The following is a 72,089-nucleotide window of genomic DNA, read 5'->3' as shown; positions in this document are numbered from 1 at the left end:
GGGTTGGTTTCTTCTGAAGATTCTCTTGGCTCAAAGATGGCTGTCTTTTCACTGTGTCCTCACGTGGTCTTCCCTCTGTCTATCTTACCTGTGTCTCAGTTTTATCTTTTTATAAGAACACCGGTCATTTTGGTTTAGGGCCCACCCATGTGACCTCATTTTAACACGATTACTTTTTAAAAGGCCCCATCTCTAAAGACAGGCGCATGGTATGGGACTGGTGGTTAGGACATCAACATGTGAATTTGGGGTGGGGGTGGGGAGAGATACAATTCAGTCCATAGCAGGGGTCACTGGGTTTATTTCTTTGCATTGTCTTTTGGTGGACTACTCTGTTTCAGCTGTGTCCATCACTTTCTGGTGAGAGATGGGTAAAAGTAGAGGTAAGTGTCCCTGCCATTACCAGGTAGTGTTTCCAAACCTGGCCCAATCAGGAGTACATGTAACATTCAACCCAAGACAAGATAAACTCATTCTGGGTCCATGGCTCGGTCAAAATTTCTAGAACCTTGGGGATTTAGAGGTTACCACGGAAAGTTATTTAAAGATATCCAATCTGTTATCTGTTCCTTTTTTAGCATTTTATAATCCCTTACACTCCTTTTAGGACAGAGGGTTAAATTCCTTGGCTTTTCTCTGTTTCACTCATTTCCTTTTCCTATGTCGTGGGTTTTATATTTAAAGTCACTGCTTAAAAATGCAGTAATGTAATTTTATTTTTTGGAACTGAACTCAACTTGCCCATGAGGCCCCAAATTCTGGTCAGGAATGGGGAAGAACTAGAAGTTGCCCATTCAAGTTTTCTTATCCCTTTCCATTTAAGTCTTTTTTTTTTTTTTTTTTTTTTTTTTATCCCAGGCTAAATCTGTGTTTCTGCTCCCTCTCCTGTTCCTGGGATGACAACCAGAGCCCTGGGAAAAGGTCACTGGTCCTTGTTCTGTCTTCCTGTCCTCCTCGGTCTTCCCGAGGTGTTCCCTATCCAGAGTGGAATTGACAGTTCATGAAGCCAAACTTCAGGGCTTCTCATTTGTAAGGCTTCTTCTGAGCCCTTGGAAGGGGCCACAGCGATGGATTCAGATGATCAGATTTCATAATACTTACAGAAGTAAAAGATTTTGACAGAGTTAAGACCACTGTTGCTTGCCACTTGATTTTCACTCCATCAAAACTGTCCCTTGTGTAGATTGGCTTTGGAGTGACTGTAATGATTGTGGAGCTCTAAGTGGAAGTTGACATGGGGATACATTCAATTTGTATTTAGTGTGAGGCTTACTTTCCAATCACTTTCGTGAATAGTTAAGCTATATGCTGGCCAGCCTTGGGTAGAAATGGCTTCTAGAAATATACCTGTCACCTGCTGCACCACCTCAGAAATGTACACGGCTGGGCGGTGTTAGGATACAGGGCCCACAATGCCTAGCACTAGGACATGTGGGAATGCAGGAGAAAATGGCCTGGGAAAAGTGTATGGAAGAGTCTTCAGTTACCACAAGGTAAAATTGTAAACAGAGGATTTAGTTCTCATTGACAACTTGGTACAGAGACTTTTCAGGTCAGGGATACACTCAATAACGCAGCATATTTCTGATAGAAATTATGCAAAATAGAATTTGGAATTCTTGTGTTTGTAGGGCCCAGGCTAAAAAGCAGGCACATCTGTGTGAGGCCACTTGACTTATGCTTTCCACCTATCAATTACAGAAAATAAATGTCAATCAACTCTCCTTGAGGAATTTATCGACCTTTTTATTTTCATTGTAGAATATATTACAAAATAATTGCCATATCAAGGGGTGATCAAAGAGTCTGCAGCACAAAATGTAAAAAAATATGTTATTGAGATATAAATAATTAAATTGTAAAACTTGTTATTATCTAGATTTAATGATACTTGTATTTAGCTTTTATATATATGTTGTTTTCTTTTCTCAGTTTAAAGAAACATTCACTTTCATTCTTAGCATTGCATTTATCGTGTTGTATTCTTTTTTCCCCCAGGGCTCCTAAAGGCATCAGGACCTATGAAACCCATTTTGCCCTCCTTATGCCCTGTGACTGGTGAACAGGGTATGCTGACATGATGGGGGCTTGGACTCCAGTCCCAAAGGAGCATCTTGTCATTCTGGTCCAGACCCCATCCACCCTCCTGGCCAGTGTTTCAGCACACCTCCCCACTTGTGAATTCCAGGAGCACCTGATGATATCCCAGTGACATAGGGTACCCTGCTGGCATGCAGGTCATGGAGGGTGTGAGAAGCAGAGAGAATGCTACTGCAAGTCCTCTTTCTGAACAACAGCTCCATGTCACTGTGTCTACAGCTCCCATGCCATCGTGGGGTGCAGGGGTGGGGGGATGGATGTGGGGACCCTCTGTGAGGCCATTTTTCCATTGCCTCCTCTGCTTTGGAATTTCTAAAAATGACTGGAGAATGTTGTTATCTACCCCCTCTAATTGTTTGGATTTTAAATTGTTCCTGCCAGTATTCTCCAAGCACCTCCTCTCAAGTCCAGGACCAACTTTTATGGCACTAAGATGCAACAGGAAAGAGCACAGCCTGGAGCCAGTTCACATAAGATGAGCTATGCAAATTTGGATAAGTTTCTTAACCTCTCTGAGCATCAGGTTCCTTATCTGTACAAAAGGTTGTTATAAAGATGAATAGGTTAGCATATCTAAAGTAGTTGGAATACAAAATGCATATGTTCCAGCGATTATAATCTCCTGGATGTCGGGGATGCACTTGTGTCATATCCTGCACAACCCTGCTGTATGGTTTATAGAGAAAACACTATGTTCTGACCTCCAACCTTTGTCCCTTCATGTGTAAAGAGAAAGTTTTGGGATTTACAACACCTTTTTTATTTAATCACAAATGCCCAGAAGTTATAATCAAAAGCCAAGAGTTGAGGAGTATTGCTTAAAAGGTCTGGTTTCAGGGAAGGGTCTGGTATCCTCATTCATGTGCAATAGTTAGGAGCACAGGCTGGACCCTATCCAATAACTCATTTAGGACCAAATTTTATCAGACCCCAGATTTTCCAATTCTACCTTCTTTCTCAATTTTCCATACACTGATTCCTACATATGCTTGTCTCCCTCAGTTTTCCATACGCTGATTCCTACATATGCTTGTCTCATCTTCCATCTTTCCTTTAGAATTGTTTCTCCTCTGATTTTCAATTTAATTATAAGTGAGCTAGGAATCGTTTAAACTATTGCCATTTTGCCACATGGGAGGGTTTAAAAATAGATATTTCTGCTGACAGTGACATTACTTAACAACGTTCTGTAAGTTCTGTTTAATGTATTAAGACTGAAATAGAAAGAAGTTTTACATGCATTTTGGAAGAGTGAAGGCAACTTTATTATTTGCTCTTGTGAAGCAATACCCAGAAAATGTATGTGAAATAAATAAATTTCGTTAAAATCTCATGTGAAAAACATTTAACAATAATGGTATATTATTCCATTTGAAAAATCTAATGAAATAAGAGCTCACCCACAGTACAGGTATCCCCTGCTTTCTGAAAGTTTGCCTGAGGCTATACTTCACTTTTCTAAAAAACCTACATTAGAATGGTGGAGACATTTTTATAAAAGTGAAAATGCTCTCTGAGTTTCATTTGTTTAGTGAAAATGATACTAATGCAGGTCTTTTCTTTCTTTTTTTTTTGTTTTACAAGTATAGTTTATTTTTATAAATAATAAATCATATATATACATATATACTTTTGTTGTTGTTAAATCTCAGCTGAGGGTATTTTCCCATTGATTTTTATTTTTAAAAAATTTATCTTTGATTAGAGTATTACAGATATCCCCTTTGTTTTGTTTTGTTTTTTCCCATTGACCCCTGAGGTCCTGCACCCATGCCTCCCAAGCCTTCACCACACAGTTGCTTGTGACCGTGGGCTATGCATATATGCATATAAATTCCCCCGTGAATCTCTCAGCCCCTCCCCCACCTTCTCTCTGAAATCTTCAGTCTGTTCCATGCTTCTATGTCTTTGAATCTATTTTTTAAAAAATATTTTTATTCATTTCAGAGAAGAAGGGAGAGGGAGAGAGAGAGATAGAAACATCAATGATGAGAAAATCATTGATTGGCTGCCTCATCCACACCTCCCACTGGGGATCGAGCCATAACCCGGGCATATACCCTGACAGGGAATCGAACCATCACCTCCTGGTTCATAGATTGAAGCTCAACCACTGTGCCACGCTGGCTGGACCTGTGTTGAACACTCTTAAAGATGGGCCACCCTCAGACCTGCACGCAGGTGGTTCAAGCCAGAATTTCTGTAATTCTGGTCAGTACCATGTTGCAACCAGTTTAGGTGCATGTTTTTAAAAAGAGAAACCAGTTTTTAAATGGCGAAATCCTAGTAAATATGCAGGTAATCCTATTAAAATTCCCACAAAAACTTTGTTAATATTAAAAAATTTAAGTCATTTTGTAGCTAATGGATAACTCAGCTCTATCTTATTTCTCCTCTGTATGCTTACTTAGGACAAAGAACTTAGATGGTCTGTGAACAAAAAAGGAAACTCTGGTATTTATACCTAGAAAGGTGGAGACATCCAGGTTGGAAAATTTGTGTAGAAATGGGTCTAAGACCCTGTTTCAGTACCACCATTGAATCAGTAGCCAGAGTTTATTTTTTCAAGAATAGGAATTTCAGACTGCCAGCACTGAGTAGTCCAGCTCCTATTCTCAGATGAAAGAATCAAGTTCAAGGCTGAAGAATCGAAGTGATGGGTGAAACAGTTCCTTCCTTCCGTGCAGGCAGGAAGTGTCCTGGCCTATGTCCAGGCCCCCAGGAGGTTCCTTGGGGTGATAGCTTCACTTGCCCCCTCCCACCCCACTTCTCAGGCCATGCTTTCCTGGGCCACAGATGGTCTCTGTTTGCATTGGCTCCATTTTAAACGTTATAGTGGGAGGCTTGGACCCTTGACCCTATAGGCTATTAAGAGATACTGTTGCTTGTCCCACAGGTGTAGACAATATGCCACAGTTTGGCCTGGCTCTCTGCCCGTGGCATCGAGATCTAGGAGTGACACAGGAAACTTGCCAACCACTCTTGAAGCCATATGTTTAAGGCAACATTTTTAGACCACATCTCATGACAGCGTGTGGAATTCTGCAGTGAACCCCATGCTCAGCTCTCTGTTTTCTGGGGTTTGACTTTCCTACCACAGTTGCAGAATGAAGTGAGTACAGTTTTAAAGTGGCCCTTGAGTGCATTTGCAAAGTGGCTTTTTTTTTTGCTGTGTCTCCCATCAGAATTATAAAAAGATCAGAAAAGTCAGCTTGTGTATCTCATGAGAAGGAAAAACTGGGGAAGAGTCCAAATGCTCATTATCTACAGTAGCTTTTGTGTGTATTGCTGAAAGAGAGATGCAAAAGCTGGAATCAAAGAACTGTAACCCTGAGTGATGAGATTCTTAGTGACTCAAGGAGGAGAAGCCAGAGCTTAGGGAGCAATGATGACTGTAATCACAGTTGTGGAGGGGACTGGGACAAGGATGGAAGCATGAAAGTCATGGGGCAGGTTAGCAAACCAAGTCACTGAATAAATGAGTTGCTTTAATTTGATGCACTGCTTAGAGCAATGGGTCAGCTGAACTTGACCACTATTTACTATTGGGAGTATTTATATACTGTGTCTCTGTCTTTTTCTTTAAAGGAAGATCTGAAAACTTCCACTCATCGAGAGTCCAGTTGTTTTCTGGACAGAGTACCTTGACCAAACCATGCTGTGTTCCTCTAATGGTGAATGGGGTTGGTCAACCTAAAAATCTTTTTGCCCTTTTCTCTTAAACTTGAAATGATCACCACATCAAAGTGAAGTGTAGGCCACTTAGATCTGAATCATCTGGAGAATTGTTCAAATTCCAAACTCCTGGTTCCACTCAAGGCCCCTGAATCAGTATCTCTTAGGAGTAGGTCCCAGAATCTGTATTTTAAACAAGTGCTTTTGGTAATCCTTAAGAATTCTAAATGTGTAAGGAACTCTTCTTACAAGTGGCCTTTCTTAGCTCTTCTCTTCTTCTGGGCATTGGCCTTTCTTCTTTATGTCTCCAGAGCTTAAGACACTTTTATAGGCAAAAGATAAAGCACCAACAGAAAAAACAAAATGAAACAACTAAAATAATCTTTGAAATGTCAGGCTGTCTTGCTTTCCTGCTTTGCAATGTTCAATGGCTTCCCACTGAACTGGGAAAACAGTATTTGCATGGCTGCATTCCCTTCTTTTTTGTTCTCACCCCAACTACTTCATTCCTCCTGGCTTGCTATCCTCTGCTGACTCTGGCAGAAGATCTGATCCTCCAACCTGCCAAGATTATTTCTGCCTGGGAGCCTTTGCAGTTACTCTCTCTCTCTCTACATGGAGAACATTTCCCATATCTCCCCGCTCCGGAGTCTATCTCATCACTCAGATCTCAGTTCTTGCAGTACCAAAACTGACTTGCCTTTCTCATATATGTATGCACCCCACCTGCCACTCTCTACACATCAGTCTATTCCATGTAAAGCTTACTCTATGGAAGTAATTTGAAATCACAAACCAATTAATCGTTCTTTATATTCTTCTTTGTTTTTTCTTATTGGTCTCTGTCCCATCCATCTCAATCGAATGGAAGGAGAATCTTCACCCATGTTAATCATTGCTATATTTTCACTGCCTAAAAGTGTGCTTGGCACACACTCAGTATTCCATAATTATTTGGTGAGTATTGAATTAAAAACATCAAATGTATAAGACATAGAGGATTTTAAAGTCCCCAAATCAACCCTTAAGTCCACAGTGCCCCCAATTCTTCCAATTTTATAATTGCTTCTTATTCTATTCAAGGAACAACCTATTGTGATAGCTGTCTCTAATTGTATGTGAGGGCAGAGGAAGAGACTGTACTCTGTTTAAGAATGAATGCTTATCTTTGGAAGAGCTGCATGCGTCTGATTACACTGATGCTTCCAGTAAGGTAGTACTTACTGTCATTGAATGGAGTAATCAGTAGAAGAAAAGAATACCAAAACAACACTTGACAGGGTGCTTTAACTCAATACCATACAGTCCATTTGAAGGAATAATTATTCCTGGTCAGTGAGTAAATTAGTAATGTGGTGCATGGCCAGTCATTTTTAATTTTGTTGGAGGCTGTTAAACTTGAGGGTTTAAGTGATTTGATAGCACACTGATTTGATCCTGACTATATGCCACTGCTCCAGAGGCAGCAGACATAATAGATAAAAGATGAAAAGAATTGCATGTGGTTTTGGAGTCTGGGAGCTACAGTATACAGTGGTTACAAAAGCAAGTCGAAGTGCCAGATGGTCTGGGTTTGAATCTGGACTTCACTTATCTCCCTAAGCTTAGTGTTTGTGTCTATAAAATGGGAATGATATTTGCATCTATTACAAAAGGTTATTGTGAGTAACAAATGAGGTAATTTATGAAATGCACTTAAATGGTATATATTGCAAGGGTTAATAATGTTTAGAGATGATCCATACTGCCCTGGAAGGCATTTATTAGCCTAGATAATTATATGTAAGGAAAGAAAAATAAAAAGTGAATAGGTCACAGAGCCACCCACATACTATTCTCCCACTAATCTTCTGTTAAGCTCACCTTAGCACAGGCAGAGTCAAATGCTGTCCCAAACATGTGTGTCAGTTTACTAGGGCAGCCATAAAACAGTTGCACAGACTGGGTGGCTTAAACCACAGAACTTTATTTCTCCCAGTTCTGGAAGCTAGAATCCAACATCAAGGTGTCAGCAGGCTTGACTCCTTCTGAGGCCTCTCTCTTGGGTTGTCGATGTCTGCCTTCTCATGTGGCCTCCCCTGGTCTTTCATCTGGGCTCTCCCAGCCCCAATGTCTCTTCCTTTTCCCATAAGAGCACTAAGTCATATTGATTAGGGCGTTACTTTAACTTAATCACCTTTTTAAACATCTGATCTCTGAGTACAGTTATGTTTTGAGGTGCTGAGAGTTGGGACTTCAAAATAGGAGTTTCGAGGGGCCCATTTCAATAATACTTCATAATTTTCTATTACAAAGTAATTCAAAGTCATATGTTCATATTGTAAAAAACTGAGACACACGGAGTAAAATTTTCATGTTTCTTTGACTATTTACACCCTTTCACCACTCTAGATCACGGCATCTCTGGTGGCAACAGTTTGATATGTTTCTCTGAGAAAACTTTCATAGATATCCACATGTGTGGATAATCAAAACTTTAAACTTGTTTAAGTTTTCAAATTTCATTTTATTTTATTATTATTTTTCTACATTTTACTATTTAAATAATCCTGTGATGCTTTTTGAGAATAGATGTTTGTTTTTCTAAGGGACATATCTAGATGTAGAAATGCTGGGTTTTAAGATATGCATGCTTTCAACCTAAATTGTTAGGAATACATATTAGACAGACATTGCCAGACTGTTCTCCAGTGTGGTGAAGCCAATTGCACTCAAACCATGGCCTGCCATTTATCCTTATTAGCAGATCTTTCCAAACTTACTTGTACAAGTTCCAAGTTTTGATTTTCACAGTTAAGTCCTTTATCCCCATGGGAATGATTTTATCTTTGTAAGAAGTGAGATAGGAATCCTATTCCCACATGGCTAATCAATAGTCCCGGCACCATTTACTGAGCCGTCCATTCCTTCTTCACGGATTGTCACCACTTTAGTTACATCCCAAGTTTCCCCAAAGGATCATTCTGTTTCTGGGCTCTCTGCTAGGTTCCACTGCATTGTTTTTCTTTCCCTTTCCTATACCACACTGCCTGAATGACCCCAGCTTATTATATTTTGTTATCTGAGATGGCAAGCCCTCTTATTTTGTTTATCTGTCAAACTGTCTTGGTCCTTTATTCTTTGATACCAATTTGGAGATGAACTTGATTTGCTTTATTGGCCAGAATTGTTGAGGCCATTCAAACCATGAACTAGAGTACTAGTATTTTTGAACAATAGGGCGTTTTAGTGTCATCTTTTCTTTATTTCCCCCTAGTCTCTCCTTTCTGTGCTTTCTGTGATTCTGCACTGAAGCACTTGGCCTACGGATGTTGGAATTCTTGCATCTATATCTAAGAACTCTTCCATAATATATTTCATCACTTAGCTTTTATTTCTTTACTTAGTCACACTGCTTTTGGAGGTAATATCTAGGATCAGCTGTATTTTATTTTCTATTCATGCCATTTATTGATTGTCTTAGTAAATTTTTTTTTCTGTTTGCCTCATTCTTTTTTTTAAATATATTTTATTGATTTTTTACAGAGAGGAAGGGAGAGAGATAGAGAGTTAGAAACATTGATGAGAGAGAGTCATCAATCAGCTGCCTCCTGCACGTCCCCAGTACTGCAACCAAGGTACATGCCCTTAACTGGAATCGAACCTGGGACCTTCCAGTCCACAAGCCAATGCTCTATCCACTGAGCCAAGTCGGTTTCAGCATTTAGCCTCATTCTTAATGGATGAATTATTCCTTTGAATCTTTTAGAAGTTACTAGTTGTGTTTGTTTTCAAATGCTCTTTAGTTACTTGAGCATAAGTTCTTTTGTTTATAGATTTTATTAGCTTTCCTTCATGTTGCTGATTTTCCTCAAATGTTTGCTAAATATTCATTGTCTATTATATCTATAGTTGATCTTTTACACTGCTATTGGCAAAAGAAGAATATTTCAGTGTTCAAATGAAAGTTTATGTTATCTTGGCAGTGAATATAGATTCAGATGATGATATCTCACTCTGTGTGTGTGTGTGTGTGTGTGTGTGTGTGAATATGTGTGCATGTAGCAAAAGGTTGACTTTCCTTTAGGGGATGCTTGTTACATACTATCTTTGTTCAGGGGCTTTGAGTCCTGTCCGGCTGCACTAGGCCACCTGTGCAGTCCTGCTTCTCTATATCAGGCTGCTGTTTTTGAAGGGCTCTCCTTGTGACAGGCAGTGCTCAGAGTCACCTTCTGGAAGCCGGGGACTGCTTTAACCAAGAAGGAGACCCATAAGGTACTTTTTCTAGGACTCATTCTTTGAACTCAATGTTATTTCATAATTTTGCCTTTTTGCATTAGTTGATTCTCATCAGAAATGCCTTTCTGTTCTGTTGTGCTAAAGACACAGTTCCTGGATTGACAGGATTGCTGAGGATTTTTTTAAATGTCATTTTAATGTGATTTTTAAAGGAGGAAAGATAAAAACAGACAACTTGAAGCAGAAGTGTTGAGTCAACAATTTAGAACTAAGTGATCCATCATTTATATTGTGTTGTATGCTATGATTAGAAACAAATGAGATAAGTATTCTGTGCTGAAAATCCATGTCACATATCTGACTGTTCTTTTCCCCCAAAGGACTTAGAATTAAGTATTTTTACTCTTGAATAATTAAAACCACTTTTTCTCAAAATAAAAATTTATTCTTCAAAAATGTCTAGGTAAATATTCCAAAATTTCCACTTACTCTTTTAAATTTACTTATAGAGTGCTTTCCCCCCCAGAAATTCTTCAGATATCATATATTTCCAAAAGCTGAAAAAATACTTTCCACCTTCTAATTTTAATGCAGTATTTTTGTTATCCTCTTCTAACTTCTAATGTCCACGTTAGACCACTTGTTATGGACTGAATGTTTGTGTCCCACCCAAAGTCATATAATGAAGCCCTAACACCCAGTGTGATGGCATTAGAACACAGGGTCTTTGGGAGGTGATGAAGTTCAGATAAAGTTATGAGTGTAGAGACCCCATAAGGGTATTAGTGTCATTATAAGACAAGGAAAAGACACCAGAACATCTCCTATCCACGACATGAGGATACAGCAAAGAGGCAGCTGCCTACAAGCTGAGAGAAGAGAAGAGGGTTCAGAATGAAACCAACCTTTGCAGCACCTCAAAGTTAGACTCCCAAGCCTCCAGAACTGTGAAAAAATAAACTTCTATTGTTTAAGCCAACCAATCTATGGTGTTTTGTTATGGCAGCCCAAGCTGACCAAGACATCAATAAATACTGAAAGTTCTTGGAATAATATGTCCATAGCAGCACCTCCAATGAAATGGAGACTTGGGGTAATTAGTTCCATTTTCAGCCTATCTATACTAGTATATATAAAAGCCTAAGTGACCATAATGACCAGCTGACCGAATGACTGGTCAATTGGTCACTGACACACACTGACCAACATGGAGCAGATGTTCAACCCAGGAGCTGCCCCCTGGTGGTCAGGATGCTCCCACAGCCAACCTCCTGCAGCTGGCCAACCTCCTACAGTGCCACTGGGATCGGCCCCAATCAAGACTGGGCAAGATGGCCCTGACGGCCCTGATTGCCGGCCAAGCCAAGGGACCCCACCTGTGCACAAATTAGTGCACTGGGCCTCTAATATTCAATACTTTTATTGTAGGCAGCAGAAAGGCATGAGGTGCTAGACTGGTGGGGTGGGATCAGACCTGGGTTCAGTAATGGTGGTACTGAGTTCTGAGTAGGAAAGAATTCAGAGCCAAGACTCAAACTATAAGAGATCATCCTGTATAATAAAGTGCTAATATGCAAATGGTCATCACAACCTCACATAGTCACACCCTCACGCCATCACATCATCACTGTTCAGACACTCAACCCTGGGGAGAGAGGAATGGGGACCAGCCAGGCTGCAGCCTGGGAGAGGGACAAGCTGTCCTCCCCACAGTCCCAGGCACCAATGGCTGTGCCTATGCCTATGGCCCAGGAAAGGAGCAAGCTGCCTCTCTTGCAGTCCTGGGTGCCAGTTTCTGCAGCTGTGGCCAGCCCAGGCAAAGCCGGCCTGGGTCCTGGGTGCCTGAGGCTGGCAAGAGGAGGGAATCCTGGATCCCAGGTGTGGGGCTAGGCAGAGGTGGTTAGGGGTGATCAGGCTGGTATGGGAGTAGTTAGGGGTGATCAAACAGGCAGGCGATGTAGTTAGGGGTAATCAGGCAGGCAGGCAGAGGGGTTAGGGGTGTTCAGGCAGGCAGGCAGGCAGGCAGGCAGGCAAGTGGTTAGGAGCCAACAGTCCCAGATTGAAAGAGGCAGTTGGACATCCCCTGAGGGGTCCCAGAGAGGGTGCAGGCCAGGCTGAAGAACCCCTTCCCTCCCAGCACAAATTTTTTGCCCTTGGGCCTCTAGTTTATTTATAAAGTCACAGAGGTGGAAGAATTAATTAATAGAAGAAATGGGCTTGGGACACAAGTAATAGAGGCAAAGAAAGGGCCCTTGGATCTTGGGAGTGAGGAAGATAACACACCTGGGGGAATGGGGAAGGGGAGGGAGAAGAGAAAGGTGTGGGTGTGCTCTCTAGAGGCAGAGCCGCTGGGTCCTTCATTAAAATGGTTTTAAAGATGGCCAGTTTAGGGGAGGTCCCAGGGAATGATATCTATGGAATAGTCATAAGCTTTCCAGGTGTGCCCTTTCAGGATCTAGGTTTCCATTGATTGATTGGCCAGCACCAGGGCAAGGATCAGTATTCAATGCAGCTGCTCCTGAGGCAGCCATGGCATTGCTTGTCTGGTTTTGCTGCTTTTCTGGACCTGGAGCTGAAATACAACTAAAGCCTCGCTGTTATCTCTAGGGAGGAAAGGTCAGGGGGCCCAGTGAACTGCATGGCCAAGTGATATGCTAGGGGAGGAAAGGCCACTCTGGGGGCGAGGTCACACCCTACAATTGCCCTTGACCAGGCACCTGGGGCTTTCCACCCTCATGACCTGTACCTGACCCTTTGTCCTTGCTCTGCTCATGTCTGTCTAACTGCCTACCACACTTTCTCTTCAACATCATTGTGCTCCTAGAGGACAACATATATTCATCTTTTCTAGGATTTCTTATTTCTCTTGTATTTAGACTTCTAATCCTTCAAGGGTGCTTATATTTTCATGCTTAATACTATAAGTAGAATGATTTCTGAGAAATAGCAGTCAGTAATATTCTCTAAATGAATGAGTCATATTTTTAAAAACCTTTTTTTCTCTACTACATCAAAATATAATGGCTCAAGTACAGGGAAGGTCTTTTTTTTTTTATCATTTTGAATCCAAACAAAATTTTAAATATATTTTTTTATTGATTTTTGTACAGAGAGGAAGGGAGAGAGATAGAGAGTTAGAAACATCGATGAGAGAGAGTCATCAATCAGCTGCCTTTTGCACACCCCCTACTGGGGATATGCCCGCAACCAAGGTACATGCCCTTGACCGGAATCGAACCCGGGACCTTTCAGTCCCCAAGCCGAAGCTCTATCCATTGAGCCAAACCGGTTTCGGCCCAAACAAAATTTTAAATAGATCTAACAGTTAATATTCACATAATAAGAATCTCTGCTACTGACAACTAAAGGTCTTGCTTCTGAGCTGGTGGTTAACTAATGAGCTTGACCTAATCGCATTATTGAATTGTGTATTCAGACCAAAGATCTGCCTCGGAGAATAGTTTAACATGTTATTTTAGATTTTGATATGTACGCTGAGCTTTGAGAAAATACGTAGGTTCTTTCATTGTGCTTTGAATCAAAATAATAACAAGCAATTAAAATTTATGATTGTGAGGGACAAAGAACTGGGAGAGTCTCCCTTTATTATATTTTCTTCCTAAGCATAAATCATCGTAATTGCTTTTGAAATAAGCACAAATATGAGTCAGCAGTCTTATCAATTATCGTTTCAACCCCAAAGATTTACTGTGTGGTCCTATGAGAATCGCAAGTAGCTAAGGAACTCACTTAGGAAATGACGACAACAAAATAACCTTTTGTGTCCCGGTGACATGAGCCTGACTGTGGTTATTACTAGAAAGCTATAGTAACTGCTGCTGGCACTTCACTTACGTCCAGCATTGTTTCTATGGGATAAATCATTTCGACTGAATTACGAAGGTCTAATCTTGTTTGAAACGAACTAATCAGATAATGGGTGCTGCAGCTTAGCTGCTGGGCAGGGTAGGAGTGATATCACAATTGTTTCTTGGTGGCTGTTAAAAGCAGCATTGAGAGGGTGTCTCTGTCAGGGAAATGATCCTCTATTGACAGCACTTTAAAAAAATTAGAATCAGTAAATAGCCAGAAAGGACTTTTGTGTAAAGTGAAAAGATCTCCAGGATATGATTCATGAATCAACATGTTTGATAAGTGTAAACTTTGTGGATGGCTTTTTATGTACTTTATTTCTATCACTCGCCTTTGCCTACCACCAATTTCTTCCTCCTCATCAGCAAGGCCCTGTACAATTATGTGCTAAAATGGCAAGCATGTCTTAGTGAAGAGGATTTGAGTCCCTTTCCAATTAAATGGGAACCGAGACACACAAAGAAACCCCATCAATGGCTTACATTTATAACAGCTCTGAAATGTCAAAACTTTCAAATAGCATTGCACCCATTTTTATAATTTTCTCTCCACCAAGCAATGTGTGGTTATATAAGCTACATTTCATCCAAGTAATAAAATGTGGATGTCAACAAAGAATAAATCCAAAATTTATTATATTACTACAATGCACTGTGTATTTTTTGTGTTTTGTGTTTTTGTTTTTGTTTTTTTTTTCATTTCAAGATAATTAGGGCATTCATCACTTTTATTCTGTTATTCTGGTTTGCATTAGATAAAATTTCATCATTTCTCTGAACATCTCGATTTTATTTTTTGCCAAGACAGGTTTACTTTCAGGACCTTCTGAATGAGGTGTCTTAAAACTGGTAAATTAAAATTTATTGATGTTCTTTCCTGAGACTTTATCATTTTGGTGAGCTCTTGAAATTGGCAAATCAAGGAGCCAAATTCCCTCTTCTCCAAACAAAGAATTCTTGTGCTGTGTAGTAGATCTGCAGACACAAATTCTAATCCAACCCCACTTAATACTTGCTAAGCCATGTTTATAAGTCATTAAACTACTGTGGCTTCATTTATTAAATGGATTACTTCCTCACCTCAATGCGTCCTCTCAAAAATAAACCTGAGGTACATTTTGCTTTGTAACTACCTCATGACATATTTGGCAATAAAACAGCACAGTGCAAAAGGATTCCATTAAAATTGTATTACTAGAGGCAAATAATCAAATTTTTATAAGTGTGGGTGTAAAAAAGTACTAAAATATGCTATTGACTGATATGACACTAATTGATTTAAAACAAGGGTGATAAAAGTTTTTTAAAAAAAGATACTTCAGGTTCCATTTGTAGATTTTAATAAAATAATCCAGGTATATTTAGAAACTTTATCTATAAGTCCAGGTCCACAGAAGCATAAATTCATAAGATTGGAAACTATTTAATTCAATCTCTATCTTGCTCTTATTGGATACTTGAATCCTTTCTATATTACCATTGACAAGAGGTTATTTAGCTTCGACTAAAATATCTTTAAGAAAATACACACTTCACTAACTATATTTAGTTTCCTGAAAATTCTTCGATTGTTGGCTTTCTTATAAATTCTACTTATTGATACCTGATTTGCACACTAAGAAAACAGGGGGAAAAAAACACAAGCTAAAATAAAACAACTCAATATTCTACATTAAGGGCTTTCACATACTTAAAGATAATTATCATAGTCCCATAAGTTTTATTTCTCAAAAATATTCCCTTTTCCTTATGGCATCCCATTATATTGTTCTGTTTTAGCAGTCACTGCTAGTCACTATCCATTTTGTACATGTCCTTCTGAAAACCTGGTGTCAGATTAATCAGAATCCAAGAATGGTTGGAGCAGTCTGGACTTGAACAGAATGAGCCAATAACATCCAGGCTCCATTATATTGTGAGTTAGCAGTATTCTACCTTACCATGACATAGGATGGAAGTACTATATCCTTTATTGTGTATCTCTCAGATCTTCCAAGATGGGCACCTTCATTCATTTATTCATTCATTCAATAAATATCTTGAAAAACAAGCAAAGGCTATAAAGAGAAAAAAAGGCACAGAGCCTAAGCAACAGCCTTTAAACAGAAACTCACCTGAAGCAGATTACAGCAAACTCCATGTGACAGGAGCCCATCAGAGATTCAGCGGGGAAGGGAGGGTGGGGGAAGGGATCCTGTCGAAGCAGGATCCCTTTCTCTATAATAGAAGTGTCAGAGATGAAAAAAAATTAGTAAAATGTATATAAAATCCTTCCTCCTTTCAGAGTCTGGGGCTCACCACGGGACCCAGAGTCAAGTTCCCGCCCACCTACATGCACCTCAAAATCGCATGAGACCCAGACCCAGCCGCACCTCCCCCCATTGGGCTAAATCCAGACCTGGCTAGTCCCACCCTTGTCAAGTCCTGCTGGGCAGGGGCCATAGCCTCAGGTCCGCTGGCCGGGTGCCAGGACAGGGGGGCATGGCCTGAGGTTCCCCAGCCCAGAACTGGGTGGGGGCAAGCCTTGAGGTCCACCGTCAAGCCCCACCAGGTGGGGGACACGGCCTGAGATCCCATCAAGGCCCATTGGATGGGGGGCATGGCCTGAGGTCCTCCTTCAAGCCCCACCAGGCAGGGGTGTGCAGCCTCAGGTCCCCCATCAAGCCCTGCTGGGCAGGGGTGTAGCCTGAGTTCCCCTGATCCAGCACTGGGGGTGCACCTTGAGGTCCCCCATCAAACCCCACTGGGTGGGAAGCATGGCCTGAGGTCCTCTTGTCAAGCCCTGCCAGGCAGGGGGGCTCAGCCTCAGGTCTCCCATGGCCTGGCACTGGGGTGGAGGGAGCAGCCCAGCACCAGGATAGGAAGTGCACCTTGAGGTCCCCTGTCAAGTGCCATGGTGGCGGTGGAGGACGTAGCCTCAGGTCCCTGCTGATTGCTCGTTAAGGCTCCTTATGGGAACTTGGCCTCAGCTGTGGGTGCGGCCATCTTTGTGATGGAGTGATGGTCAATTAGCATGTTCATTCTTTATTAGATAGGAGATATATATATATATATATTTAACACATACTAAGTTTCAAACTTTTTCCTATGTGTTGTAGATCAATAATGGACAAGACAGAGTTGACATTTGTACTTATAGAATTTAAAGTCTAAAAGAAGAGAGGGAAAGAGAAAAAAATAATACAAATTGGCACTTACTAAGTAAAAGGGCAGGTGCTAAAATAGATACTAACGTGGTAAAGGAAGGAATGCAAGTTAAATTAGTCGGTCCCCAAAGTCTTCTTTGGGGAGGTGAGAAGCCAGAAGTCTTTTATCTTGTATTTAAATCTTCCCCTTATCATTTTGCAACTTTGCTGCTCCATGTTTGCTGTAGGTTTGCCCCTCTCCACACTGGCTGCCCCCAACTCTGGACCACACCTGAAGGGCTGCAGCCGTGCTCTGGTGATCGGTCTTGTGCAGTGTGAGTCTTGTTAGTGCCACCAAAGTTCCTGTTAGGCTCCCTACTTTGGAGCAGAGATTTCCTTACATTCTGTGCTAGATGCCCAGGGTTGCCATAAGAAATGACCACAAACTTGGATGGCTTAAAACAACAGAAATGTATTGCCTCACTGTTCTGGAGGCTAGAAGTTAAAAATCAAGGTGTTGGTAGGACCACTTTCTCTCTGAAGGCACCAGTTTCTGCTGGTTCTTGGGGATTGTTGGCCTTCTTCTACTTAGAGGGGCATCACTCTTATCTCTGCCTCTATAGCCACAGAGTGTTTTCCCTGTTTCTGTCTCCACACTGTTCTCTTCTTAGGACATTGGTTATTAAATTAGGGCCAGTCTTAATCCAGTATGATCTCAACTTGATTACATTTCAAAGACTGTTTACAAATAAGGTCACAATCATAGGTGGAGGGTAAGGACTTGAACATACCTTTTGGGAGACACAACTAAACCCACAGTGCACACCCATGTTTCTGATGCACTGAGCAGAGTCTTACAGAGCTTCTTGCTGACCACCCATGGGTCTTCTTTGTTCAGCTAACTTCGCTTTCACAAGCAGGGAAAAATTTCCCCTTGTTTTATGTCTAGCTCTTTTAGAAGCAGCCCCTCCCAAAATAAGCAGACAAACAAAGAAATGGAAGCCTTGTGTGGGCCACAAGTGATATATATTTTTTAAACATAATTATTTTCCTCCCAGAGAGAAAACTTCTCAGGAGCCAGATTTGGAATTGATGAAGGCAAGCCTGATGAGCACCCAAAATTGTTATTTCCTTCCCATTTTCATCCTACAATGTGAACATTTCATTAAACTTTTGGTGATTTCTCTTTTAGTAACACCGGTGTTTCCCCTGCACAGCCTTCCTCTCCCTGAATTCTCTAGTACTAGAGAGAGTGGCACTGTTGTCACGAAGGTCTTCTGAATCCCATGCAAATTTTGAGTTCTTCAGCAGTTAAGGAGGCTTGTTTTCCAAAAGTAAGTGGAGATCTAGAAGAGTGTTGTCAGTTCTGGCCCAGTTAAGATAATTAGGTATACGTATAACAAGACTTGAGAGTGATCTGAGGGGTGGGAAATATCAAAACTTCGCACTGGGGCTATCTGTCCTCCAAGCTGAAGTTGGTAACAAACTGGGGATCTCAGCTGAAGAGCCTGAACAGTTTTTAAAATAGGACATATGCAAAGAGAAACGGTAGGGTGAGACATTGAGCTAGGCTCAACTGGATACAGCACTAAGTGAGGATGAGAAAAATTGATTTTTCAGTCTATCCTTTTAGAACCCTTTAAATTATGATAGGAATATACTGTAAATGTACATGGGCACACATACAGGGGTGGGGAAAAGTAGATTTACAGTTGTAGTACAAAACAAATAGTACAATAATTAATAAATAATAATGCAAGAATAAGCTGTTTCATGTACTCACAACTGTAAACCTACTTTTGCCCATAAGCCTGTACATGTGTGAAATTTGTGATACATGAAAATTTTTTGAGTTGTCTGATTATTGGAAAGATACATTGCAGACTAGAGCAGTGATAAATGAAGTGGCTCACCTCTAGACCTGTTTACAATTTTTCTTACTAAGAAAATTTCTTATTACTATTTTACATCATTAGTTTTAAGATGCACATTTTAATTATATTTTAACATCTCTAAAATTAGGGTGTGTTTTATAAATGGTAGTATCTTTTGACTATTTTTGACTCAGGCAGTTAGGACAAGGTTGTTATTGGCTTTAAATACAAAATTATAGAAATAGCTTTAAATATTGTGACTAGAGGCCCAGTACACAAAATTCGTGCATTGTGGGGGGGAGGGGGTCCTTCAGCTCAGCCTGCACCCTCTATGACCTGGGACTCCTCCAGGGATATCTGACTGCCTGATTAGGTGCAATTGGGCCTAAACAGGCAGTTGGAAATCCCTCTCACAATTCAGGATTGCTGGCTCCCAACCACTCACTGGCCTGCCTGCTTAATTGCCCCTAACTACTTCTGCCTGCCAGACTGACCACCCCCAAACACTCTCTTTGACGCCTAACTGCTCCCTTGCTGGCTCGATTGCCCCTAACTGCCCTCCCCTGCCAGCCTGATTGCCCCCAACTGCCTTCCCCAGGTGGCCTAATCACCCACAACTGCCCTCGCCTGCCAGCCATCTTGTAGTGGCCATCTTGTGTCCACATGAGGACAGTAATCTTTGACAACATGGGAGCAGCCATCTTGTGTGTTGGAATGATGGTCAATTTGCATGTTACTCTTTTATTATATAGGATGGCCACTTCAATTGAGTTATGTGCATTATTGGTATCACACACATTGATTTTAATTGCTGTTTAAAATGTCTTTGAAAATAATATATTGTGTTTTAGCTTTACAATGAAAATTTATGGCCTATACAGTAAAGTCAACTTAAAAAAAAAAATCATGTCCAACTAATGCTGGAAGGTCTCCTTCAATAAGTGTGAAACAAAATTTCTATGTAATAAGAAAACCTTGTGTCATTTTTTAAATTGGGAACATTTGTTTCTTAGAAGTGCATAAAATAATGGTGTATCTTCAATACACGAGTCAAAGATGTGCAGTAATTTATTCCCTTAAGTAAAGTTAAATGAGCTATTCAAAACCCAGTCTTCTATAACTTCCTACTTCTGGGATAATTGTACACTCGTTGACAGCAAAGAAACAGCATCAGAGGACCAAGGATAAAATGACGATAGTTGAGAAAAGTCTAAAGATAACTTCATGAATCCTACCTTGGTTCAAACCACCATCATCTTCCACTGGACCATTACAGACAACCTCCTGAATGGTCTCCCTAGATCCTTCCTGCAAACTCTCAGAGGCTTCCAATTGCATTTAGGAGAAAATCTAAATCCTTTAGCAATGCCGGCAAGGCTCCGCCTTCTTGAACTGAACTGGCCTTGTCCACCTCCCCTTCCTGCTACTCTGCCATGGTAGCTGTCTTCCCACTTATTGCCATCATAATGGCTCTTCCCCGTCCTGCAATAATATCCTCCTCCTAGTCCTTTTAACTTATTGCTTCTTGTCATTCAAAGTTCACTATCTTAGATAGGTAGTCTTTATCTAGTCAATGTGAAATAGTGCTTTAGTTGTTATCATGTCATGTTGTTTCATTCTGTTCTTATAGTGTGTATCACTCTCTGAAATGACCTTATGTGTTCACTCCTTAGTTATCTGTCTTTTCTTACTAAAATAGAACTGTACTAGAGGTGGGGGCAGTAGGGGCTTCTTTGTCTGTCCACTGCTATTTCCCAACATTATAATGTCATTATTTGTAGAATGAATAAGTCAACAGTCTAATATAAAGAAAAAAGTGCTTTTATAGGCTGGGGAGAGCTATAAAAGCCTGCTTACGTAAAAATATAAATATAGGTATGAAAAATATAAATGCATACCAGTAAAAAGTCTATTTACATAAAATTGAAAAGTATTTCAGAAGGTTTTGGAAACTTATGAAATCAGAAATAGAGAATGTAAAGAAGTAGAAGAAGCAGCGTATCAGAATCCAGCTATGATGGCCATGGCTTAGGCACAGGTTAGAACTGGCGATGCTGATGATGTGTAACAAACACTGATTACCGAGAGGAGAGCCAGATGGCAGAGCAGCTTGGAAGTCTTGAAGTGGGAAGAGCGCACCTGCTCCACTGCAGGCATTGTTTTCCAATCCAGACTGCCAAACAACTGAGCTCCCTGCTCCGGGGCAGGGAGGTGCATTCGCTATGTAGAGTCCTCTGGTGTCAACAAAACTTCACATCTCCAAAGTATTCCTAGCAAAGTCAAATGCTTCTGAGGATCAGAGCAAGTAATGTGAATGGGAGAAGCAGGCTGGGTGAGTAAAGTTCATGCCCCACCTCAAAGGACCAGCTGCTGCTCAGCTCCTGCCATTGCTGCCCCTTGGGAACTTGAGCACAGCATTAGGAAATCTACTTTTCTGGTAGACCAGATGTCTGGATTTTTAATACAGCTCAATAGTGGTAACCAATCAATTCACAAAAACAAATTATGGGCCAAACAAAAATAGATCTGTGGTCCAAATAGAACCTGTAGGTAACCTCTAGTTTATAAGCACTTTCTCGGTATTATCATTTTAGAAATAGCCAAGAACCTTAGGAAATAAATAAGTGGAAATATAAAATTTCAGTTATGGAATAAACACATCCTTCTTATTAATTTGAGAGTACAGAAAATACTACAAATTTGGAAACAAGGAAGTCTGTTGTGTTTCTACAGTAGATGACATTCTGGAATATTTCTTTTATAGTTGAGAGCAACAGTGATCACTGATAAAATATACTATATGTATATACAAACACACATACCTAGACATACATAGGTAACTAGGTAGCTTTATGTCCTGCTGCCTCTCTTAACATCAGATTATAATGTTAAAACATTTTTAGTTATTTAAATTTCTCATGAATACTATTTTAAAGGCTATACAATACTCCATTGCATTTATGGATAATTATTTACCTAAAGTTTTTTCTTTTAGATATTGACATTGCTTTTATTTATTTATTTATTTTTTTACAATGACATCGCAACAATGAACATCTTTATGCCTAAATATTGGTATTGGCTGTGTTTTACACTATTTCATTTGATGTGATGGCTAAGGGTAAAATTTATTAGTGAAATGTTGTTGATGAATGAAACCAAATTAATTTCAAAAATTTTGCCACAATATCCACTTTCAAGAGCAGCTCTGAGAATAGATAACATATTTCTTTATATTATTAAAAACTAGAGGCCCGGTGCATGAAATTCATGCTAGGGGGGTGTTCCTCACCCCAACCTGCACCCTCTCCAATCTGAGAGCCCTCTCGAAATCCAGAACCTCTGGGTCCTAACCTCTCACCTGCCTGCCTGCCCTAACCACTCTACCTGCCTGCCTGATCCCCCTAACAGCCCTCCCCTGCCGGCCTGGTCACACCTATTAACTTTTTTTTTTTTTTTTTTTTTAATAATCTTATCCCCTTCACACACAATTGTATTTGACTTCCTTATTGGCTTCTCCCTCTCACACAATTTTTCTCTCTCCTTTATGTAATACTTTTTCCTACTGACTCATCATTTATAAACCTTTCTTTCCTCCTTATTTCCTACTTCTATTCCATAATCCTTCTTCCCATCTTTCTCCTATCCTTCCTCCCTCCTACCCCCCATTCCTTCTTTCCTTTATCTTTACCCCTGCCCTCTCCTTTTCCTTCCTGCTCACCTTAATTTTTTTTCTTCACTTCCTCCCTCATACCTGTTTTGCTTCCTCCCTCCCCCCCCCACCCCCATTTCTTCCTTCTTCCCATCTCCTTTTAAGCTATACTGGCTCTTCTTTAAAACTTTTCTTCCCTCCCTCTTTCTCTCTCATTCACGTACTTCTCTACGTACTTCCACTGTTTTAATGTCTATAATATCTATCTGCCTAATTATTCACTATCATTTATCTTTTTGCTTTGCTGATTCTTATTTTTAAAATCTGTCCCCAGTACAAAACTATACTTGATTTTCATTACAGCTCCTACAGTTCACTCACACATCCCCTTTCCTTCTTTAACTCTGCTCTCTACTAACTCCTTTATAAAGTTCATCCCTCCCTCCTTCCCTTCTTAAAGCTTCTGTTTGTGGGGGGAGGGGAGAAACGTTGTTAATTCCCAGCCCAGGGCTCAGCCCCAGCCAGGTGTTCGCTGTCCCCCCTTCTCCGGCCTCCCCACCACTGTCTTGCTCCCATTCCCTGCCTGGCCCAGAAGCGGCTCTGCCCAGAAGGCCTCAAACCATCCTCCACTTTGTCCTGGACCGTGGGTGCCTCCCTGCCAATGGCCACCATTGCCCTCCTTCCACGTTTGGGCAGATCTCCCTGCTCCGTGCTACCCGTGCCCCACCCCTTGCTGAGTGCACCTTCTTCACCCCCCTACAGTCGCCACCCTTTTCCACATGCAGCTTTCTTCCCTTTTGCATTCCTGTGCCTATCATATTCTATCCTACCCCGGGCCTTGAAGCTGCCTGAGCAGAGGGCCGGCTTGCAGGCTGCTGATTTGGTCATGACGTGATGCTGTAATAGACAAATTTGCATATTTCTCTATTATTAGGTTATAGGACAAAGACAATTTCCACTTGATGTAAATTTATTTGTTTATATAATTGCTGGTTAGAGTGATTATAGTTTAGATGACAATGAGTCACTACATGTATTTATTTTTAATTATCTCATTTCCTTCTTTAACTTTGGGGGTTTACTTAATGCATTAATAGTATTTTTATTTTTTATTTTTATTTATTTTTTTTTTGTGTGTGTGTGTGTGAGTGTAGGAAATAGGAGACTATATTTGTGTTGGTGTTTTCAATCTGGTATCTGTGGGGTAAGAGAAGCAGTTAATGAGATAATGGTGACCTTTGGTGGAAATGCAGCTACTCAGGGGCTGCAGAGTCCTATAATGGCCTGGGAGGCTGAATGGACTTCCAGCCCTTATAGTATGAATTCCAAGTAGCATTGAGGATAAGGGGGATCCGAGTGGTCTTGTTTAGTGGTCTGAACATGGTAGATTAGAGCATTGCACTCAGTTCAATATGGCCAGTAAGCTATCAACTGAGGAAAGCAATTGAGAAGGACAGTATGGAATGATAAAGACAAATATGGGAATTTTTTTTCCTAGACAATGTTGCTAATAAGTAGGTTGAAGCAAACCTGTTTTTTGTGCTTTACTAGGTAAACATTTCCCCCCTCATGGTTGGATGATTAACTTTTTTATTTCTCCTTGCAATTAAAATGGCATAATATATCAGTTTTAAAATTAAAATTTCATGAAATCTTCCTTTGCTTTTGTTTAGTTTAGCAACATTTTTCTTCTTTATTATTATTATATTTCTACTAGTGGCCCAGTGCATAAAATTTGTGCATGGGGCGGGGGGTCCCTCAGCCCAACCTGCACCCTCTCCAATTTTGGACTCCTTGAGGGATGTTCAACGGCCAGTTTAGGCCTGATCCCACAGAGATTCAGCCTAAACATGCAGTTGGACATCCCTCTTGCAATCTGGGACCGCTGCCTCCTAACCGCTCACCTGCCTGTCTGCCTGATCACCCTTACATGCCTCTTCCTGCTTGCCTAATTGCCCCTAACTGCCCTCCTCTGCCGGCCTGATCTCGCCCCCAATAACCCTGCCCTGCCAGCCTGATCTTGCCTCCAACTGCTCTCCCCTACCAGCCTGATCCCCCTTAACTGCCTCTGCTTGCCTGATCACCCCCAACTGCCCTGGCCTGCTGGCCAATTTGGTTCTAATTGGTCAATTTCTATGCCAGACAGCATTAAAAGTTCCATCGCCTAGGCAGCCATTGGCTCCTCACACTTCACCCTGATGGTTCTGATTGGTTAGTTTCTTTGCCAGTCAGAGTCTCTGGGCCTATCTCTGGGCCTGATCAGAGAGGCGGGCTGATCAGCAGCCCCTGCGGAGGCCTGGAGAGAAACAGAGGCATGGCTGCTGGTGAAGTCCAGGAGAGAAAGAGAGAGGCAATGGTTGATCAGCAGCTGCCACAGAGGCTGCAGATCAGACCCTGCCTCTCTCTTTGGGCCTCTCTCCAGGCCTGATCTGCAGCTCCCTTGGCAGTCAGTTCTGGGTCACCATGGCAACCCAGCACTGACTGCAGGACTGACTATTGGTGTTTGGTCAAGTCTTTGGTCAATCATTATGGACCCTGGGTTTTTATATATTAGGATTTGTTCATATTTGTTCTTCAGCAGCACCGAACATTTGTCACTTGGCTCTCCATATCTCTATTTTATCTCTTCTCTATTAAGTTGGTTCTTAGCATCATTTATTCAGTGTTTTTCATTTAATATTCTTTTCTATTGTAACCAATGCAGATTTAAGATTTGCCATTTTATTTGAGGAATTTTGTATTATTTTCTCATTTTATCCAGTTTCTTTTTCATCATCTTCATTTTAAGTCTTTCTCTCCTGAAAGCTTCTTTCTTCTTTCCTCTTTCCATTAGAGTTCCTTTCTTCTCATATCTCTCTGAATGCATTAGGCATGTTTTCTAAAAGCTACTGTAACCCCTAGTACATTTGGTTTTGTGCCTGTGTCTTAGTATTTGTAATTGTGTCAAAGATAATAAAATACTTGTGCTGTAGACAGGACATGTGGGTTCTTCACCAGGAGGCCACATTTATGCTCACAGAAAACATGATTTTCTATGTCTAATTTTTAGTGTAGAAGCTTGCCAGTTTATGCATCAATTCAAGTCCTTTGGGAAGTAGATGCCAAGATGGAGTTAGGAACACAAGAGATTTATTTGGAGGTAGCACCTTGAAGAAGTTACAGAGGAGAGGGAACAGGATTAATTACTTTAGATGGCAATCCAGGTCTGAATCCTATAAAAGGAGAGGTGAAGGGGAAAGGATTGGGTAGAAAGAGGTCCAGACTGAGGGGCCTATCTGAGCTCATCTTGGCCATTCCAGTGGAGATTGCTCCTTAGAGGACTTCCACGTGGGTACAATTTGCCAAGCCCCAGTGCCCCCACTGTGTGTGTCGTTGGCTGGCAGTTGCCTGGGGAGAGTGTGGCCTCTGCAGTGGATCCTTAAGACATGGCATCAGTTCAGAAACTGGCAGCAGGTTCTCTTGAAGGAGGCTCCAAGGAAATACCACATGGCAATAGCCGTGTTCGCTTAAACATTTTCGTTTCTGACCCCAAGGTGTCATAGTTACTAAAATGTTTTTGTTTTTGTTTTAGTCTCTTCTGGGGGTGTCACTTCTTCTCACATAAAGCGGCAAGGGTGAGCAATGTCAGTAGGTTTGACAAGACTCAGCAGGTTCTATCATGTTGATAATCCATTATCTTATCTTCCCTGATCACTACAGGTAAGCACATCTGTTCCATAATAGCCCTCTCACTGGACCTGGGTTAACAATGTCAGATAGTCCGTGAATTTTATCTATTGTTGTTTTTGTACAACCTACCTGCTCCCTGTTAAAATTTTCTCTCCTTCCAGGGCCTGTGTCAACCTAAAACAGAACTGACAGTTGGTTACATCCTCCTTTTGTCCTGTCTTCCTCTGAAGAGTATAACAATTTCGAATCACATTACTTACTCCCAGCTTAATGCCCTTTAATTTCATTCCATTGCATCCCAAACTTTTTACCATGGTCTTTAACCTGTTAACCGAGTGGGACGTATAAATACGTCAAACGTAAACAATATCGGGTACGGGTAGAACGTATGAATACGTCCTTGAAATATATGTTGCGCCCTGAAACGGGTGGGACGTATATTTCTGAACAACAAAGGTATTAATCATCCATACATGTCTCCACATGAATTTAAGACACAGAGGGAATCAGTATAATTTTGCTAGTGAGAGTGGTGGACGGGTTCAACAAGAATTGTTTTGGAGTTAACACATGACTTACTGAATAAAGGGTATAGGATTTACTTAGATAATTTCTATACATCAATTCATTTGGCTGAACTCTTGTGTCAAAACAATACAGACATTGTTGGAACAATGAGGATAAAGACAGTCGGAATCCCCAGTGAAATAAAAACAAAAAAATTACAGAAAAATGAACATATAGTAAGATTCAAAGACAAACTTATGGTTTTAAAATGGAAGGATAAAAAAGACGTATTGATGCTCAGCTCTATTCATAATGACGAAAAGACAATGATTGAAAAGAGAGGAAGAAGGAAAGAAAAACCGAATGTTGTCCTGGACCTGGATTATAACAAGAATATGGGCGGCGTAGATTTGGGAGATGGAGTTATGGTGGCCTACACGGCTGCCCGTAATAGGGTAAAAAAATTTTTTATAAAATTTTTTCAATATATGCTTCAATGCATATATTATATGCAAAAAAGAGAAAGGTCATTTGGCTCGATTACACTTTTTGATAGGTGTGTAGAGAAATTGGTAGATAACAACATAGTGAAAACCCACCCAAAGACATCAACAAGCAGCTCTACATCTAAACCATCAGGCTTAGTTGAAAGGCATTTTCCAGAACAAATGAAAAGCGATATAGGAAAAACTAAATCCAGGAAATGCCGAGTTTGCTACAAAAAAGGTGTTAGGAAAGAATCTACATACTGGTGTCCAAATTGTAAGGTAGGACTATGTATCAACAATTGTTTTAAAATATATCCCACGGAAGTTGAGTTTTGAATTTTTACATCTATATTTTAATTTTTTAAACTCAATATTTCTATTTATTTTGTGTGCTTTTGTTTATTGTTCTGTAATTGTTAACTTTTTTATATTTTTATTGTGTATCAACATAAAAAATATATATTTTTTGTAATCTTTATAATTGTTTGTAAAATTTATAATTTTTTAATTCGATGTTTCCATTTTTTTGTTGGTATTCTTTTCTATTTGTTTGTAATTTTGTATTTTCCTTTCTGCTTTCTATATAAATAAATGAAAATATATATATTTCATAGTCTTTTCATTTATTTTAAGTATAAATTAAAAATAATAATATGAAATTACATCCTCTGGGCGTGACGTACTGACACATCCTAGTGAAAGAGTACGCGCCCGTTATATGTTGCGTAATTAAAAAGGGAATTCCCCGGTTAACAGGTTAAGATCCTATGTGATCTGCTTCTGTCAACCTTCTGCCTTCATCTCTTATGGCTGATTGCCCTTGCTTATCATATTCTAAACACACTGACTTTCGTACCGTTTCTTGAATATCCAAAATGCCACCTGGGCTTAGATTCTTTCCTCTGCCCATAATACTTTTCCTCCCGAGTTTTACACCACAAGGCTTTTGTATAAGTATTAATATTTCAGAAGCCTTCCTTGACCACCCTACTTAGACTACAACTACCAGTCACACTCTAGTCCCTTACCATGCATATCCCCCCTCTCTACAATGCTGTGATAAATCAGTTTTGCCCTGAATCTTTTTTTTTTTTAAATGAGAAATGCAATTTTTAATTTGGCACATAGGGGGGCTCTGAGAAATATGAGACCCTGGAGTCACCAAAATAGGTCACTTTATACCTTTTTTATAATATATATTTTATTCTTTTTTTATTCTTTTTTTTTTTATATAGAGAGGAAGGGAGAGAGATAGAGTTTAAAAACATCGATGAGAAGCATTGAGTAACTGCCTCCTGCATGCCTGCAACCAAGGTACAAGCCCTTGACCGAAATTGAACCCAAGACCCTTCTGTCCCAAGCCTAAGCTCTGAGGCAAACCAGTTAGGGCAGCTTTTCTACCTTGTGACCAAGGAACAATACATTTGTGAAGAACCCACAGGAGTTTGGACTTGGAGTAGTAAATTGGTAAGGAAGTAATAAGGTTTGTTTATTCGGCTTTCTTGGCTCTAAATTCCCTATGTCTGATGTGAAGGACGTCTTTTTATCTAATGACACAGGGCGGGTGTCCTGCTTTTAGGGGGACCAAGAAGAGTCAGAGCATTGGCTCATGTGATTACAGTGGCTGTCATGTCCAAAACCTGAAGGTAAGCTGACATACTGGCGCTCAGAAGAGCGAGAGCTGCACTTGAACTCTGAAGACAGTCTGCTGGAGAATTCCCTCCATTTATTTATTTATTTATTTATTTATTTATTTATTTATTATTATTATTATTATTTTTAATCAATCTTTATTGTTCATATTATTACAAAGGTTCCTCATTTCTTCCCCCCTCCACCAGGTTCCCACCCCACCCTCCACCCCCTCCCAGCCCCCATTGTCCTCATCCATAGGTGCACAGTTTATGTTCAGTCTCTTCCCGCATCCACCACTCCCCTTTTCCCCGAGAACTGTCAGTCCACTCCCCTCCCGTATCTCCAACTCTACTACAATCAACAGCTAATATTGTTCATCAGGTTTTTCAATCTCCTTTTTGTTGTTGTTGTTGTTGTTGTTGTTGTTTTTTAAATTAATAAACTTTTACACTTTTAAGAATAAATTTTAAAGTCTAATAATTTTAAACCTTGTTTTTTTCTGCCCTGGGAATTGAGAAGCAAACTTGTTTACATGTAAACTTGCCCTTAGGCTATCAAAAGGTATAGCCATTCAAATGTAAATGAACACATTGTTTAAAGATAGCTGCTGGTTGGAATTGGATTACCTGTTCTGGGTGGGAAGGGCTTGTCCTCCCCTTTCTCCATTAAAATTAAGGTGTTAGCTTTAAAACTTCTTTTTGGCAAGAGACCTTAAACTTTCAGAACTTTAAATTTTTCAGATAGTAAATCAGTTACTTAGCATTTTTTCATATCAATAATACATCCACATGCCCAAGGATACACTTCACACAAAAGACATTTCCAAATAGATCAACCAACCTCATCCAGACTCCACACAAGGCACTCACAGATCAACACCCCAGCGCTATACTAACTCAACACATCCAGATCTAAGCCTTCATCACTTGATTCAGCAGACCCTCAAGTTCCCCCAAAAGTTTCCAGCCATGTCTGAGAGACAGCCCTGGGGCGTGGGCAGGCGAGGAGCAAGCTGTTCCAGGCCTAGCTGCTCCAGGCCTGGCCACTGTTGCTCTGGTCCGCTCCACAACCAGCTGCTCCGGGTCTGGCCACTGCCGCTCCCAGCCCGGCTGCTCTGGGCCCGGCCGCTCCGGGCCTGGCTGCTCCTAGCCTGCCAGCTGCTGCTCAGGACTTGGCCGCTCCCAACCTGGCTGCTCCAGGCTTGGTTGCTGCTGCTCTGGGCCTGGCTGCTCCTGACCCGGCTTTGCCCTGAATCTTATTGCTACTTGTGTCAGCATTTTAATAGGCTTGGCACAGACATTCAAGAATTCATGTACCAGTTAGATCAGATGTCACTTATTCCATCCTACAGCGAAATGGGAGGCCTCAAGGCTTCTAGAGGGAATGGAAAATGTTAGCCAGTCTGGGCTACACACAAGCCTTCACCATCTCATTCTAACTCTTTCCATGCTTTGTAATTGTCTGAAGTTATATTATTCACATTTAGTTTTATTTAATACCTATCTTTCCCTGGAAAGGAAAATGGAAGGGGTAGGGGTTTACAACCTAGCTCAGTATCTGGTTAAAACTGCAGTCTTACTTCCCCACTCTGACTGACTTGGACGAAGCTGCAGGGACCCTCAGAGGCCCACCACAGGAGGAGCTATATAGGTCAGAGCCTCCCCTCAAGTTCAGTTCAGGCTTTGGATCCAGAATTCCCCTGGGCTAGCAGATCTGAGAAATAAAGGTTAAACTTTCCTCCCTCAGAGTGCTGACTGATCGTTTTCCAGTGCATTCTGCCACAACATCCCAACTAGAAATATAGTTTAAGAATTTTAAGGGCTTTATTAGGTGCATAAATTACTGCATGCTTGACTCTAGAACAGTTCTGGGGGCAAGGCATTTCAATAAATATGTGTTCAATAAAGGAGTGAATGATCAGAAATCTTTCTGTGAAGGAACTATATTTTATATTCATAGCACAACTTCTCTAATATCAGCTATGTGAATAGTGACTGTATTAGTCAAAGCTCTCCAGAGAAATAGAGTCAATAGAATGGTATAAAGATAGATGGATGGATGGATAGATAGATAGATAGATAGATAGATAGATAGATGATAGATAGATAGATAGATAGACAGATAAACAGACATATATAAAAGGATATATATTATAAGAATTGACCTTCATGGGTGTAGTATCTGTAAACTGGAGAACTGCAAAAGCCAGTGAGTGATGTGATTCAGTCCAAATCTGAAGACCTGAGAACTGAAGGGCTGGTGATGTAAGTCCTGGTCTGAAACTGGATGTCAGAAAACCAAGAGCATAGGCATCTAAAGGTAAGAGAAGATGGATGTCCTGGCTCAAGCGGAGAGAACAAGTTCACCCTTCCTTCATCTTTTTGTTCTATTCAGGCCCTCAACAGATTGGCTGATGCCCAACCCCCCTGGTGAGGGTGATCTTTACTCAGCCTGTGGATTCAAACACTAATTATCTTTTGATGATATCCTCACAGACACACGCAGAAATAATGCTTTACCAGCTATTTGGGCATTCTTTTGCCCTGTCAGGTTGATACATAAAATTAACCATCACAGTGAGCATAATAACTTTGGTAGAAATTGACTTAGGAAAGCTATTATACAAGGTCTTATGAGGTGAGGAGTGTCAGAACACATATTACCAAGTGAGGTATATTGCCAACGTCATTTCATATTAGGGAATTCAGATGGGGTTTTCTGTGGAGCAGCCAATTTATGGAGTCATTCTGCTGCCAAAGCTGCTGCAGATTTAGGAGCTGATCCTTCTAAAGCTGCTTAATTTCCTTCCCCCTCCCTGTGTCCTCAGGCCGAGCTGGTCTGTCCTTCCTTTCCATTTTTGCTATTTGACCTTTGGAGGAACACTTTTATAACTCTTGTTGGGATTATGTTTTACTTCCTGTTTCCTGACCAGAATTGTCAATTGGTTTAGAGTCACATTATGACATTTATTTTGCTACCCTCTACAAATTAGAATTTTTAAAGCAACTCTCATGCGATTTATCTTTTAGTTTGATACTGAGGACATTCAAAACCAACAGAAGCAAATCGCAATCGATATTAGATTAATTTTCCCCTCTCCCCCCAAAAAACTGCATAATTCTCACATTGGTATTAAGACACAAGCAACTCCAGTGGGTTGTTTCTTAGGAATTTCCCTCAAACTTCATGATGCTCTCAGAGAAGGTGGGGGCTTTTCCTCTCTCCCCGTGTTAGAATATTTTGAACTGTAATAGACATACTAGTATGTTGTTCAACTCTAGTTACTCGTTGATGATGTGTGATGCATGTGTTTGGTTTATTTCTTGGGAATTCCACATTCAGAGACTATTTAAAGAACAGAAAACTCTCAGAGACAATAGGCAGATTAGAAAAAAAAAATAGTGCCGAGTACTTTTCTGTTTAAAAGCTCTATTCACTGTAGAAAAACAGAATACAGGGAGCCCACATCAGAGTCCTGGCTTCCGCTGCCCTCTCCACTGGCTGGCATGTTCAGATTACTTTCTGTGCGAGTGTGTGGGTACCACCTGCCGGTGAGTGGAGATGATGGTGCACCATTAGTTATAACCAACGTCTGGCTTTAGGAAAACTGAACACGTGATTTGTAACTTTCGCTCTGATTCTCAGGGTTCTTCAGTTTTTACAGATGAAAATGAGCTTTATTATTCCACAATTGCTCTGACTGATTGGTTACCTCCTCTTGTCTCCGTTTTTTGTTCTTTCACAAATTACCTCTGGTTAATTTTGCCAATTTTTATATGAGCAGAAAGACTAAATTGTTTGTGTTAATCAGTCATGGCTTGTTCTTATTAATTGATCAAGCCACCCTAAGTCCGTTTTGGAATCATAAAAAGACAAATAGTATGAATTGGTTATTATGTTGTCATTCAGTGGGTATTACGCAGTATCCTTTTATGACATATGCTTGTAAAAATGCAATAATGTTTGGCTCGTAAATAAGAAAAATAACGAAAGCTCTTCCACACAATAGGAAAATGAAGGGAGCCATGCAGCTTTGAAGGATAAAATTTTTTTTTTGATATTGTTCCCAGCAACAGCGTGAAACCTCTTAGATTGCTTGATGCCTCATGCTCTGAAGCCTAGCCAGGGGTGCTGCAGCCTTCCCAATGAGCCCCTGGCAAGTGCCAAGAACAGCTGATGGGCTCTTGCAGGACCGTGTGCTTAATCACCCCCGTGTGTAATGACTCTATTAATTAGCATTTTTTCTGGTTCTTAAATTTTTTTTAAATGCACACTATTTTTAGCCAAACCTGAAATACATTCAGAACCATGTGGTTTTTCCCATTGTCAGATACCTTTTAACTCATGCTTTAAGTAGAGCTTTGTTAGCATCTTTTAATGAAGACATATTTGGAGACATTAGATTTCATTATATGGCTGGTTACTCAAGTCCTTGTTTTGGAATTCTTTGTGATTGTGGGCAAGTTAATGCATCTCAGTCTCTGAATTGTAAAAACAGAATAACAATAACTAACAAAAGAGTGGTTGTATGAATTAAATGATCCAAAGTATTGGTACAGTGTCTGGGAGTTAAAAAGCAATGAATAAATTAACTCACTCAAAAATAGTTCTTAGGACATTATGTACTAGTCATTGTTCTAAACCTGAGCTGTATGATGTGGGAGCCACTGGCCACAGTGACTATTGAGCACCTGCAATGTGGTTAGTCCAAATTGAAGTGTGCTTTAAGTGTAAAATATACAATGGAACAAATAAACACAAACATTTAAAAAGTCATGTCAACATTTTTATATTGAGTCAATGTTGAAATAATATTTGGGATATATTATGGTCAATAAATACATTATGAAAAGTAATTTTAAATGTTTCTTTTTTAATGTGGCTACTGAAACATTTATAATTACACACACACATGTAACTTATTTGTGGCTCACATTACATTTCTAGTCGACACTGATGAATCATATGCTGAGGAAAAAGTAAAAAAAAAAACAAACACCAAAAATCATAAAATGTTTTCTCTGTTAGAGAGTTTAAATGCCAGGAAGAAGAGATTGATAATACAACAAATAAATATGATCTATCCTCATTATTTGTGGTTCTGTATTTGTGAATTTGATTACTTGCTAAAATGTATTTGTTACAACCCCTCCCCCCTCCCCCCCAATAAATGCTTACAGCACTTTTTCAGTCATTCACAGTTATGTTCAGAATGGCCAAAAGTTGAGTTACCTTATATGTGTGTTCCCTGATGAAGGTGATGGTGTTCTTGTTTTTGCTCTTATACTATAGACAAGTGTCCTTTTATGATCTAATTAGTTTTACACATTTTCGGGTTTTTTGGAGGAAGGGGAGTCATTTTTCTGTTTCCAATGGACTTTAAGGATTGTGCTTACGTACTAGTCTTCCTAAGCTCAACAAAGCTATGTTGTGCCTTATGGAGAAAATATGTATATTATATAGGCTTTTTTCAGGCATGAGTCATATTATTGTTGGCTATGAGTTTAATGTTAATGCTTCAACCTTATACATTGAACAATATGTCTTTAAACAGAAGCACACATAAAGCAAGTTTATGTTTCAATCAGGTGGTGAAATGTTGTGTCCAGAGACTTACAAGAACCTAAGTCTGCATTTCCCTTAAGAAAAATGGTCCTCTATGTGCTAAGTGAGCATTCACGGTGACCTTATAGAGCGTAACTGCTACGAATAGCAAGAACTGGCTGTATAAAGTATGTCAGTTAGTGATACTTAGTATGCAGAGTATGAAGATAGAGAGTGGTGGACGTGATGGGAATGGAAGAATTACTGATTTGGAAAGGACAATGTGGAAAATCTCTCCATCATTGTGAAATTTGAGAACAGCAGCAGAAGACAAACTTGGAAGCATCCTGGAGTCAGATCATACATGCCCGTAGGCCATAGAAGAATTGGGGATTTTCTTCCACATGGGATTGGAAGACTGGAGGATTTTGAGTGGATGTGTAAGTTCATGTTACCTTTTAAAGGGGCACTCAGGCTTCTGCGAGGGGAATTAGTAGTCAGAGAAAACTAAGAACTGAAAACAGAGAGACAAGTGAGGTGACTACTGCCATAGTTCAAATGAGAGATGGTAGTAGCTTGGAAACCAAACTGTGGCACTTACCCTTCTACAGCTGTTTCCCTCATTGCCTGTTGCATTTCCCCAGAGCTCAGGTATGTTTTCTCTTTTGGTTTCTTAGTTGGCCATCTGTCTTAGTTTTGATTTACCCTGAAGTTGATCCTCTGTTAAGAACTTTTATGCAGTTACTTTACGGGAAGTGATCCCAAGAGTCAGGAGTGAGGGACAGGAAAGCGAGATATGGTAGAAAGCACAGCAGGTATAGGATATGTCATTGAGCTATGAGCAACTGGGGCTCTAGCTCTCTGGGGCCCTCTGAGAAGTCTGAGAATTAGCCTCAGGATGGCAGCTTCTCCCACAGGATGCTGGGCAACCTTCACCCCAAATGATTGAGGACTGTCCCTGAGGACAATTACTTTCTGCACTTCTAGGCTGCTGTGAGCAGATTCAGTGAGCTCCTTTGGCTGGAAAAAGCCCTAAATTAGCAAAGTGGAGAGAGCACATGAGGTGGGATGCTATAGATAAAATTATGAGTGGGCCGAGGGGATGAGGCCAGGGGCACAAACACTCCTGCTCTATTCTCCAATTCCATGGTAAAGCCTGCCTGGGAAACTTGGGCTGCATAACTAGTTCTGTGGAAACCTAGTTAGTACTTGCATTCCCAGGAAACTGAGTTCTGTTGGAGACAGACTCCCTGAGACCCTAATGCCATCCTCTCCCCGCTACTGTGTGAGTACTGCTCTTTTTTCTTTTCTTCTTTTTTTTTTTACAGAGAGGAAGAGAGAGGGATGGAGAGCTAGAAACATCAATGAGAGAGAATCATCGATCAGCTGCCTCTTGCACAACCCCTACTGGGGATGTGCCCGCAACCAAGGTACATGCCCTTGACCGGAAACGAACCTGGGACCTTTCAGTCCTCAGAACAACGCTCTATCCACAGAGCCAAACCGGTTTCGGCAAGTACTGCTCTTGACACTGTAACTGATCCTGACTGGACATAAGGATTTTAATTGCAGGCCAACTTCTTTGGGCACCAAACCTACTGGTGGGTTAGTTCAGGTGCCACCACCGGCTCGATGCTGCCCTCTCTAAACCTCATTCTTCTTAGGTGCAAAGGAGGAGTGAAAATGAGACCTGCCTTGTGAAATTGTTCTGGGAATTAATAAAACAATGCACATAAAGCCTTTAGTAGCCCAGCATCTGGTACATGGTAAGTGCTCAGTGTATGCCAGTGGTTACTCCCATTACCAACCTCCACTTAGTTTTCCTTTCCACTGGCCATGTCGTGATGTCCTAGGGTGCCCACCGATTCTGGGAGTGCTGTTACCATTAGATTTGAAAGTCTTGAAGGTCAGGATTCTGCACCTGGTTTCTTTCTGACCAGGGAAATTAGCCTTCAAGGGTCTTCACCTATGAGCCACTCTTTGGGATAAATACTGGATTAAATCTCATTTGCCACTCGGAATATGGTCCATTTTACTTAATGACTAGAGGCCCAGTGCACAAATTTGTGCACACATGGGATCCGACCAGGCCACCCGGATGGGGCTGATCGGCCTGGCCTTCCAGGGGGAGGGGCCTCGTACATTGGTTTGGCTGGCCCTGCCTCCTGGTTGAACTCCACGTTGAAAGGACAACTTGCATATTAGCCTTTTATTATATAGGACTTCTAATTCACGAAGAATTTTGTCAGATTCTTAGTAATGATTTTGTTTATTAAATTGGAAAGGTTGTTGCTATAGCCATTACTTTTTATCATTTTATATTTTTAATAAAAAATTCGTTGATATATTTTGACTTTGATCTTTTTCTTTAAAAGAAATAGGAATAGGAAAGAAATGGGAATAGTTCTGAGAATAAACAGTGGAAACTTGTTGGCTTCTATATTCTGATTATCTCTTCAAAGGTTTTTCTATAAACCTAAAGGAGATACTCTGCATACTTGCTCCAAAGTGCATTTATCTATGGACTTCTGATAGAGCAAGTTAAACTTAGGTTGAGATAATTTAGGACACTCAAGGCAATATAACTTTTTCAGGAGAGCAATGATACTAGTTCCAATGAGAAAAATCTGCGAGTATTCCTGGAAAAAAATCCTTCTGTCTATTCTAGTTTTCAGAATGTTTCAAGCTCTCATGTGATGATCTCACGTGCTGAACTCTTTGAATACCCTCTATGATGAAGTATGCCTAGCATTGGGCGAAAGGGGAAAGGCACAAAGATGCACAAAATATAGCTTCTGCTCTCAAGAGGCTTTCCAATTAAGGGGACAGTCAAGACAAGAAGCATGACAAGCAACTACTGGGCTGGACGAGATTGTGAGGCAGCTACTACTGTAACAGGCAGCTACTATCGCCAGAGGCAGCTTCCTAACTGAGCACTGTCGCAAGAGGCATCCGCTATCTCATCACCAGATGCAGACACGATCATGACAGACATCTACACGGCCATTTCTGTGATAGGTAATAATAAGGGGCGGGGGGGGGGGGAATACAATATGGTCTCAATTGGAAAGAACACAATTGCTTTATTTTTTATTTTCTATTCTGTCCTTTGATTTGCTTTGTCCATTAGATTCTACAGATGAGTGAGTTGTGTGGTGCATATCTTTCTCTGCCTGGCTTATTTCACTTGGCCTGGTGCTCTCCAGGTCCCTCCATGTTGTTGTATAATAGAAAGTGGAATTACCACCCTAGGCAGTTTGGCTCTGTGGATAGAGCATCGGCTTGCGGACTGAAAGGTCCCAGGTTTGATTTCGGACAAGGGCACGTGTACAGGAGACAGCCAAACAATGATTCTCTCTTATCATTGATGTTTCTATCTCTCTCTCTCTCCCTCTTCCTTCCTCTGTGAAATCAGTAAAAATACATTTTTTTTTTTTAAAAAGTGGGATTTTCTTTCTTTTAAAAACCAAGTGGTGTTTCATTGTATCAATGTACCTAACTGGTTTTTAACAGCATATTTATTTACTTATGTTATATTTATGCAGAGCAAAAAGTTTGTAAGAAAACACAATTTTTACAAACTCTCTAAAATCTAGAAGAGTTGGAAGCAGAGTCAGAGGCATCTAACCAAACTAGTAGAGGCCAAGAAGACCCAGCCTTTTCTGACAGGTGGGCACCAAGCCTTTATGGGAGCTGCTGCAGGCCGCTGGTGCCTCCCCTCACATGCCCAGCACACCTTGGGTATAGCCAGCCCTATTATGAGAAGGATCTGTATTTTATTGAGACCAAAACATCATTCCCTATATTTATGACCTTTGGTTCATGATTTGCCTTAACATACAGATGTCTAATCCTAAATTATTGTCCTTATTTGGCCAAGAATTAGCCCCAGAGGGACCAGAAAACTGGAATGGGTGATTTTCACAATAAAGGCTATGCTAATTAAGAAAGCAGTCTCCATGAGGCTCAATGGGAGTGAGGTGGAGGAGTGCAGGGTGACATGAGCTCTGGCAGGGGCACTGGGGAGTCAGCAAGCAGCAGAGGGACTTGAACTCAAGTTGGGCCAGAAAGGTGTCCAGTGGGCCATCCCTGCTTTCCTTGGGTCTCTCCCACCCCGGCATTAGAAACCGAGTGCTGGACTAGAAGTTAGGAAATTTAGATCAGATCCCAGCCAATCTTTACTTGGGAAGATCATTTTAGCTCTTTGTAAAGAGAGCTAAAATTTTCCTCATCTGCAAAATTAGGTTGCTTATGCCTACCCTTTCCACTTTGTAGGACTGTTTTAAGAATCAAATGGATTAATGCATAAATATCCTAAATGGCTATGCCTAAATATTAGGTAACATAATCCGTCTCTGCTTCTTTTCTGTTTTTTCAGGCTTTAGTTTTCTTTGCAATTGTAAAAACTTACTTACAATCTCCTTTTTATACATTTAAAGCACCTCACACCCTGTTTGTAATGTTGTATGGAATAAATATAAATATATACAAAGTTTTACAAAGTAATATGAGGTGCCAAAATAATGGAAATGTTCTTCTGTTATTATAATAGTAGAAATGTTCACGGGAGAGGCTGCATTTGACCAGTCATGGTGAGTGCCTGAGATTTTGGTACATGAATTTTGAAAAAGCAGACAATGGACTCTTAGAGAGAAGAAAGAGCTTGAGCAAGAGGAAAGGCATCAGAGTACATTGTGAGTTCAGAAGATGGCAAATAGACTAATAGGAATGAAATATAAATTGCCTGGAGCTAGCATCTTGAAGTTTCTTCATTTCCATCTTATGAAATCCTTAATTATTGAAAAATAAGTGTTAAATTTCCTGTAGTTCTAAAAATTAGCAATGTGTACATTTTATACTCTATTGTAGATGTCAAAAAACCATGCTATCACCTAATTTAAAAAAATGTTTTCCTATTTATTTATTCTCTTGACTGATGTATTTTGTCCATTGGATAGAATTGTTTTTTCATGTATGTATTTGGTGTTTGTAAATTTTTAATAATATTAGGAAGATGATTTGACTTTGATGGTGTGGTGGGCACACAATGCAATGTACAGGTCATGTGTCTTTGAAATTTAATTTAAAAAAGAGTGAGAAAATATTTGTGGTATATTTTTAGTGATTGGAAGGTAGGTATTACTAATATTAAAACAAAGTAGGCTACTAAAATAAGAAACCATAGAAAATTCATTGATTTTTCAATTTTTTACTCAGCTCATTTATTTGAGACACATTCTCATTAGTAACATCACAGTATAAAAATCAGATTAACCTAGATTCAATGCTCCCTCTGCTCTTCCCTAGCTGTATAACCTTGGACACATTTCTCAATCTCTGTAATTTTCAATTTACTTATGTGTAAAATGGGGATGGCCATGTGTGGTCATAGCAAGAGTTAGGAAATATATTGAATGTTTCTACTCAGCTATAAGTCAAATGCAAGCTTGAAACCACCACCTGGCTCCTTTTGATCAGTTGTCCACATGCTTTATTGCCCCCTCTGAAAAAGAGATGCTTTGTGGTTTGGGGAGATCAATATTAACCTAGATATTAACATACTACAGGGGAGTCTGGTTCTCTGGTGAGTTCTGAAGTGCACCAGCTGGCCCATGTTCTTGCTTGCCTTGACCTCACACCAATCACACAGCCTTGAAACTCCTTTCTTCATAATGCCGACCAACTGATATCCCTTCTAAAATGGAGAGGTGCACCCTTATCTTACATCTTCATCCTCTCTCTCTCTCTCTCTCTCTCTCTCTCTCTCTCTCTCTCTCTCTCTCTCTCTCTCTCTCTCTCTCTCTCTCTCTCCCTCTATAATTGACATAATTTTCCTTTCTTGTGGGTTCTTCTCACTATTGGAGCAACTGATACCTGTTGCTTCCCATTCTTGATATTGTCTATTGTTCTACCTTGTGGTAATTTTTCTGTTTACAACAAAGCAGGAAGCATATGTGGTAGCAATAGATACAGCTGATTATCTGGATAAAAATTTGCCTTGGCAGCAGTTCACATTGGAGTTGCCAAGCCCAATGCAACAGTGTGTGTGATTTGATTAAATAAAATGTTGAGTTTCCTTTTGGTGACCACTTCTTCCCATTTAGGGGCAGCTGGGGCTCCAGGCAACTATATGGAGCAAGTAGAGACATCAGCATGATCACATCAGAGCTCCTTTTAGAGATTTCCCCCTGCTCTCCAAGTGCCTACTTTTCATGTTTGCTTGAAGTTGCTCAGGAACCTTAAGTTGTCCTGTCCCAGAGAAAACTTTTTTATTTTATTTTATTTTTTTTACCAGAGCAAACTCCATTAGGCTAGTTTAATTCCTTAATCAATTTTATAAACAGTACACTTGAAACCATTTCTGAACTTTTTAGTTTTCCTTAAAATTATTGTGTGTGAAATAATTTCTTCATGTATAACAAAGGTTTGATCAATCATAAACTTTTCTATCTCCAATTTTACTGATAACTTCAATCATTGAAATTTTTTCTGTTGTGTCCAATTTCTGTTTTGATTCTCTCCACAAACCTGTGATTCTTCTAGATATTCCTATCTTTGAATACCAGCAAACATTTACCAAAATATTGAAATCAGAATTTGGGGGGCCATTCTTGATCCCTTCGTTTTCTTTTTTGAAATATGATTTATCACAGAGTCCAGGCAGTTTACTTTCAAAGTCATTTGCCCATTTCTTCCACCATAGCTCCAGGCCCAGTCATCATCATCTCTCTTCTAGATACTAAAATTGCCTGAGTGGCCTCCCTGTGGTCCTTCTTGGTCATTTGTCCCTATCTCCAACCCATTCACCACCACTCACTGAATGTGGGCTTTTAAAAATGTCAGTCTTACCAGATTTTCCTCCTGCTAAAAGCCTTTTAATGGCTTGCCATTGCACTTATCAATAGAATAAAAATCCAAATTTCTTGCCAGATCCTATTAGGCCCTGAATTACCACCTCCTACCTGTTCTTCTAGTTTCCTGTCCTTCCACCCTCCCCAGTGGTTGGCCCAGCCATTCATGTGGTGTCTGCTTCAGTTCTTTCAGTTCTTGTCTGGAACCCCCTTCCCCATGATTCCTCTTCCACCTTCATATAGGTGGCTTCTTATCATTCAGATTTCAGGTTAAATATAATCCATTGTGAATCATTCACAGTAACCTCCATTCTCTGCTGTTATTTTCTTAGCACCATGGTTACCCTACTTCTTAGTATTTATTTGTAAGTATATAGTGGTTTACTTATTTATTACTTATTAATAGTATCTATATCCCATACTAGAGAGCAAGATCCTTGAGAGCAGATGCAGGCCCCTAGCACTGTGCGCATGTAGGTGCTCTGAACATTTACTTTGGATGATTTACGGGTAGCAGTAAGGGGCAGTGGTTCTGAGAAGACATGGAGCCAGAGGAATGCTCAACCTGTATATCACCACAGGGAGAGGTCAACTTGATCTTTTATTTGAATCCTTTTGTTTCACTTAATAAAACATTTTTTGTCAATAAAAGAAAGTTGGCAGTATTTTTTTTTTTTTCCATTTTCAAAATCTTTAAGGAGCAACACTGTTCCATGGAGCTAGGCTTGTGGGGAGGATTGTTTCCAGCGCCAGGATCTGAAACCCACAGTATCAAACCAAAATAGGTGTATTTGTCTCTTCAGAATTTCATGCTCTTTGAGTCAAAATTCTTAACATCTCAGTAATTATAAGACCCCAACACTTCAGTAAATAGCACCCCACCACCACCTTTTTGGGTAAGGTCCTAAGTAAGAAGTACAAAATTTTTTATAAGGTCACTTCAGAGTCACATTTTAAGCACATTTCAGCACATAAACTTGTCAGATGCAGCTCACTGGGGATCTTTTTCTTGGGAGCTCAGGAGAACCTGCTGTTTAGTTCCAAAAGGAACAACTGATTTTAATTTAACTTAATGTAAAGCTCTACAAGCTTTGACATATAATGCTGAATTGATCATCTCATCTTTAGACACCTTCCAGTTTTATAGGATGCTGCAAATGCTCAGACTCCTAGCCCAGCTGATAGCAAGTAGACACTGGTTAGGCTTATGCACAAGGGCAGAGATAATCTAGCACAATATATTTACTCTGTCACCTGTCCAGGGTTAGTGTCATTCATCTATTAAATACTATACAGCAAATTATCTGAGCTTCTCCATCGAGGTGGCCTGTACAACTCAGGAGATCATTCTCAAAGTGGTCATATTCTGGAAGTTATTTTTGTAAAAACAAAAAAAACAAAAAAGATACAAATGTGACATTGCTGCAAATAAGCAGAATTCAGAAAAACTGGACTCAATAAACTCAAATTAAATAAGCCAAAGTTATGAAGTCATACAAATAGTAAAATAAATCATCCCATGGCTAAAAGTTATTGATGGAGAGTGGTGATAGACAATGGCTTTCAAATTTTAATTTAATTTATTTATTTATTTATTTATTTATTTATTTATTTATTTATTTTATTTTTGCTATGGTCCTAAGTAAGAAATACAAAATTTTCTATAAGGAAATATTCATATTGCCTTCCTCTCCCATTCCCACTCTCCTCTCCTCTCTTTCCTTCTCCTTTTTATTTTCCAAAATAGCTAGTCCCAACCCACTGGATTAATTTCTTAATCCTCTGATGAGTATTGACTTGCAGTTACAAAAAAGCAAGCAAGCAAACAAACTTTGCTATAGAAAATACTGGAAAGTAACAGAGCCTCCTTCACAGTGAACTGATAATGGTTCTATATTTAAAGCAAACTTTGAAGAAGCACATCAGCAAAGACTAGAATTTTCTGCAAATAATTATGAGTCCCAATGTAGGAAATCAATAACCCAGCACTGAATGGTGTGAGACAAGAGCAGTTGGGCCACATGCTAGGGGATCAATAAAAATTAGTCAGCACACAAAAACGGGAAACTGTATTGCACCAGAACAAGTGGCTACGGGCATAAATATGTTCCTTGGAGAGGAGTTAATATTAGAAGCCCACTTATCCTTTTGTTTGTTTATTTAACCAGTATACTTAAAAGCTCTAGATTCTGGGTGGTAACAAAACACATCCTCTGCCTTTAAGGAACATATAGCGAATATATTATTTCTGGCTTAATAGATATGATAGAGTAGTATATAACAACATATAATAAATTAACATAAAAGAAGAAAACCACATATAATCCCCATTACATATTATGGTTTTAGTTATTTTCAATCAACCCTTTCTATTAGCTGGGTTAAGAGCAGAGTCAGGAACACCTCCCCAGGGATTGTATGTAGGTTTTTAGACCATGTGGATACCGAGTCACAGTTGTAATCAAGATGCTGTTAGTTAAGAGTAAAGAGATTAAGTAAGACCTCTAATGGTAAAGCTAAATTTTAAATGTTTATTTCTCTTGGGAATATTCCATGTTATGCTTGCAAATATTAAATACATGATTTAAAAAGTAGGTATTCCTATAAGATTTTATACTAATATTGAATTTATAGTACTCTTACACCATTCAATTTACAAATTCTTTAGACATTTCCTTTTATTGATTTTTAATTTGCTCAGTGTCTTGCTTATCCCCAACTAGTTATAAACTCATTAAATAAAAGATTTTATTCTCACTCTTCACATATCTCTTAAATGACTGTGGTATATATAACAAAGTATTCAATAAAGTTATGTTCTCATTACATGATTACCATGAAAAATTGTTCACCCTCCCCAAAATAGGATCATGATTTGCATGAATATAAGGTTAAAAAAAATCATGTTTCTTCCTTTGGCCACGGTTTCTTTGTTTTCTAAATTATCTGTACCTTGTTACTGGTACCGGAACTTATCCTCTGGAAGATTCTGATTTTATTGAGAACATCACCTACACCATACCAAGAGACTTAGACAACATCCTGACCATGTCAGAAAGACATTTACCTACTTTTTGCCATAAATTCCAAAGGCTCTTCAATTCTAGTTGATGTTGTTCAGTGGTTGAGCTTCAGCCTATGAACCAGAAGGTCATGGTTTAATTCCCAGTCAGGGCACATGCCCAGGTTTCAGGTTTAATACCCAGTAGGGGAAATGCAGGAGGTGCTGATCAACGATTCTCTCTCATTGTTAATGATTCTATCACTCCCTTTCCCTTCCTCTCTGAAATTAATAAAAATATATTTTAAAAATAAAGGTTCTTCCCAGTTCCTTTAGTTTGTCAAGAGATTTTTGTCTGCTTGAGTAATCCCATGGCTTAGAGTACCATCAAATAGATAATGTCTAGATTCTCAATAGTCCATGCCATGCATTGAACTTGAATGTTGTTTTCTACATATTTCCTTGCTTAGAGGTGAAAAATCACAAGGAAAACTGCTCCAGGGTGGTCACAGTTATTTAGAAGCAACAGAAAAAATAGAATATTTATTAAAAAGATATCTAGCATCGCAAAACTATGCTTTCCTTGAAAAACACATGTCATACTGAATACCTGCAAAATAAGAAGATACAGAAGTATTACATTTTCTGGGTTTCCTACCATCTCAAGTTTTTCATACACAGCATACCTAGTATATAGATGCATTAAAAATGGTCATACTTGCCGGGACTGGTTTGGCTCAGGAGATAGAGCATCGGCCTATGGGCTGAAAGGTCCCGGGTTCTATTCTGGTCAAGGGCATGTACCTTGGTTGCGGGCACATCCCCTGTGGGGGGTGTGCAAGAGGTGGCTGGTCGATGTTTCTCTATCGACGTTTCTAGCTCTCTGTCCCTCTCAATTCCTCTCTGTGTAAAATCAATAAAATAAAATTAAAAAAATGGTCATACTTCATACTGTAAATGCATACACTTTGGAGGTTTTCCCAGAAGCAGTAATTGATGGATTCAATCTCCTTTAGTCTCATCTTAAATCCTGCTTGTAACTAAGGGCAAATGGGTTACAGAGAAGACAAATGGTGGCATGTTAACTTTCCCACATGGGTATGGGTCTCATTTGTGACATGTGCTAATCTCTGCTAATGTGAACAGCAGGAGGATATTACCAAAATGCAGATAAGACATTGTTTACTGAGGATATGACTAACTGGAAGCTTGTCCTGTAAATACACCAAAAAAAAAAAAAATGTCCAGTGTTCACATCATTGTGGGAGATTTTAGAGGACCAGGAAGAGAGAAAGAAAAGAGGGGCTTAAGGTGTGTACTAGACTTATCAGAGGATCACTTTGTAAGTTATATAATTGTCTAACTACTATGCTATATATCTGGAACTAATGCAATATCGAATGTCAACTATAATTGAAAGATAAAAAATTAAAATAAAGAACAAAAAAAGAGGTTTAACTTTAGAAATCTGATTATTAGATTTGTCTATGTTTTCTTCAAAAATAACTTGGTATTTTATACAAACCCTTGCTGTCTAAAAATATATCAGTTGTCTTTTCTATTTATCACACCAATGGTGTGAAAATATTTTCTTAGTTTTAAGTTATATATGTTGGCACAGGTATAAGAATAATGATGGTAATTTGTATCATTATAATATTAATACAAATAAAGAATACTGCTTAAGAACATGCAACCTGGAACCAGAGTGCCTGGGTTTGATTATTAACTTAAGACTTGGCAGTTGTGGACCCTGAGAAAACATTTAACCATAACTTGCCTTAGTTTCCTTCTTTGTAAAATGGGGCTAAAAATAGACCTCTCTCATACAGCCATTGTAAAAATTAAATTACATAACATACTTAGAATTAAATGACTTTACCTACTTAGAAGTGTTTAGCAAAGTGCTATATAATGAACATTATATTAATTGAAAGAACAATATATGCCCAGTTCTGTATTAAGCATTTAAGAAATTTAAAGAAAACTATGTTTTGAATTTTAATTTCAAGGAACATATATCAGAATTTGGTAACTAATCACGCCAAACACATGTGATTGGAGAGCAATAATAGAGAGTGTCATTATATCCCAAGTATTGTTTTCAAAGACAACTACAGCCTTTTTTTCTCTTCTCCTCCCATTCTTCTCTGCAGTGTGACTTTGCTGCTCGCTCACCAAGAGATGGAGACTATTTCCATGACCTTTGAGTCAAGGCTTCTCTTGTGACTAATTATGACCTAGAATACGGTGGAAATGATGCTATGTTGAGTTCTGGAGTCTACATCTTGAGGGGCATTGCAGCTTCTACCATACAATCTGCCCTGGGACTGACACAGAAGGAAATTGGTCTAGCCAGCCAGAGGATGAGGGGCCAATGGAGAAAGATGAAGATGCTCTAACCAACACCAGTACCACTTGTCAGACATGTAGGTGAGGCCATCCTGCTGTTGTTGTAAGCTACTGAGTGTGGGAATAGTTACACCTAAATAGGTAACAAGTTTCAAGCGGTACAGGAAAAAATGCAATTGTTTTTTTAGAAGTTTAGAGAAATATGTGGAGGCATGAGGTAATCTTGAAAGAGATAACATCTTAATAGGCCTTGGACAATGTCTTAGCATGGTTTGGGTTCTATAACAAAATATCATAGGCTGTATAGCTTATAAACAACAGAAATATATTTCTCAGAGTTCTGGTCAAGTGAGAAACACTCTTTCTGATTTATGGTAAATTTCTTCCCACTGTGGTCTCACCTGGTGGAAGAGTTAAGGGATCTCTCTGAAAGCTCATTTATAAGCTAATCCCTTTCACAAGCTTGCCACCCATATGAATTAACCGCCTTCTGGAGGCCCTACCTCCTAGTATCACTTGGGGGTGGGGGGTGGGGAGTTAGGACTCAACATATGGATTTTGGGAGGACACATTCAGATCATAATATTTAAAAATAAATAAGAGAAGTCCACATAGAAGCTAAAGATGTAGCATACTCAAATGAACCTGAGTGAGCAGTAATAAGTCTTGCACATATGTAAGTAGGAGATCAGGAATAATGGGAACAGGAAGGTCAGGGAGGCAATTAGACCAATTGACAAATAAGTTTTTATGTTTGAGCAGAGAGAGAGAGAGAGAGAGAGAGAGAGAGAGAGAGAGAGGACTTATTTATAAGGTTAAGAAAACTATGGAGAACTTTAAAAACTAGTCAGAAACACCAATGTGATTTTTTTTCTCCTTTCTGCTGGATATTCTTTATTTATTTTGAGCCACAGGTGTACTTTGGGGGAGGGGGGAGGGGGTCATGCAGCAAGTGGCTCCTACATAAAACCAGAGTCTACGAATGGTTGTCATCCCATTAAGAAGAGGCAGAATCGCTGGAGTCTCTCCTTAGACACAGAGCTGGCGCTGCTGGCATCCGCGGCGGCGTGGCCTCAGTTTAGGGGATGCCCGAGATGTACCTCGCCCCGATCAACATGACCATGCTACTCACTACAAAAAAGCCCAGGGGCAGGCTGCTGAAGATGCTGGGGTCGCCGCCTTCCGCGGCCTCCATGGTCGCCCAGCCCATGGACTTCCTCACGGCCTTCTTCCAGATGGAGTAGCGGACCTCGCTCTCCTCGGCGTTGATCTGGGGCTCGAACCTTTCCATGATGGAGGACGACAGCTCCGCGGGGTCCAGGCTCCACACCCCGACCCCTTCGGCGGTGCCCGCGGCCATGGCGGCGCCCAGGGCGGTGATCTCGGGCATGGAGGGCTTCACCACGGGGATGCACAGGATGTCCGCCTGCAGCTGCATGAGGATCTTGTTGTTGGTCATCCCCCCGTCCACCTGCAGGTGGCTGAGCGGGATGCCGCAGTCGCGGTTCATGGCGTCCAGGATCTCCCGGGTTTGGAAGCACACGGCCTCCAGGGCGGCGAAGGCCAGGTGGCTCTTGTTGGTGAACTGGGTGAGCCCGCAGATGATGCCCCTGGCACTGGGGTCCCAGTAAGGCGCGTACAGCCCCGAGAAGGCGGGGACGAAGTAGCAGCCGTAGGAGGTGCCCACCTCCTGGGCGAGCTCCTCCATCTCCTCCATGGACTTGATGATGCCGAGGTTGTCCCGCAGCCAGCGCACCAGGGCGCCCGCGATGGCCACCGAGCCCTCCAGGGCGTAGCACACGGGCTTGTCCCGGCCCAGCTTGTAGCCCACGGTGGTGAGCAGGCCGTGCTCCGAGAACACGCACTTGCTGCCCGTGTTGCACAGCAGGAAGCAGCCGGTGCCGTACGTGTTCTTGGCCTGCCCGTCCTGGAAGCACATCTGCCCCACCAGCGCGGCCGACTGGTCCCCGAGGCAGCCGGAGATGGGCACCCCGCCCAGGGTCCCCCGCCTCATCAGGCCGTAGATCTCGGAGCAGCTCCGCACGTTGGGGAGGATGCTCATGGGGACCCCGAAGAACTCGCAGAGCTCCTTGTCCCACTGCAGGGAGTGGATGTTGAACAGCATCGTCCTGCTGGCGTTGGTCACGTCGGTGCAGTGGACGCCGCCCTCCGCGCCGCCCGTCAGGTTCCAGATGAGCCAGGAGTCGACGGTGCCGAAGAGCGCCCGGCCCTCCTCGGCCGCCTGCCGCACGCCCGGCACGTTGTCCAGCAGCCAGCGGACCTTCACGGCGCTGAAGTAGGTGCTCAGGGGCAGGCCCGTCTTGGCCTTGACGAAGTTGTTGTTGCCCGGGATGCGCTTGCTGAGGCTCTCAACGGTAGACTGCGTTCGGAGGTCGAGCCACACCAGGGCGTTGTAGAGCGGCTCCCCGGTCAGCTTGTCCCAGACCACCGTGGTCTCCCGCTGGTTGGTGATGCCGATCGCCTTGATGCTGGCGATGTTGATGTTGAGCTCCTGGAGCTTCTCGCAGCCTTTCTCTACGCACTCGTAAACGGACTGCAGGATCTCCTTAGGGTTCTCCTCCACCCATCCTTCCTTAGGGAACTCCTGCTCGATCTCCACCTGGTGATAGCAGAGGAGCTCGGCGGTCTTGGAGTCGAAAACCAAGAAGCGCGTCGAGCTGGTGCCCTGGTCCACGGCCCCCACCAACAGCCCATCTGTTTTCTTTGCCGCTGCCATGAAACCTGCTTCCGGGTGGGCTGCCTGGACGCGCGGCTGGTTTCCTAGGTGACGGGTCCCTCGCGAAGGGGCGGGGGCGGGGGCGGGGGAAGGGAGGATCACGCGCTGAGTCCAGAGGGCACGAGGCCCAGTGTGACCCAAGAACACCAATGGGATGTTTTGAAATTGCTGCCTCTCTGATAACATTTTTTCTTTAATATGATACGATTTCTTTATTGAACAAGTATTTATCGACTGGCTGTTACGTGCTACCTATGGTAGTAGGTTTATTGACAGTATCTTTCCCCAATTAATGTTTACCTGCAACCTGTGAATTTATGGAATTAGGATCCTTTCATGTGCAAATATGCAGGCATCCTGGATCAAGTGGGAGCCCTAAACCCAATGACCCGTGTCCTTATAAGGTGAGGGGAATTTGAGGACAAAGAGAAACAGAGACATTGATATACAAAGAAGGCCATGTGACAATGGAGGCAGCGTCTGGAGTGTTGCACCTACAAGGTCAGCAGTGCCAAGAGCAAGGAGAGGTGCATGGAACACATTTTTTCTCAGATCCTCCCAAAGGGAACAAGCCCACCGACATCTTGATTTTGGACTTAACAGCCACAAAAACTGTGAGAGAATAAATTTCTGTTGTTTTAAGCTACCTCATTAGTGGTAACTTGTTCCACCGGCCCTAGGAAACTAATGCAGAACTATTCTAGATGTTAGAGATACAATAGAGAGGAAAACATAAAAGTTTCTGCAATTAGTTGTCTTCATATGTTGTCTTTCCTCCTAGACTTTAAGTTCCTGGAGAGAGGACCTCTTTCTTCCTGATCTTTGTTTTCCATAAAGTTCCTTATTCATCGTAGATGCTCAGAACATAAAGGTTCATTGAGTAGTGGGCTAAATAATGAGGAACATTTAAAAGAAGATTTGACTTTATATGGTGGGTACACAATGCAATATACAGATGATGTATCATAGAATTGTACATGTTATTAACCAATGTCACCCCAATAAATATGATTTTAAAAATGAAAAAAGAGAAATGTTGTACAGTTACAAAAGGGCCAACAATAAAAATTAAGGAAATGCTGCCCTAACTGGTTTGGCTCAGTGGATAGAACATCGACCTGCGGACTGAAAGCTCCCAGGTTCGGTTCCGGTGAAGGGCGTGTACCTTGGTTGGGGGCACATCCCAGTGGGAGGTGTTCAGGAGGCAGCTGATCAATGTATCTCTCTCATCAATGTTTCTAACTCTATCTTTCTCCCTTTCTCTCTATAAAATATCAATAAAATATATATTTTTTTAAATTAAGGAAATGTTGCAGATTTCATGGTCAAATAAATCTTATGATTAAGCAAAGGTCTTACTTAAAAGAATGTTGCACTTCTAAATGTTCTATTATATAGGCTACCAGAAAAAAAACATTTAAAAGTTTCTTGGAGAATCTGACTGCCTTTAGGGAACATCAATTTTGCCTTGATTTAGAAAATGGTACAACTAATTTTTTTTTTAGTTATTCCAGTGTATTGTATAAAAAGCCATAAGACAAGGTAGATATTTAACCTTTCTTGACCTAAGTTAGAAAAGACAATATCTAGCATATCTATTTTTCTTTCCAGTTTATAGGTTTCATAATTCTCGAATTAAGCAAAAACTTAAGAGCTGCAAGAAAATGGGTAAGTGGCATATTTTTATTTCCAGCTGAGATGGGTTCATTTTAGAATTTAGACATATTTAGGCATTGTTGGAGGGACAGACATCTCAGAAGTCTATTCTGTGACTATTATGTGAAGCCCCTTGGAAAGGAACTCACACTAAAGAAGTTGAATTCATAAGAGAGGTTCAAGGCGATGGACTTGTGCGGAAACAGTGGGGTATGAGTGTGTACAGCTCCTAATGCATCTGTTCTTGTTCTTTATGACACACACATATCATGATTCCCCAACACAGACGAGAGATTTGTGCTACCTGAGCCCTAACAATGAAGCTCAATGGGAAACATTAAATAAGACAAGCATTTCCTTCAAGTCTCAGAGACAAAGAAAGAGCTAGGCAACACTCACTTGGGCCTAGATAGAAGAGCTAATGTAAAGAGCTTTGTCTTGGCTTTTTGAACAACAATATGGAAACAATAGCCACTACAGACACAAGTGACTCTCACATCAATTATTGGCAGCTTTCAGGTAGGATAGAAACAAAGCGATCATATATGTGAGAGGTAATGACTTGATGGTGAACAGAAGACTTGAACAAAAAATTAAAATAAGAGGTAGGCAAACTGGAGCTGATAGAGTCCTCTAATGAGGACAATGGCACTTTGACTTGTAAGAATATTATTTCATTCAAAATCTTTGTGGATTCAGTCTTCCACAAAATTTATTTTTTTGTCAATTTATCAATATAAGAAATGTTATGTATAAAAGTATCATTATAGGTGACTAAAATACATTATGCCAACATATCAAATATTATTTCTTCCCTTTTCCTTTGTTTATTTCTGCTATTCAGTAGAATAGTGTATTACAGGGATAAATATCCCTGTATTCAGAAGCCACCCTTTTGATAGAAGAGTATAATTGCATTGTTTTTGGCAAATTTATAAACCCATGTTGTAATGTTGAAAAAACGGTGTATTGCATATAGTATTGATTTTAGCGTGTAATCAGTGCTGGCTATATTCTCCATTGGCCATAAGAAAAACTCTTTTAATTAACTTTGAAAATTCACTCATGTCACATAAATACCTAAATATTCAAGTATACCAAGCACATACACTCACAATTACTACTCAAAAATAAGGCAGGATTTTAGCCTATTTTGTACAAGTGAACCATAGTTCTTGATATATAATAAGTGCTCAATCCTATCTAATAAAAAAGTAATATGTAAATTGACCATCAATCCAACACACAAGATGGCTGCCCCCATGTGGTCCAAGATGGCTGCCCCCATGTGGGCACAAGATGGCCACCACAAGATGGCCAACAGGGGAGGGCAGTTGGGAGGGACCAGACCTGAAAAGGAGGGCAGTTGGGGGCAACCAAGCCTGCAGGGGGGGGGCAATTAGGGGTGACCAGGCCTGAAGGGGAGGGCAGTTAGGGGCAAACAGGCTGGCAGGGGAACAGTTAGGCATCAGTCAGGCTGGCAGGGCAGTGGTTAGGGGGTGTTCAGGCTGGCAGGCAGAAGTTGTTAGGGGCAATCAGGAAGGCAGGCAGACAAGCAGTTGGGAGCCAGTAGTGCTGGATTGTGAGAGGAATGTCCAACTGCCCATTTAGGCAGCTGGACATCCCTTGAGGGGTCGCAGATTGGAGAGGGAGCAGGCTGGGCTGAGGGACACACACCTCTTTGCATGAAATTCATGCACCAGGCCTCTAGTAAAATGATAATTACTGCCCTAGTCAGTGTGGCTCAGTCGATAGAGTGACAACCTGTGGACTGAAGAGTTCTAGGTTCGGTTCCAATCAAGGGCACATGCCCGGGTTGTGGGCTCGATCCCCAGTGGGGTGTGTGCAGGAGGCAGCCAATCAATGATTCTCTCACAACATTGATGTTTCTATCTCTCCCTATTTCTTCCTCTCTGAAATCAATAAAAATATATTTTTAAAATAATAATTACTGTCAATATTGTCATTGTGGCAATTATTAAGAAATGTCACTGACTTATGAATAAACCCTTTTGAAAAGTTAGCACTGCATCATCTTGATCCTAGATAATACTCTAAGAAAGCACGTTCAGGGGAAGGGTTAGTAGATTTGTGTTGCTTTGTCAAAAAAAAAATTGTGAATATGGTTACTTTAGGACAAACCATAGGCAGGAGGAGAGGAGACATGTTCTTAGAATTTTGCTCCAAGAATCCCTTAGTTCAGCCTGCTCCTCATTCCAGCCTGGTCACTAAATCCCTGTACCTTTGGCTTTTTCTAGCAAGAGGTGGTATAGTCTAGTGCCTTGAAGTCTAGGCTCTGATTCCAGATGTGCAATGGCTTTAATCCTTGCTCCATCAGTTGCTAGCTTCATAACCTTGGGCAATCTATTTAACCTCAGGTAATTAAATTTCCTTTATCTATAAGTTTATGACAGCACCTACCTAATAGGTCTATTGTGAAGATCAAAAATTTTTTTAATTTTAATGAAAGTTTGTAGCACATAATAAATCCTTGCTATAAATAAGCCCTTTATATTAACTGGCTTTATAATGGTCTTTCATTTGGTGATAACTCTACACTCTCTGACTTTAGCTGTGTCTCAGTGCTCCTTCCTGTCTTTTTTTTTTTTTTTTTTTCCTCCCCTAGTCCAATCTCTCATGCTAGTTTGGTTGGCATTTTTATACCTCCAAATGGGCTGCTGTTTTTATTACTCTATGGCATACCTATTCATACTGCAACCCAGCTATTTAGGATCTAAAAGAGGGTCTCGTGAGTTAGAATAAGAAGAGCCCAAAGATCATGGTACTATATGAAGTATTTATGAAGTGTTTTCTCCTTATGACACATGCATGATTTACTGAGAAAAAAGTGTTGATTTATCCTGGTCATTGCATAAATAATTAATACAGTAGGAGCTCAAATAATGTCATTTTGATCAATATGCTTTTGTTATAATTTGATGAGATGTTATAGGAACTTAACTCTTATTTATATATCTATATCAATTAGCCTATGGTAAATTTGGTTTCAATACACATCATTTTACCATAGTTTAAAAACCTATCAACAATGTTAGGTGAGGACTTGCTGTACTATGAGTATGTGCTGCCAATAACCTCTTAAAGGAAAATAATTAAATGGAAAGCTACTTCTTAAGGCAATTTTATTATTAGGAATTATTTAAGTGTTGCATAATATAGACAAAAGATAATTGGTAACAAAAGTAGGACTTTCTATATTCACATATTTTAATTTAACAATTTTGATTGGTGGAAAAAATATAAAACAAAGACTGAAAATAGCCGAAACCGGTTTGGCTCAGCGGTAGAGCGTCGGTCTGCGGACTGAAAGGTCCCGGGTTCGATTCTGGTCAAGGGCATGTACATTGGTTGCGGGCACATCCCCCGTGGGGGGTGTGCAGGAGGCAGCTGGTTGATGTTTCTCTCTCATCGACATTTCTGGCTCTCTATCTCTCTCCCTTCCTCTCTGTAAAAAATCAATAAAATACATTTAAAAAAAAAAAAAAAAAGACTGAAAATAGTGAAAGGTGATGACCCTATTAATTTTTGGGCTCAGAACTTTCCTAAGTACTATGTGCTCTTCTACCTTCTTAAACATATAGAACATAGTTTCAATAACTCTCTATCATCTTATCATGTTGGTATGTTTCTATTGAGTGATTATTATCTTTATTATGGACTAGAGGCCTGGTGCACAAAGTTTGTGCACTGGAGGGAGGTGTTCCTGAGCCCAGTCTGCACCCTTTCCAAACTGGGATCCTTTGGGGGATGTCCAACTGCCAGTTTAGGCCCGATCTCTGTGGGACATCTCTCTCACAGTCTGGGACTGCTGGCTCCCAACTGCTCACTGCCTTCCTGCCTGATTGCCCTTGCCAACCTGGTTACCCATAACTGCCCTTTCCTGCATGCCTGGTTAATCTTAACTGCCCTCCCCTTCTAGCCTGGTCACCACCAAACGCCCTCCCCTGCCAACCTGGTGGCCCCCAACTTCCCTCTCTTAAAGGCATGTTCCCTCCTAATTACCCTCCTCTGCCATTCCAGTCACCCCTAATTGCCCTTCCCTGCCAGCCTGGTTGCCCCTTACTGCCCTCCCCTGCCAGCCATCTTGTGGTAGCAATCTTGTGACCACGTGGGGGTGACCATCTTGTGCAAAGGTGTGATGGTTAATTTGCATATTTCCTCATTATTATATAGAATTATATTTTATAGCTTCTTTCTTTAAAAATATATTTTATTGATTTTTTACAGAGAGGAAGGAAGAGGAATAGAGAATTAGAAACATCGATGAGAGAGAAACATCAATCAGCTGCCTCCTGCACATCCACTACTGGGAATGTACCTGCAACCATGGTACATGCCCTTGACTGGAATTGAACCCCAGACCCTTCAGTCCTCAGGTTGATGCTCTATCCACTGAGCCAAACCGGTTTTGGAGTCTAGTTTCTTTATATGCCTAGTAATTTTTTAGTGGATATCAAACATTGTGATTTTTACTTTGTTAGGTAATGAATTTTTGTTTTGTTTTGTTTTGTACTCCTAAATGTATTTTTAAGCTACCCTGTTTCCCTGAAAATAAGACAGTGTCTTATATTAATTTTTGCTCCCAAAGATGCACTAGGTCTTATTTTCAGGGGATGTCTTATTTTTCCATGAAGAAGAATACGGTACACATTTATTGTTAAATGAAAATAAAGGAAATTTATTTCCTGTATACGGTACGGTAGTACGGTAGTTGTCAACACAAACTAGACAAACTGAATCCTACAGTATCAAGAATTTACTCATTTATTCAATGACAATCATGTCATCATCTTCTGGAACATCATCATAACAATCCAATTCCTGAATTTTCTGGTGAATTTCTTGTGACTCCATTTCTTTCAGAATCAGTGGACCAAATCTCTCATGTTTAGCCTGGGGGGGGGGGGGCTTATTTTCGGGGAATGCCTTATATTTCACTCAGAAGGAAACCTGTAAGTAGGTCTTATTTTCAAAGGATGTCTTATTTTCGTGAAACATGGTATGTTTTGAGATGCAGGTAAATTATTTAGAATTAGTTTGAACCTTTGAGGTTTGTTAGGTGTGATCAAAGCAGTTTCTGATTTAGGGCTAATTTTGTCTGCCACCAAGGCAATATCCTTCTGAGCATTCTACCTGATTTACCATGGGTTATAAAGATTTTTCTCTCTGGGTTGTGCAAACAAAAATTGTCCCCTTCTCTGAATGAGCTTCAAGATTGTCCCTCTGCTTTTTATAATTATTTCTCCAGCCTCAGAAAATGTTCTCATGCACATATGCACTTAGCTTAACACTTGAGAGGAATCCTTAACAATACCGAATCTCTCTCTCTCTCTCTCTCTCTCTCTCTCTCTCTCTCTCTCTCTCTCTCTCTCTCTCTCTCTCTCTCTCTCTCTCTCTCTCTCTCTCTCTCCTTGTAGCCTGCTTTGTGAATGCTAGCCACTTTAATCACTTCTGACACTCAACTCTATCTCTTCAACTCAAGGAGACCACTGAGCTTTTTTACCTGAACTCCCTTTCTCTGCTCTACAGGCTGAATGTTTCCTCCAGGCTATCAGCTGAGGCTATTGTAGGGCCCACTTCTTTTGTTTTTTCTCTCTCAGTTATCATTGTCCTGCACTTCCTGATATTTCATTTTGAAAAAAAACATTGTTTTATATACTTTACTTTCTAATGTTGATTCAGATGGGAAGGTAAGTCTGGTCTTTGTTAACTCCATTTAGGTTAGATATGGAATTCCCCCAAGTAATTTCTCTTAATCATGGTTTCTAGACAGCAAATTTGATTTATTTAGACTTTACTGGATTGCAGCATGAAACAAAATTATGCTGAAGATATAGTGGGATCTTTTTCATATCAATACTGAAATATGAGACACCTGGATATAAGTAAACTAGCTAGACAAGACTAACTGCTTTGGTACTTGACTGAAATTTGATAATTTAGTAGGAAGGCATAATTTAAGGTGTCAGTGTAGTTTGGATTGTTAGGCTTTTAAAAAAGAGTGAAAGCATTTTTCATTCTATATTTTTTGGCCTGCAACCCTCGTGGGCTGTTTAGTTACACCTGAAATTTGGCCTTCCCCCAACTCTTAGCTATTCTTTTGGCTCTCTGTGTTCAGAATGGGAGTAGAAAAACTTTCCAACTGAAAAGATTCACAAACACTGAGTTTGGGTTTTGTCACTTCCTTATGTTTTCATCTTGAATATAAGATTAGAGGAAGCACCAAGCCAAAATAATAGAAAGAGAAGTTTATATCATGAGCCTTGCTAGTATCAAACTCTAATTCAGTATTTGTGCAGTTGCTTTCCTTCTGACACCTACCTTGATTCAGGTTCTTTTCTCAGTGAGGACACATTTTCATGCCGGCTGGGCTGAAACCAAATGAGAGGACAGCGATGACAGCCAGGAGACCCTCTGTTCTCAACGTATAAATAGCTTCTCTCTTATTTCCTTCATGCCTATTTATGGAGCATGGGGAACTAGAATGCGGCCAATTTGTCATCCAATGCCACCAGTTTCAGAAAAACTGAAATCATTAAAAGCTACCTCCATTCTGTTGTTTATAAAAACCCCAACCATAATTTTTTCCTGGGCTGATAAACCGGAGAGTCAAATCATGAATGGTTTCTCTGAACTTAAATGGAAATTTTACACCAACATGAGAATACGAAGAAGAAATTTCATTATCTACAGTGTTTTGTGTTGAATTCATACAAAGTGTTTCTTTGAGTTTTCCCAGGTAAAGGAGAAACCGCCTCTTTCAGACAATAAGAGTTGTAACTCATTTTCTTTTTCTGCTTTGATCTCCAAGAACCTTGAAAATTTTGATGCTTAATACAAATATTCCCCCACTTTTTGAAAGGTTGCTTTATGCCACTTTTATGAAAAAAAAAATACATTAATACCGGTTTTTGCTAACAAAAAAAAATACATTAATACCTGTTTTTGCTAACAACAACAACAAAAAAAATTCAAAGAGGATTTTCACTTTTACAAAAAAAGGTGAACAGTGAAAATAGCATTTAATTTTTGTTTTGCAGTGAGCTGTTATAACGGCAGCATGCACCCCAAGCAGTGAGAGCGGCCCTACTAAGCCCCTTCCCTGAGAATTACGCTCAGCATCTCAGCATCAAGCTGTCCCAGCTTTGAACTGTGCGTGTGAGCTTCTGTGCTTTTGCTGGATTTATTTTATGCAAGACATGTTCTAAAGTAATTGCTTCTTTGATTTATGTCATTTTGGTTTACGAAAGGTTCATAGGAATGCCCTATTTTAAATTAGTGGAGGAGACATGTAGTTTTAATTTCTCTGACAAAATTGAGTCTCCGGTCCTCAACCTGAAATTTTGTACCAGATATTTATTTTCACGTTTTAAAATATAAGCTCGTGAACATCTTTTTGGAAAACATAATCGAAATTTCAGAGTGTTAAATTTGCAGGCGCTGAGAAAACAGTTTATTATCCCAATTTGTATAATTTAAGAAAAAAGGCTCAGAGATACTATGTAAATTATATACTTAATAGCTAGCAGAGTCAGTACTAAAACAAGGTTTTCTCAATCTAAGCTCAATTCAGGCTAAAAAACAATCTAGAAGTTTATACTCGATGTACTTAGTATTATTGCCTGCGACTCGTTCTATGTGGGTGAGATTTGTTCCTCCTGGCTGGACTCCAAGATCTAGGGAACTCTTTAATCTTCCAGTGTTCATTAAACAAGTAAATAAATCACTGGCTAAAACTGGACTTGAAAAGCCAATTATTTATTATCAATGGCAATGTCTAACTTACTCTCCCTTCCCCTACCCTCTACCTGGAATATAAGAGGCTTATTCTATTTAGGAATCCTAGAAATATTTGGCATTTTATATGGTACTTTCTATTCACTATTACATTAATACTGGAGGCCTGATGCAAAAAATTTGTGCAAGAGCAGGCCTTTCTTCCCCCCACTGCTGGCACCGGCTTTCCTCTGGCACCCGGGACCCAGGCTTCCCTCAAGAAAGACTTCTGGTCTAATTAGCATATTATGCTTTTATTATGATAGATGTTTAATTTAGACCAACACATTTACTCAAAAAGATGTTGTATAAAACTGGCAAATTCTCTTCCTATTCCAACCATCACACACACACACACACACACTCACGGCATGCACATACAAATTTAACACAGATTTTTGTCATGGAAATGGTTGGGAAACCTAATTAAGGTGATTGAAGCTGTGGGAATTGTGTTTCTTGTGACACTCAAGCTTTCTTATGCTATTCCCTGAAAGGCCTGTGGTGAGAGGGCTTCTGCTCTACTGGATAGAAGGCCATCTCCCCCTGCCCCTGGGTAAGCCCTGTCTTACAAATCCTTTCCCTTCCCATGAGGCACATTCAGTACCACTGCAGTACTGAAATTGCTTTCTCACCAGGGGAAGCACCCTTTCTTCTATAGTACTTTCAAATGATCTTGCTAATATTTACAATAGACCGATTCGTGTTCACAACTTTTCATTCTATGCTCCCCAGTGAAGTAGGCAGTAATGGGAAGGGAAATAATATCAAAGAATAATCACAGAAATGGGAAAAAAAAATAAGGAGGAGGTATAGCTAAAGTAGAAATTGGGTAATTGCCTCTTCGTGTGGAATTCCTGTCTTAGCCGTTATCCTGCCGAGTTGGAAAAAATAGCCCTGGGTGATGAGAGCCGTGGTGGCAGCACACTCTGGGAACGCCCCATCCAGTGCTGGGCATGGTCTGGAAGGGTGCTGGTGCCCAAACAGGAGAGCTAGCATTGCTGACAAGTGAGAGCTGTTCATTCAAGGAGAGCAAATAAAAGGCAATGAGAACAAACTGTGGAAGATTGGGAAAGGGAAAAGAGTAATCTACCTATATTATTACAAATGATAAAAATCAACCTTTCAACCTAGGTGTTACTAGCTCCATTTTACAAAAAAAATAAGTCTATTTTTTTAAAATATTTTATTGATTTTGTAGAGAGAGGAAGGGAGAGATATAGAGAGTTAGAAACATCAATGAGAGAGAGTCAACGATCAGCTGCCTCTTGCATACCCCCTACTGGGGACATGCCCACAACCAAGGCACATGCCCTTGACCGGAATCGAACCCGGGACCTTTCAGTCCCCAAGCCGACGCTCTATCCTTTGAGCCAATCCGGTTTCGGCTAAGTCTATTTTTTTTTTTAATGGATCTTTGCCTAGGCTAGAAGACCTCTCAAAAAAGGGAAGAGACCTGAGTTTTTATTTTTTCATATAAGGAAATGTTCCCCAGGCTTTAGAGCAACAACAAAATTCCCTGAAATATTTTTGGCTCTGTGAAGGGGTTATATAATATTGAAGGGATTGTTTATATTCATTCTAATATTATGTTGGGGCTTATTGTACCTTTGAGACTTGTAATAAGCTTATAATGCATGCATCTAGTAATAAGCCAAGATCTTCATTAATATAGACAATCTTTCCTACCGCACTAGGTTCTTTTACTGAATTGGGTTTTTACTTTTCTTTTCCCATTTTTATTTCCTCAATTTATCAGATAAAATAATTTTTGAGTGTTATTTTGAAAAGAAGAATAAAAAAACCATCAAGTATGATGAAGTGGGTAGATAAAAAAAAAAGTCGATGGGCCTAAATTAACTGTTGACAGACAGTAAATTATTTTCTTTTAAAGGTTTGTTGTCAGAAAAATTTCAGGCCACCATCCAAAGTAATCAGAGCACAAATCATATTCTGCACTAGTCACCAAAACAAGTTACTGCCGCCTAAAAATAAGAATATGATACTTTCTCTGTATGGAGAAATAGATTCATAGGAAAACTTCCACTATCTTCATAAGCAACATCGCCAAGTACTCAGACCTCAGCCACGGTGGATATCAGAAACAATGCCTGGAGACTAGCACTGCCAAGACAAGACACTCAGTTTTATGTTTTCTTCCAGTAACAAAAACATGTAGTCAGTATGAATTATTTCATAAAATCTGGGCATATAAATACAATATATTTTATTCTAAATAAAATTAAATCTGATACCCATTCTATTCTCCTGGGCTTTGGAATTTCTCAGGTACAATTTTTTCTTTGTTTCCTTTTTTTTTTTTTTTCCCTGAGGGGTGAGGCACTCAACTGCCAACTTGCCATTTCCTTTTAGATATGTAACAGACGTTTTAAACTCAATTATGTCCATGAATTCTTGTTCACCCCCCAAATACTTTCAGACTTCCACATATCAGTTATGACAACTATATTTTTCGAATTGTTGAGGCCAAAAACCTTGGAGTCAAGCTTGCTTTCTCTCTTTCTCTCAGACACTCTAGTCTGTTTGCAAGGGATTCATGTGGGTTCTATCTTCAGCAGATGTCCACATCCTACCTTTGCCCATGTTACCGCCCTCGTCCCAGCAATCCCATCAGCTCAACTGAATTACTAAAATACTTGACCTGTAGAGTGCCTTAAAGCAGGATAGTCAGAATGAAGCTGTTAAGATATTTGTCATGGCTCATGATTCCTCTGCTCAATATCTCCTCATTTCATTGAGAATTAAAGCCACCAGAGAAAACTAAAAGTCTTAGAAAACTCATTTCACTCTTCCCTAATATTTCTGACTTCATTACCTATTGCTAGTATGCTTTCCATCATTAACTATACTTCAGCAATATTAGTACCTAAGCCAGACACCTTAAGGTCAAGGTCAGTTTGCTTGTTCTCTCCACCTACAAGACTCTCCCCTGAGATATCAGAGGAGGTAGCTACCTGACCTTCACATCATCACTCAAATCTCATTCTCTGAGTGAGGTTTACTCTGCCTGTTCTACTGCCATGTGCTACTGCCTTCCTATAGTCTTAAGCTCCTTTACCCTACTTTATTTTTTTCTTGTATTTTTAGATCAAATGAGTTTAACAAGCACCTTTTTATCTTTTGAGATAATTTGACAGGCTAAACAGTCAGAGAAGAAGTAAACATAACAGGGAGGAAAGAAGTTTCACTTCCCCCTCTTAAGAGTCACTGGCTGGGTCTGAAAATTAAACTAACAAAGACAGATTAACAAGAGAAAGCGTATAAATTTATTTAACATATGTTTTATGTGAGTGACATAGGAAGCAGCATAAGGAAATGGAGACCGAAGGAAATAGATCTGGTTATTTTTATGCTAGGTTTGACGAAGAGTGGCCAGCTACAGAGAAATATGAGAGGGTAAGCAGTATGAGGTAAGTGTGGTAAATTGGGGAGACATACCAAGGCCTGTTTGTTCAGATTCTTCTTGGCGTCTCTTTGTCTTCGGAGCTAAGGATGCTCCTTTTCTCAAGTGTAGGGAGGGCGCGTCTCCCGGAAGGGTTTTATGACCTGTTTCAGACGGAGTGTGGAGGGGAGGTCAGAGTGACCTTCGTGCTTCTGCTGTTTTATCAAACTTGTTCAGCTTAAAATATTCAAATGCAAAAAGGCCATATTTTATCCCCACCACATAAATTGAGTACTACAATGAACAGATTAATTATCCATATCGACTTCTATACATGACAAGCAGATACTATAGGTTCTTTCTTTCCTTGTGGCTTTGGGCATTTAACAAAATTACTTATGTCCTTGGGAACAAAGAGAAGACTTTATTTAGGTGTTTATGTGGTGGTGTTGGATGGGGGGGGCATACTTAGTTAGGAGTCTTATCCTCCTGTCTTGGATCTGTCACTTTTGCTCACTAGCTTTGTAAATTCTACCTCTCTAACTAAACCTTGGTTTACTGTGAAATGGGATTAAATTTACTTGAAAGAACTGCTGTATGTGACAATGAATAAATGCTCATGCAAGAGGGGCTAGCATAATGCCTGGCACATTTTTGGCATTTAGTAAATAATAATTATTGTAATTAATACCTGAGAATTAGGATAGTAGGTAACTTAAATAATGTATAAGGAGATAAGATATAAATGCCTTTCTAGATCTCTCTATTACTTTGAGATAACTTTGAAAATAATTTCCATGGAGCATTCTCAATGGAAGACAGCAATGAGATTAAGTAAACAAGACCTGCAAAAGACTACTTGAACTCTTTAAATTGGTTTAAGATCCATCATAGATGAGACAAACTTTAAAATAAAAAAGCATTCTTGAATAATTTGAATTTCAAAACGATCTATCACTGACATTTTAGAATGTTTTATAATGTATTAATTCCACAGTATTGGTACATTAGTGGCATTAAAATATTTAATATTCTTCTCGAATAACTAAAAATATGTCAAGAAATAATTTGGGTAATGGGAAAACTCAGGTTGAAACTGTCTTTGAAGGTATTAAATATACTTATTTAAATTACTTGAACCTATATTAAATTGCTTCATAATTACTTAATGGTTTTAACCTGTGGCTTTTTTTTGTTGTTTTTTTTTTTTGTTTTTTTTTTGTTTTTTTTTGCAACTCCCTGAAGTGACTTGGTAATTAGCATTAAGTTGGTAATTAGCTTGGTAATTAGCATTAAGACAATAGGTAAGATACCTGAACAAGTCAAAAAATTTCAGAAAGATGGTGGCATCATAGTCATGCTTTCTTCATTCTCCTAAATAGTTAATCTTCTAGCACAAGCTGCTAATTTTGAGGAATGCAGGCAAAGCAGGGCATTGTGTGGGAGTAGATTGCTTTATTCACTTTGAATACCAGCACTGAGCACTGGACAGAACACATTGTGGGCATTTGGTGAAATACTTGCTAAAGGAATGAATAAATGCTAGAGTGAAGAGTAAGCAAATCCTAAGGACACAGAGTGCAAGGTCAAGTGGGTAAAACCCAGAATTCCTTTCCACTCCTCCCTTTTCCCATCAGGCGGTGGTTGAATTTCCTCCTTAATTTCTACTATATCAGCTGGGCTAAAATTTGCTTAATATCTAGTGAGATGTAAATTTTGTTTTCTTGCCTCGCAAAATGTTTTCTTTGATGTTTAGCTCCAGACCTTTTTGCTGTTCTGTACAGTTTGAGCTTGCAGGTATAGAAGATACTATAAGTATTTCAAACAGAGACATCAATGTATTAATTCAAAAGGGGAGAATTTTATGGGAATTTTTGTGATTCCTGAAAGGATCATGCTGGATTGTTCAGGATCATTAAGGATCACTGAACTGGATGCCTTACTAAAAAAAATGAGAAGGCTGACTTCCGTGCCTTACTAAAAAATCACTACTATTGGGCACATTATTTGTCTTGGCAGCTGCCCCAATAGGATAAGTAAACTTATCCACAAGAAACATTACAGCTGAAAGCCATTCAGAGTTCTGAAGTATTTTAAACCCTCAGAAAAGAAAGATAATTTATGATTAAATGTTCAATTTTACATCATATCCTATCTAATAAAAGAGTAATATGAAAATTGACCATCACTCCATCACACAAGATGGCTGCCCCCATGTGGACACAAGATGGCTGCCATAGATGGCTGGCAAGGGAGGCCAGTTAGGGGTGACCAGGCCTGCAGGGGAGGGCAGTTGGGGGGAACCAGGACTGCAGGGGAGGGCAGTTGGGGGGACCAGGCCTGCAAAGGAGGACAGTTAGAGTTGAGCAGGCCTGCATGGGAGGGCAGTTGTCGGCAATCAGGCCAGCAGCAGAGAAGTTAAGCTTCTATCAGGCTGGCAGGGGAGTGGTTAAAAGTTGATCAGGCAGGCAGACAGAAGCAGTTAGGGGCAATCAGGCAGGCAGGCAGGCAAGTGAGAAGTTGGGAGCCAGCAGTCCTGGATTGTGAGAAGGATGGCCTACTGCCTGCTTAGGATCGGGCAGTAGGATCCAGTAGGATTGGGCCTACATGGGCAGTTGGACATCCCTTGAGGGATCCCAGATTGGAGAGGGTGCAGGCTGGGCTGAAGGACATCACCCCGTACACAAATTTTGTGCACAGGGCCTCTAGTCTATTTATATAAAACTAGAGGCCCGATGCATGAAAATTCATGCACTGGAGGGGGTGTCCCTCAGCCCATCCTGTCCTCTCACAGCCCAGGAGCCCTCAGGGTCAGGGGTGGGAGGCGACCTGGCAATCATGGAAAGATGATGTCCCATTACACTTCTGCTGCTGCCACTGCTGGCAGTGCAAGCCTCAGCCAGTCCTGGTTACCTGATCCCTGGGCATCCCCGGGAGGCTGGGCAGCTTCCATCTAAGGCTTGCCTGTGCCTCGGGCCAGCCCTGGATGGCTGGGGGGCTGAGGGGACTGGGCACTGCCATCTTGTGGCTGTGGGTGCCATCATCTTTGAGGGTGTGGCAGTCAATTAGCATATTCCCTCCTTATTGGCTGTGGGTGCCACCATATCTGATGGCAGGGCACTCAATTAGCATATTTCCTCCTTATTGGCTGTGGGCACTGCCATTTTTGAGGGTGGAAAGTCAATTAGCATATTCCCTCTTTATTAGATAGGATACTATCCGTGAATACAAGTTACTTTGTGTAGTTGTCTCTAGGGTTGGATATTTGGGGGAATTAAGGAGCAGTTTTGCAAACTGGCAGGCAAACCTGACATACCAGCTTCATTTAATCCCGACCCCAGAAAGCAGCTGCCTTTCCGAAGCCTCACCTAAATGGATTTGCCCAATGCCTTTCTTAGTCATCTGGAGCTACCAGATGTCAGAATTCCCTGCTGCTATCTCAAGTAGTGACAGTCTTCCACTTGTGGTAAATATAGCTGGTGTTGACTCAGTTGGCTTGTTCTGTGCATGGTTCAGAGGGGCTTGGGAAAGAGGCTGAACACGTACTGGGGAGTCCTGAGAGACTTGGTCGCAGCTGGAAGGGAGCGTGTCTGAAAGAGCCTGCATAACCACAAAGCTTGCATCTTACGCAAAATTTCCCTGTAAAATGCAACCTCCCCCCCCCCCCCCCCATTACAGACACACTTTTTCTGCGTTTGCAAGGTGATGGAGCAGCTGATGCTTATCTCCTGTGTCCCCCTTCACCATAAATCACTGCTGTGGAACATGTTTATCACAAACCTATTTTTTTTTTTTCTTAACAAGGTTGCCCGGGTCATCTACGCCAGTGTTTTCAGTGTGTGGTTCTTGGATGATCTGCATCAGCATCGCATGATGCCAAATCTATAAAAAAAAAAAGTCCAGATTTCAGGATTTACCCCAGATTGTCTGAATCAGAATCCAAGTCCTGAGCACATACACTTCAAATAAGCTTCCTGGGTATTTCTGAGGCACAGTCAATCTGAAACCACAGGCTTAGATTAAGTTTTATGAAGTTAGGATTCATGTCTGTTTTTGTTCACTGTAGTATATTCAACACATAACACAGCACCTGGCAGGCAATAGTGTTTTGCTTTATTTTTTTTTAAATGCAATCTCCAATTAAATACCAAATATCTACTTCATTTTGATTTTGAGGGTCCTTCTAAACAATGGAAAGATAAATATACTATGTTCTGTAAAGCAAGAGATAGATACTCTTGTTTAATACTAGTAGATACATTTTCAACTTTTGCAAAATGATTGCTGAGAGCAGCTTATCTTGTTTGCAAAGCTCCTATTTTTTGCAAGTGTTTTACAATTTACATGACTGGCTAAGGCTTCAGCCTTCATGGCTTTGTTGTAATAATCTTACAAGTAAAGAGAACATTATGGTTGGCTGTCTTCTGAGTTGCTGAGAAACCAAACACACAGATCCCCACAGGGAGAGATGCTTGCTGCCATCTTACAGAGGTAGGTTTGGGTTGCAATCATAAAGGGACATGAGTTTCGTAAGGAATTCTACTGGAAGAATCAGAAAAGCAGGTTGAGACTTTGAAATTAGCACCTCACAGAATTCAATAGCTCCTTCAGGACTGTGTTTTCCAGACAAATAAGTTGAGAAGGGAGGGATGTATTCTCAAGAAGAAATGTCTTGTCATGTTTTTAAGCACAATTGGCTGACCTTTTCCAAGAAAGAGAATACCTTTATTTTTTTTTTTCCAGATTTGTGAACTATACAACTTACGTATAGTTATTTTGTACCCTTAGGTCTAAAAATGATAAAATACAATAGAAGTGGTAATGAGAAAGTCCCAAGGACAAGGCTAAATAAACATTCAGGCTGTGGTCATCCCTGGCTAGAGATTAATGTGGCATGATTTTGAACTAATGTTTTGAAGTTTTTAAGGAAACCATCATTGAGCACTTACTTGTGCTAAGCTCTCTGTTTTATATGTTTTATTTTAAAAATTGTTTTTAGTGTATTGATGCCAGTATTAAATTACAGATGTCTCCCATTCCCTCCTGCCACCCCCCCCAGCTCCATGTTCTATGTATTATATTGTATGTATGTTAACTCATTTAACCCTCTCAACATACTCCTGCAGAATGTTCTACTGTTCTCAGATAATGGAGAAAGGCAATGAGAAGTTAAACAACTCACTAAGCACCGTATTCCTTCCAGGTGGCCATGTGGCTAGGCGGGCACTCCTCTCCTCCAGGGAAGGCAGAGAAGGAGGCCCCTGGGAGACAGTTCTCAAACTTAATCCCCTGGGCACCAAAATGAAGCCCTGCAGTTCCTTTGCCTCATCCTCCTAAAATCATCTGATATTTCAGATGCTCTTTTTGTGGGGAAGAGGGGGAATGGGGGGGGGGGGCAGAAGGAGGGGACAGGGACCCTCCACCAATTCCCCCAAGGAGCTCTTTGCAGTGTTCCTTTCATTATACTGCAGATTCGGAGGCAGCTTCTGGTAAATACAACCTTCGCCATTCCCTAAAATTGCCAGTGATGCGGTAGGAGCCTATGGGTAATCCTCTATGCTGAACTAGAAAGCTGCCCAGGAGCCCTGGAACAAAATACACTGCAAGCTACATTAGAACGTTTTACAGTGTGTTAATTCCACAGCCCTTAAGAGTCAAGCCAAACTTGACACATTTTGATGCCAAACCTTATTTAGTAACAAGGAATACTGAATTCAGCTCCTGCTCCCACTCCCCCTCCGTTTGTCCCTCCCCCTCAGCAAAGGGCAAGAGAATGATTTGTGGTTGATGTGGCTGCAGGCCATTAGCATGATATATTGTTATTTTTCCTAATTAGGCTAATGAGTCAGGGGTTCACCAAGTGAACTAGGGTCCCTACGAGTTGACATCCTCAGAAAATATGGCCAAGCAGGGAAGGCTACCACTTTCCTTCCTGCTTATCAAGCTGAGGTTCTGAAGTGACTGTAAAGTGTACAATGGACACACGTTATCCTTGCCATATAACAGGCTTGAAGGAACCTCAATTAATTCCAATTTTAAACATAATTTTCAGCATTGATGTACGTATTTTTGGCAATTCCTATTTTCCCTTAGATGTACCTGGGAAAATTAGACATTATTAAGGAGGAGGTCTGGTTTTCTCAGAAAATACAGTCCCATACAAACTATAGAACTTTATTGAAATACCAAATGCACACTTACAGTCTCAATTCTCAAATGGGTAGTTTGATTCTTCTAGCAGAAACAAATTTTATATATATATATATATATATATATATATATATATTTTTTTTTTTTTTTTTTTTTTTTTTTTTTTTTCCTTCTCATTACAATAGCCAACCATGCATGTTTCAAAAGTAGCAAGTAGTGACCTCTGATTTGGGGTACTTGTCTTTAATTTCTTGGGAACTCTTAGGAATACTCAGTGATAGTAAACTTGTAACTGTGTTGAGTACAGTTATAGAACTTTAGATCTCCTTTATACTGAGAATTGGTTTTTAATTTTTTTAATATATTTTATTGATTTTTTACAGAGAGGAAGGGAGAGAGATAGAGAGCTAGAAACGTCAACGAGAGAGGAACATCGACCAGCTGCCTCTTGCACACCCCCTACCGGGGATGTGCCCGCAACTAACATACATGCCCCTAACCGGATCGAACCTGTGACCTTTCAGTCCGCAGACCGACTCTACCACTGAGCCAAACCGGTTTCGGCAGAGAATTGGTTTTTAAATATCCACATAATGACTGGTAGCAGAGGCAGTCAAGAATTATGATATAGCTTGCTTTAACTGATACTGGGTGCCTACTGTATACTAAGCATTATAAACTTTGCTTGGGTTACTCTGCAAAATTGAGTTAGATATAGTCTAGTCCCAGCTCCTAGGGAGTTCATGGTTTAGCAAAGGAAACAGACTCATATAAATGAAAGGGCTTAAGAGAAAGTCAAGGAAAGCCTCACAGAGGAAGTTGCTCTGAAGGGTTTTGAAGAATGAATTTGAATTCTCTAGTTAAGCTTAAGGGAGGAAGTGGAGGGACACACACATTGCAGGTAGAGAAATGGCCTGTATCAGTCCTAGTGATGTGGAGGAGTCCTAGGAAGTAAAAGCTAAGAGGACCTGGGATGAATTTTTTCTTGTTGGGGGATGAAAGGGGGATCTCGAAAAGGAAATGTGAGGGTCTTGAGTGCCATGCTAACCGGGCTCAGACCTGACTTGCAGGTAATGGAGAATCACTAAAGGTTTTTAATCAGGAAAGTGACATGATCACATCAAAGTTTTAGGAAGATTATCCAGGTGATAATGGGAAGCAGACGCTGTGGTGGTCATACTGGAGACAAGGTGGGCTGTGAGGTTATTGGAATAGTGTTTAGGTGAGAGACCATGTTGAACAGAAGCAACATTTTTGTGATGAGGATGGAAAGGAGAGATTTGACAAACATTTCATTCCAGTCTCTTAACTCAGTATATTTTAAGCTTTTCATAAAAAACAAACAAACAAAAAACACACATTTATTTTACCTCTCTAAGAAAACTTACCTGAAATACTTAACCTATAAAAATTGCATTTGGTTAATAAATGTGATATATCAGCAACTGCATACAATTTATTTCATACATTTTTAGTTGGGTATACTGAATTAATAAAAACGTGTAGTTGTAAAAGGATAAATAATCAGTGTTAAAAGAGAAGCACGGATCCATTTAAAACATCAGACCTCTCAACTGAATTAATTTGGAAGTTTGGAAGAACAGTATTTAATATACTTTTGTCAAAATTATATCATCAGTCACATTGTATTATATTCTCTATAATACAATTGTATTGTATTCCCTATAATAAATGTAAATGCCTGAAAAGGAGTGCCTAAAATGTAAAAGCAGTAAATTATTTACAACACATTAATGCCATGTGATATGTTATGCATTCGCTTGTTACTGTACCGCTGTGTTTTTCTTTTTGGCCAAAAGGATGTTCCCTAAGCCAGTGTTCATAAGTCGTGCCAGCATATGGTTGAGAGTAGCACACATATGCTTTAATAATAAACAGTCTTACACAGTTTTATGTGAGCAGACCTGGGCAGATTCGAATTCCAAGGAAGATGTGTGTGTGTGTGTGATACATATGCATAGCACCACATGGGCAGATCCGAATTCCAAGGAAGATGTGTGTGTGTTTGTGTGTGATACATATGTATAGCAGAAGCACCACATGGGCAAATCCGAATTCCAAGGAAGATGTGTGTGTGTGTGTGTGTGTGTGTGATACATATGTATAGCAGAAGCACCACAAAAGTAATTTTAACCACCAATATAATTTAATACGTTAGTAATCACCAAAACGTGAAATTAGTGTATATAGCTTATTTGAGCTACATATACAAAATATGGGATTTGGCTTAAGCATTTCTTCTATACACAATTTGAAAATAATCGCCTCAATTATTCTGTTTCACAGTTGACCACATGTTGGCTATGGCTGGCAAACATGGGAGTGAGCAAATCTTTAGATGCCTCCAGACCCCAGCCTTGGAGCCATCCCAGCTGAGGCTGACTAGAGCAGTGTCAAGCTATCACTGCTGAGCCCTGCCTACACTGCGTATTTGGGAACAAAATAAATCATTTTGTTTCAAGTCATTAAGTTTTGGGTGTGTTTTCCCAACAGCAATAGATATCTGGAACACTAAGCAATAATAATGAATGAGCTTATTTTCTTTTTCATTTCAAGATTTCATCAATGCCATTCTGAATAAATTAAAAAGACATTAATTAATCAATTCTACTATAAAATAGTGGAAAACAGAAAAAAGATTCAAGAACTGTTGCACTAGCCAGTTTGGCTCAGTGGGTAGACCATTGGCCTGCAGACTGAAGGGTCCTGGGTTTGATTCTGGTCAAGGACACCTGTCTGGGTTACAGGCTGGATCCCCAGTAGGGGACATGCAGGAGGCAGCCAATCAATGATTCTCTCTCATCACTGATCTCTCTCTCTCTCCCCCTTTCCCTTCCTCTCTGTAATCAATAAAATATATATTTTTAAAAAAGAACTGTCACATAACAGAGGGAGAGGAATCTGTTTCAGAATTACCTCCCACTTCTAACCTCCCATCCTTCTCCATCACCTAAGCTGGTTTGGAATTATGTCTGATTTAATAAGTCTAATTTAATAGTCAACTTTTTTAGGGAAGACCAGAGTTCAGAAATTTAAGTAAGGATACCTAAACCTACACCTGACTGATTTGCTTCAGACATCCTAATTATTACCCTATATAATAAAACCCTAATATGTAAATCGACCCAAGGGCAGAACGACTGGTGAAACGATTGGTCACTATGATGCTCACTGACCACCAGGGGACAGACACTCAACTCAGGAGCTGCCCCCAGTCAGGGCCAGCAAGTGGGCAGTTCCAGGCCACCAGCCAAGGAGGGTGCCAGCGGGGGAGAAGGGGGCCCAATTGCCCCATTATCAGACACCCCACCGATTGGCCCTGATCACTGGCCAGACCTAGGGACCCTACCCCATATATTTGTAACAGTCTCTTAAATTTAAAAATTAAAACCTGGCAAGGCTACTCTAACACTGAAAAAAACAGGATGATGCAGCAATGATATGCATTGACACTGGCCTGCACATTTTATGGTCAACCCTGATTCTGTCACTTATAACTGTGTGACAAAGCCAATTACTTAACTTCTCTCTGCTTCAGTTTTTCTGCCCATAAGATGGGGAAAATGGTAACTACTACCTCAGAAGGATCATGTTATGTGCTATTTTTTCTAATCAGGGCAAAAAAAAAAAAAATGTAGCTGTCCTTATAACAGCAAGATGCCTTTCACCTGTATGAAAAGTATGGACTCCCGTGCATGCAGTGTCCCAGATTGCAAGAGGGATGTCCTGAATTGTGAGAGGGTACAGGCCAGACTGAGGAAC

The 72,089-nt window shown here is 40.3% G+C and overlaps 1 protein-coding gene across 1 annotated transcript; it reads right to left on the bottom strand.

The window, feature by feature from the left end:
• Positions 1 to 47,641: 47,641 nt before the first annotated feature.
• LOC311621865 (glycerol kinase-like) lies at positions 47,642 to 49,306 on the bottom strand (the record flags this gene model as incomplete). The annotated part of the gene is made up of 1 exon (XM_084882319.1): positions 47,642 to 49,306. The coding sequence occupies exon 1, from the start codon at positions 49,298 to 49,300 to the stop codon at positions 47,642 to 47,644; it is 1,659 nt and encodes a 552-aa protein (XP_084738445.1). The 5' UTR covers positions 49,301 to 49,306.
• Between the last annotated feature and the right edge of the window lie 22,783 nt (positions 49,307 to 72,089).

Source organism: Pipistrellus hanaki, assembly GCF_964339955.1.
Source record: "Pipistrellus hanaki genome assembly, chromosome: 1".
Lineage (NCBI taxonomy): Eukaryota > Metazoa > Chordata > Mammalia > Chiroptera > Vespertilionidae > Pipistrellus > Pipistrellus hanaki.
Note: the sequence above shows the minus strand (reverse complement) of the source record. Positions and strands in the feature narration are given on the sequence as shown.